This window comes from Gossypium arboreum, chromosome 11 (assembly GCF_025698485.1).
Source record: "Gossypium arboreum isolate Shixiya-1 chromosome 11, ASM2569848v2, whole genome shotgun sequence".
NCBI lineage: Eukaryota > Viridiplantae > Streptophyta > Magnoliopsida > Malvales > Malvaceae > Gossypium > Gossypium arboreum.
The window spans coordinates 26726055-26790903 of NC_069080.1; the positions used below are offsets into that span (position 1 = coordinate 26726055).

The 64849-nt window shown below is 32.8% G+C and overlaps 1 protein-coding gene and 1 pseudogene across 1 annotated transcript; both read right to left on the reverse strand.

Moving 5' to 3' along the window:
* Nucleotides 1–9226: 9226 nt before the first annotated feature.
* Nucleotides 9227–15246, reverse strand: LOC108473852 (toMV susceptible protein tm-1(GCR26)). The gene is made up of 9 exons (XM_017775642.2): nt 14924–15246; nt 14028–14684; nt 13504–13710; nt 13036–13251; nt 12690–12912; nt 12181–12428; nt 10026–10204; nt 9696–9949; nt 9227–9582 (listed from the first exon to the last, which is right to left on the reverse strand). Exons 1-9 carry the CDS (start codon nt 15044–15046, stop codon nt 9431–9433), a joined length of 2259 nt encoding a protein of 752 aa, XP_017631131.1. The 5' UTR covers nt 15047–15246; the 3' UTR covers nt 9227–9430.
* A 14875-nt stretch (nt 15247–30121) lies between these two features.
* Nucleotides 30122–56166, reverse strand: LOC108471960 (toMV susceptible protein tm-1(GCR26)-like; annotated as a pseudogene).
* Nucleotides 56167–64849: the final 8683 nt, after the last annotated feature.

A 64849-nucleotide genomic window follows, 5' to 3' on the forward strand; every position in this document is an offset into this window, starting at 1 on the left:
AACAAATCATCGATACGAGGTAATGGATATTTATTTTAATTGTTACCTTATTCAACCGCTCGTAATCAATACACAATCGCATAACGAACCATCTTTCTTTTTCACAAATAAGACAGTGCGCCCCAAGGTGATGTACTTACCGATGAACCCTTTATCCAATAACTCTTGCAACTGTGTCTTCAACTCTTTAACTCACGGTGGTGCCATTCTATACGGTGTTATTGATATTGGAGCTGTGCAGGAATTACATCAATTGTGAATTCAACCTCACGATCCGGGGTAAACCGGGTAATTCCTCGAAACACATCAATAAACTCATTAACAATCGACAATTGTTCCATCTTCAATTCGAACCCGAGTATCAAGAATATAAGCTAGAAATGCTTCATTACCTTTCCGAATCAATTTTCGATTTGTAAAGGTGAAATAATTCGACATCATTCTTTTATCCCCAAACTCATTGAAACTATTTCCCCATCGACATTTTAAATCAATCCGTTTTCTCTACAATTCACTATGGCATCGTGTTCAATCAACCAATCCATTCCAAGAATAACATCAAATTCTCGGAAAGGTAACAACATTAAATCGAAGAGAATTCACGACCTTGTATTTTCGGTGGACAATTCCGACATATTAAATTAACCAACACACTTTGCCCTAGTGGATTAGTGACTTGCAATTCAAGGTCGATGGACTCAACGGTCATTTTCTTTTTCGATACTAATGCGGTGCAAATATATGAATGTGTAGATCCGGGATCAATTAAAGCATACAGAATCATCAAAAGATAGAAATTACCAGCTATCACATCCGGAGCGAAACTTCTTCCCTTGCGGATAGCATATGTACGTGCGGTACTCTTGTCTCGATCGGTGCAGTATCTCTCGTTCCCGAATGAACAGTCCAGTAGCACTACTTTGACCAACGTTTACCTTTCGAGGAGTATTTGCTTGCTTCTCCCTTGTTCTCTATCTTCTTTTAATAATTGAGGACGGTCCGAATAAAATGATCGGTTCCACCACATTTATAGCAAGCTTGGCTCTTCCCCAACACTCACCAATATGAAATCTACCACAATTTTTACATCTAAGTCTCGGAATATTTTGCACACTACTAACACTAGCTGCTGGTTTCTTAGTTACTCCGACATCTTGTTGAGTCGTTTTACTTTTATTCGATCGTTCCGGGATTGCAATAGGTCGACCAGAATCATCTCTGAACTTTTTGGCTGGAAAAGTCGAAGTTGGTCTAGAGAAACTTCTTTTGTATACCTCTTTACCTCTTCTTTCTCTTTGCATCTTTTCGTTATACACTTCTTCCATCTTTTGAGCTCGATCGAGAGAATCACAAATTCTCGAATCTCTGTACCTCCAATCATCATTCGATTTCATCATTAAGCCCTTCTTCAAATCTAATGCACATTTCTTCCTCTGTCAATTACAACATCCCGAGCATATCTCTTGAGATACACAAATTCTCTTTCATATTCGCCCTTTGTTTTATTCCTTGTCGAAGATCAAGAAATTCTCTCTTCTTCTTATCTAAATATCTCTTTCCCACATACTTCTTTTTAAATTCGTTTTGGAAGAATTCCCTGTAAGTTTATCTGCGGTACCATTGCCTCAATGGTTTCCACCAATTATACGCTTCTTCTTTCAATAGCTAAAGCGCACATCCCAAATAGTCCTCTGGAGAACACATCATCTATTTAAAACTCTCTCCAAACTCTTTAACCAATACTCGCTTTAACCGGATCATCGTCCGATCTCCTCAAAATTCTTCACTCCAAACTTTCGAGTTTTTCAATTGGTGTTCTTTTGCTAGATTCATCTATTAAAGGAGGAGAAACCGGGTTGTAAATCGGTGGTACAGAGGGGAGGAGGAGGTTGTTGTGCTGACTTCTTCCTTGTATTGTTTCATGATACCACCGATTCATTAATCCGTAAATCATATTTTTAAGTTCTTCCTCTCTCATCAAAGAAATCGGGACATTACCACTTGTTCCCTGCTCAGAAGTCTGTATTCTACTATTAACTTCCTCTTCCTGACTAGCACCATCGTGTCTATCAGACATCTTTACAATCTATAACAAAAATTAGTAATTAGATCGGATCATTCACATCACACTATCATAGACTTATATGGCATGTATTTTTAAACACTTTACACATCAAATTCGTTCCGAGAATCGACTAAACCAGGCTCTGATACCAATAAATGTAACGCCCCCTTTACCAGAGACCGTCGCCGGAGTCGAGCACGAGGCATTACTAAACTTATTTGAGCACTTAAACAAATTCAAACAATTTATATCACACTTTCCAGACAAGCTGTCCAACTGTATTATAGATGAAAAAAAATCATATCTCAAGTTAAAAAACTCGAAATCCAAATCCGTAAATTTTCCCCAAATCTAGGCTCATATATCTACTTACTAATTTTTTCTAGAATTTTGGTTGGGCCAATTAGTACAGTTTATTAGTTGAAGTCTCCCTGTTTCAGGATTCAGCTGCTCTGACCCTGTTCACTATGAACCAAATTTCTCCATGTACAGAATTCAAATAACCAAGCCGTTTATTTCTCTTAAAAATAGACTCAATAAGGAATCCATACATATATCGTAGGACTCCTAATTAATTTTTAAAATTTTTAATGATTTTTACAAATCAGAACAGGGAGTTCAAAATCACTCGACCTTGTCTCACGAAATTCAAATATCTCCGATATGAAAGCCTTTTGCTTACACCGTTTCTTCTATGTGAAACTAGATTCAATAAGATTTAATTTCATATTTTATTCAACCTCTAATTAGATTTTCATGATTTATGGTAAATTTTCAAACTCAAACTACTGCTACTAACCAAAAACTGTTTTAGTACAAAATGTTGTTAACTAGTTTATAACATCTTTACTTCATTTCATTTAAACTCTATACATGCCATATAAATCTTCAAACATAAAACAAAAGCTACCGGAATTGATCTGGATAGTATGCTTTGTTGTGTTGATCCGATCTACCCACTTCACTTCAAGTCAATCTACATAAAAATATTAAACACACACAAGTAAGCTTATTGAAGATTAGTAAGTTCATAGGTTAAAAGTAATGCTTACCAAACATAATATTTCCAAACAATACCAAAACATTTACTAAAGTTTCCTGCGATTCACAACCATTGTTATAATAATTCACATAGTTGAGCTCAACAAGAATAACTACTTAATCTCTTTCATTTGGATCACTTCTCTTTATTTCTTATAATCAAATTAGGAAGCGGCTTACGAAATTGAGTACGTCGTTGCTCAATGCCACGATTCACAACTCAGTATGGTTTTCCTCATTGAAATACCATACCTACATTTTCAACTCGGTATGGGAAATGCCATACCTACATTTTTTAACTCGGTATGGATTTGATAATACCATACCTACATTTCATGACTTCAAGTATGGATAATACCATACCTACATTTCACAACTCAGTATGGATGATACCATACCTACATTTCACACTTTTCCATGGAACAACCATGGTCTTATCCAATCAATTCATCACACGTCCACGATCTGAACGTACTCAATCTTGCGTTTTTCCTAATTTGCATTTCCACATTTATTCTTTCATTAACAAAATCTACACAATCCCACAACAAATTCGTATATAATAACACATTATAAACTTCAATCATTCACAAATAAACATCTAATTCCAACCATATGAACTTACACGGCTAATTTGTAGAAGATATTGAAATTTAGGGACTATTCCGCAACTTTTTCTTTTCCTCGTTCTTCTTTGGATTCTTAATCTATAATATAAAATATTTCTACTCATTAGCATTTATTTGATTTCTATTTCACTTCACAATTTATGCTGTTCAAATTTCGAAATTGCACTTTTACCCCAAAATTTACAATTTTCACAATTTAGTCCTGCTCAATTCACCCATCAATTGAACTAATTTTTCTCAATTAACACTTTATTTTATCATTATAAACTATTTAAAACCTTTTATATTCTGAATTTCAACAGCAACCTTCAATTCACAACTTTTTCACAATTAGGTCCTAAATATCATTTCCTATCAAAATCACTTAATAAAACCACCTTAATATGAAATTAGAACTTAAATTTCATAATAATTCATCATAAAATTCCCTTATCCATCCAGGGTAACTTCCAATTTCACCCATAAAATCAAAAACTAATGAATTCTACAAGTGGACCTAATTGTAAAAGTCATAAAAACATAAAACTTATCAAGAAAAAGCAAGAATTAAACTCACATGATATAAAAATATGAAAAACCAGCTTTCTCCAGACCTTCTATGGCGTTTTGGCTGAGAAAATATGAAGAAATGTCTAGAATTTTCAATTACATCATTATTTAACTATTAACTTTTTTCTATTTCCAATTTTGCCCCTTGTTCACATTGTTTTCTTGCTTATTTCATACCCAAACCGTCCAGCCATTAACCTTTGGGTCTAATTGCTCTTTAAATCCATCTTTTTAAATACTTAAGCTATTTACTCACAATTTAACAAATTTTGTGCTATTTTCAATTTAGTCCTTTTTAATTAGTTAGCCATCCAAGCGTTAAAATTTTCTAACGAAACTTTAATACTAACTCAATGACACTCCATAAATATTTATAAAAATATTTATAGCTCGATTTTCGACTTTGAGGTCTCGATACTTCATTTTTGACCCGTTTGACCTAATAAATTCTTTTAATTCACTAATTTCACCATTTCACAAATTCTTCTAAATTCTTACTTGACTCATAAATATTAAATTACTATCTTGTTCAATCTTATTTATCGAATTTAGTGATCTCAAATCACCATTTCCGATACCACTGAAAATTAGGCCGTTACAGTCAGTGCCTAAAATTAAAGAAAAAAGCTGTTTAAATTTTAGTTCACTGATTTGTAACGTCTAAAGTTTGTTTCATAAAACAAACTGAACTATAGAAGGGAAAGAGAAAGAGAGAATTAAATTGATACAGACAATACGAACAAAGAAAGCCATATAACATTGATTTTAACAACCCAGTGACTTAAATGAAAGCTTTTGAATAGTTCAACGATAAAATTATAATTTTTTTAGTTAAGTATCCAAAACAAAAATTTATCCATAATTTAATAACTAATGGTGTAGTTTACGGAATAAATAATAAGCAATAAATTTTAAGTAGTAATAAATAAATTAATATAGATTTTTATTTATTTATTTTATCTTTCTTTAAGAGTTACTAATTTAAAGAAAAAGAATGTTATAATATATTTATTAAAAATTATATAAAAATTAAAGAAAAATATTTAGTACATCGTCAATAAAATTTAAATATTTCACGAATAAGGTTGGATGACTATAAATGTATGTAAAGTATAGTAAAAAAAATTAAAATAAATATATAAAAATATGAGACACATGGAAGAGTTTAAAACTATATTGTCAATGTACTAAATACACATTCAAGAATTAAATGATATTTTGATTAAAATGATAAAGTTAAAAGGTTTGAAATTCATAATTTAATTGGTAATTTCTTAACTGAATTGGGATTTGGATGAAGGGTAACACCAATTTAATTAAGAATTTTATTATAGTAGAGATCACTCGGTAACAAGAAATCATCGCATTATAATAATAATAATAATTATTTATTTAATTAAATAAAATATTATTATTTTATAATTTTAAAAAGGCTCTTAAACTATACTATTTTCCCAAGTTGAAACCTAAATTTATTTTGAACCATAAGTGATACTTAAACTATTCTTCACTTTTAATTTTACATCAAAATGTTAATATTTGTTAAAAGAAATTCAGCAACTACCACATCATATAAACTTTAAAAATATTTTTAAAACTTTCTTTTATTTTCATTTTACATTATTTCCATCTCTTTAATTTTTTTTCCTTTCTTCTTTCTTTATAATGTATAACAATAACAATGCTCTAAATTTATCCTTTCAAGGTTGAGACATTGATGATTAATTTTACTTTTTAAACTTTTGCTTGACCTGACGAAATCAAAAATAATTATTTCATTGATCAAAACAGACGAAAATAGAGGTTGAAGAAATTGAACCGCGAAATAATTGGACAAATTAAATTAAGCTGAAAGAAAAATGTAAGTGAATTCGTACGCGCATGTATATATATATATATTAAGTATTAACATTATCTTTAAATAAATATTAGGCTAAAGTAGAGCTGATCATGGGCTGGGCGGCCCGGCCCGGCCCGAAGGCCCGCCCGAAAAATGGGAGGGTTTGGGTAAAAATATAGGCCCAAAAAATGGGCTTGGGCAAAAAAACGAGGCCCATTTAGAAAATGGGCCGGGCCTCGGGTAAGATTTTTTGGCCCGGGCCCGGGCTCGGCTCAATTATATATTAATATATATTTTTATTTTATTTTTAATTATTTTAAAATTTTAATATAACCATTTTTATTATATTATTAATTTGTGTATTGTTTTAAGAATTGTTTTAGTATTATTTTTATTTGTTTTAATATTTGTTTTATGTTTTTAAATATATTTGATTTATTATATTTTAAATTTTTTATTTAATGAAATAAAAAAATTAATATGGGCGGGCAGACTCGATAATTTTATTTCGGGCGTGGCTTTGGCAAAATTTTAGGCCTATATTTTGGGCCGGGCCGAGCCCGATCCTAGTAGACGGGCCTAAAAATTTGTATGGGCCCGGCCCTAACCCGGCCCATGATTACCTCTAGGCTAAAGTAGTAAAAAATTCTTCGGAAAATGAATTGTGATTTTTGTTAATGCCGGATAGATTGCTAAATTTTGCTAAGTGGATTTAAAAGTCCATGTGTCGAAACGGCATTCGTCCACCAACTTTTTCTTTGTGTCATAATAAATCACATGAAAAAGTTAAATATATGTTATTTTATAAAGATTTCTGAAATTGAAAAAAAAAATTCAAATCGGGCACGAAATATTGTCTTGTCGAAATCGTCAGGGTTTCGTTGACCGGTCAAACATCAATTCGATTATCGTCCTCCGTGGCTCCACCGACGACGAGAACGGCTCTGCCGATGGGAACAAATAATAACAACAGCTGGTTTGGGTTCTTCTACGACGACGAATTTGGGTCCCATTTAAGACCTATACTGACTTCGATGTCCGAATCTCTAATGGGTTTAGGTTTCGACCGGTTACTGGGATAGTTTTCCCAGATCGAAAGAACCGGACTGGGTCAACTTGAGAACCTGCCCGCTTCGAAATCGGCAAATGAATCAATGCCGACGATTCATATAGAAAAAGCCCATGTTTGTTCAGAAACCCACTAAGCCGTTTGTAAAGAACCTTTCGAGCTCAGATTGAAAGCTAGAGAGATGCCGTGCAAGCATATTTACCAGGAAGATTGCATCAACCCATGGTTGGCGCTTTGGATCATGTGCCCACCTAGCCGCCAAGAATTGCCGTTGGATGGGAGTGAGTCGAATGGCGACGCTTCGGAGATAGTGGGGCTGAGCAGATGGAGGTTATCGGTTGGGATTTTCGCGATGGGGTTTAATTTTTTTTCTAATTTCAAAAATATTAATAAAATAACATTTTTTCAATTTTTCATCTCATTTTATTAAAATTCATAAATAAAAAGAGTTCAGCAAATTAAAAAAAAGCAGAAACAAACTTAATAACTCAAAAGTTGAGTTAAATAGCTAAAAATGAAATTTATAAGTTAATTTCTTAAGAAGAGGTTTAAAAATTAAAGAATCCTAAGTATCTAAAAACCAAAAAATAATGATAAGATTAATAATTTTTAATATAGATTTAAAAAATAGAGACCTAATAATCCAAAAATAATTTAGAAAGAATTTGACATGAAAACAAATATAAAAATTAAAGAATCCTAATCTATAAACTGTTAATTTTAATACAAATTTAAAAAGTACAGACCTAAAATAATAATCCCAAAAGAGAGTTTCATAAATAAAAGAGATTAAAGAATATATTTAAAATTAAAGAATAAAAATATTGAAAGTAATGATAAAAGTTGTTAATTTTTAAAAAGTAAAATGGATAATATAAAGACCTAATAGTCCAAAAATAAAAATGGTAAAATATTTGAAGGACAAAGATACTAATTTAAATATTTTAAAAAAATTCCTTATTTAATTGAATTTGCTTTGCGGGTGTAAAGTAAGTAATTTCAAAATGTGTGGATGGATCTTGGAGATTCTCCTTTTGCATTTAATATTGGAGAATTCAGCGGTAGCGTGACGGCGAAAGCATCTACAGACTAAAGCATTTGCTAAGGCCAAACAGATCCAACATTCAAGCATGTGCTTTTGGAGTAAAGAAATGACTGGTTTTCAAAGTGCAATGTTGTGACTTTGTGGGATTATGATGTCCACCCGGTATCTCCTGTAAGAAAAGACCAAAAGCAAGATATGTGCGATTCTTGTTCAGAATAAGTCCATGTTATGCGTGTTGTAACCTCCCAAACATTTGCAACGTGCCGCCACTCCATTCTTCTCCAAATTCTACCTTTCTAAACTACCAACCAAGCAAATTGAATATCACCAAACCTGAGATGGTTCTCTATGTTGTAGCTGTATTGAATAATCCATCTACTTATTGGCACTTTAACAAGTATTAGGATTCGAATTTCATGAACAGTTTTAGTTAATGAGTAGTTTATAAATATCATTTTCAGCTTTTTATGAGATCAATGGCATGCCCTGACCCTAGATTAAGATAACATCTTTGATCTAAACTTACATTGACAAAAAATAAAAAAATAAAAAAAAATCTATGTATTCCACTAGTACCAACAAATGATTGGAAGAAATGAAAGTGAACATTTTTCCTAGACATTTGGGTTCTTAAAATCGTCAAAGCATGTTTATATATATAAAAAAAAAAAAACACTAGTGTGGTGTTTTCATACTGGCAATTCAATGAATGTTGATAAAAAGGTTGCACTTCTTACTCTAGTAGCTTGAACAAATATGAACGCAAATGGTTTTTTTTTATTTTGTAAAAAAGGTTGGAATGTTTTCTTTGTATAGTTTGAATGAGAAAAATAGAGTTCTCAAATTTTCTGCAAAGCCAAACAGAATGGATTTGAAAGGCAATGTTCAAGTTTGAATCCATGAAAACATGGCAAATGAAATGAAACCTGTTGGAGAAGAAGCATGTATGGTTGCTTTCATTTCCATTCTGTTAATAAAAATATCAGGATTTCAACAAAGTAGTTATGTCAGTAAGCATTATTTGATAAAGCCATAACATGCCTCACAGCCTCAGTTCTTATCAAGTATATGAACAATGAGCCGAAAAGTTTACATCATTATACATCGACTAAATCGTCATTATTCTCGCGTATTATTTGAATTATTTCTATTTCATCTCAATCATGGGGTATTAATAACAGCTGTTCGAAGTTCACTTGATGGATATTGATTTGTACTGCTGAACGGTACTCGTAATAGCTTGTTCAACCGGTAGCCTCTCCATGCTCGATGCACCGTAAAACCCATGAACTCCCTTTGTTCTTTTCAATATGAACTCTGCTTCTGAAGGACCGAATATCGGACCTGCAAAATGCACCAGATTTTATGGATCCAACAGCATTCTCAAAAAGTTTAACTAATAATCATCGTTGGAACTTCACAATAAAGGAATAAGGAAGAAAGATGCTAAACTGTACCTCCATGACACAACACGATGACATTAGGATTGATGGCATGAGCAGCATCGGCAATAGCTTGAACACGAAGAACACTTTCTTCCAATGAGACAGCTGTTTTGGCACCTATAGATCCAGATGTAGTGAGTCCCATATGGGCTACTATTATATCGGCACCCGCTTTTGCCATTTCCACAGCTTCGTTAGTGTTGAAAGCATACGGAGTTGTCAAGAATCCCATTTTATGTGCTTTTGCAATCATTTGAACCTCCAGCCTGTACATTAGGAAACATAAAGCAACGTATAAGCCCCTTATGAGTGAAATGAAACATTTGAGTCATAGTGTCATACCCATATCCCATTCCAGTCTCTTCCAGATTTTGCCTAAAGTTACCATCAAATAATCCAACAGTTGGAAAATTTTGTACTCCAGAGAACCCAATTGATTCCAATTGCTTTAGGAAGTAATCCATTCGCCGAAAAGGATCAGTTCCACATACTCCAGCGAGAACAGGCACTGCCTTTACCACCTATGAGTATTTGGAGCCATGTATCAGACAGAAATCATAAAAGGTACAGTGAATTTAGCAGGAAACTGGAGGGGAAAGTTTTTCAAAGTAAAATAACTGAAAATACAACCACACAATCTTCTTACCTGGTAAGTTGATTGTTAGTCCATGAAAAAGTTGTACATTATTTAAGCAAAAAAAGGCGAAAAAAGGCAACTAAATGAAAAGATATTTAACAGTTATTTGTCTTTTTCAATTGGTGAAATAGAATTTGAGACAAATGTTGAACAATAGTGTTATAGATGCTTTGAGGGCTGAATCTGTGTTAGTAAAGGCCATTAGTTTCAATTCTCTAATTAAGGCTTAGGTTCTGAATTGTCAATCACAATAGGTCATCCTAGAAATTTAAATAAAGGGAAGACAATTTGACTTGGACTTTCTTGTTAATCACTCTATGACACGATGTTGTTCGCGTATCCTTAAGGTATCAGAGCTTACCACAAAGAGCAATGATATATGAACATTGTTACAAGAAGAGCAAAATGTTACAGAGTCAGTGGTGGAGGGAAAAAAACCCTAATTTCTGACTTGGGCAAATCAACAACGGGGATGGTAAAACAAGTAGCAGTACGATCCGACTAGACTGAGCACCTCTCCCACCAACTGCTGGAAGAGATGAGGCGCCGCCGCTGCCTGCTAGTCGGAAGAGCTGCGCCTAAGTACACAAAATTAGATTTTCCTACTTTTGACGGGTTGGAAGATCCCTTGATTTGGCTGCATTAGTGTGAAAAGTCTTCAAAAACCAGCACACCAATAAGGTGGACAAGGTAAGTTTGGCAGCATTCCACATGCTGGATGAGGCAACTTTGGTATTATCATATTAAGTTGGAGGGACACGCGATGAACTGGTTAAAAATTCGCAACAATTGCTCCCTTTATTTTGGTCCTCAGTAGGCAACAGCCCCTTAGGAGATAAGGTTAGTTTGAAACAAACAGGAATTGTAGCGCTCTATCAAGGAAAATTTCAGGAAAAATTACCACGGGTTGTTCAGTAGATTAGGTAGACCAACATGTCGGGTTATTCACGGTTGGACTGGATAACACTATTTGACTGGATGTTCAAATGCACAAACCGCTGGATTTAGCCATTGTTATGAGCCTCTATAGGGCCTTTGAACAAAAGTAGTAAATGCTTCAAGTTGGGAATAATCTTAGAGGAGCTTGGCAAGGCAGTGAAGGCAGTTTTAATTGTCTTGCATGACAGTCTCGCATCCCAACTTTCTAAGGGCAACACTGCAACAATACGTTACGGGGAACTACTGAAGCAAACTGAGTAAATTCATCTATCCTTTTTGAAAAAAATTATCAAGGCCAAACATGGGAAAGAGAAGAGTAAAGGGCATATTTTATAGTTGTGATGAACCATATACGGTTAGACATCAACTTAAGAAGCTCTTTTGGCTGGAATTAAGAGATTAGAATGTCGCAAAACCAGAAACTGAAATTGAGATTGAATAGGGTTGAGTTTACTTGACTTCAAGCTTGAGGACAAACTCTTTTTGCGGGTTGAACCAATATTAGGAAAGACCATTAGTATCAATTCTCTAAGGCTTAGGCTCTCGATTGCGATTTTATTTCAGTTGACTTCTTTCCTTTCTAGAATAGGTTTCCTATTTATGTAATAAGACTGATCTTAACTTAAAGGATGGCTGGAAAAATAAAACCTAAACTGATTTAGGACTAAAAAAACACTAAAGAGATTTGGGTCTCTATCTAATGAGACCTAAGGTTTTAGTCTCCCTTTGATGAGTCTGAACTGCCAATCACAATAGGTCATTGCAAAAATCAAAATAAAGAGAAGACAACTGACTGCTACTTTCCTACTAATTGCCCTTTGACATGATCCTTTTCACATATCCTTAACAGGTACTTAATAAGAGAAGATTTACACTACTGTAGATGGCAATTGATGAGACAAGCAACATCTTACAACTTACTGGCAGTACTTCATTCGCCATCTCAAGGACTATCGCATTTGCATCAGCAAATGGCAATAGTCCCGCCAAAGAACCCCTTCCAGCCATACGAAAGCGTCCTGAATTGTACAAAACTATCAAATCAACACCACCAGCCTCCTCAAATTTTGCAGATATTCCAGTCCCTGCACCAGCTCCGACTATAGTTAGTCCTTTAGATATTTGATCTCTGAGTTGCTGCAATATTCCCTGGGTTCTTTGTAAAGTTTCTGTCAAGATATTATTACAAGTTAGCTTTCTTCAACTTTGAAACAAAGAAACATATAAATCTAGGTACTTGGTTAAAAAGCATTAACAGTAGTCAGATAATGTTACTAATAGTCAAATTGTTTATAATTAGCATATTCCTGTGCAAGGTTGTAATTTTGGAGAATTTGTTAGGTATTATAACCATGCTTTCACCCTTATAAACATATTATTGATGATCAAAACTTTGTACAAAAATAACGCTCCCTTAACAATAATCCAACCTGGTCTTGCATCAGGGAAGTTGCTTGGGCTATAGGTAAGGGTCCCAGAGCTCGATGAGTTCATACTGTAGTCATGACCCTTTTGAAGGTCCTGGCTGGACTCACAAGAAGCAACCTGGGGAAGACTAGAGTCTGTAGGATTCTTTGAACAGATCTCCATAAATGATTCGACCAATGCTTTCGCAAACTCAGGGTCATTGATATGGTAAGGATACGTCTTTACCTATCATTAGACATAATCTTCAACTTCATAAGGAAAATTGGAATGCTACATGCATGATGTATGAAGACTAAACCTGAAAAAGTATAAAATTTGGTACACAACATTCAAAAGTAATAAGGATACCTGGCAGTCTTCACTAATCTGAATAAGTCTCTGCAGTTCATTTAAAAGAGTACCAGTAGCCTCAGGATCATAGAAGGGCTTCTCTGAAGCATCCAATGCTGAAACACCCTTTTGTGGAAGGCAAACAACAATCTTTGATGAAGACTTGTTGAGTTTATCAGCTATAAAGGCAGCAAATTTTTTGTTCTCATCTACTGTGGTTCGCATGAGTGATACCTTCAATCACCCATTATTAACAAACAGAAGTCACATTAGACCATAGCAAACATGGTAGAATCCAGAACAATACACTTATCTCTCCTATTTTTTAAGCAGCGAGACAGAGAAGATCAATTGGATTGTTTCAGTAAAGTACAAAGAAAACCCATTTTAACCAATTCTAAAAAGCAAAAAGGTACGATAGAACTGATGTAAACCTTTCTCTACCATATGGACAATGTTAAAAAAGTCGGTATATGGACTTATCACCTGGGCATTGTGGATGTGAATCTTTCTTTGCTGAAAATGAGAAGGTATGGTATCTTTAGCTCCAAAATTCACCATATCTAAGGCTCCGACACTGAGGACCAAAGGGATCTTCTTCTCTATAATAACATCAAAACGAGAACTGTCACAAGCCATCACACCCCCAACTACATAATCTGCAACTTCTGTAGTTGTAATGTCCAAAACTCCCTAACACAACAAGGAAAAAGCTGAGCTTGAACAACTGTATAATAAAAAAAAAGAAAACTACCATAGAACAGAATAAAAGGTTAAAACTCTTCAATGGTTATGAACTGAAATATCCTACAGCAATACAGCTTGATTAAGCACAAGCATCTAGCTCCAATCCTATCATGGGGATCCAAACTATGACAACTTCCAAAAATCAAGCTTCTTACGTTCAAGTCATATCACCGAAGAAATGCATAAACTTGATTCACCATAGGTAAAACAATTCACATTTGATTGAAGATTTTTGGAAGCAAATAAGTGAAGAAGAAAGTTACCTGTATATATCCTTCTCTAACCAGTGATTCCATAGTCTTTCCCCCTACGCCAGTGGCATGGAAAATGAGGGTTTCATAACCTTCCTTCTTTAACCTTTCATTCACAACATTAACACATGGTGTTGTGACCCCAAACATGGTTATACCCACTGTGCATTTTTTACCTTCATTACGAGATTCCTGGAACTTCTCAAGCTTTCCAATTACCATACCAGAAAAAGCAGCAGCAGCATTTGATAACACAACTCTACTAACACTATTAATCCCACAGATATCCACAATCGATGGAAACAATACCAAATCCGATGTTCCAACATAAGGTTCAGTTTGACCACTAGCTACAGTAGATACAATGAGCTTTGGCACTCCAACTGGAAGAGATCTAAAAGCAGATGATAACAAAGATGTGCCTCCAGAGCCTCCAAGGCCAATAGCTCCAGCAAGAACACCATCAGCATGAGCCTTCTTAATAAAATGTTGAAGGGCTTTGCTCATAATATCAACAGCTTCACCTCTATCATCAGGAAGCGCAATTGGGTTTCCACCAACTGATTCAGAATAGCATAAAAGAAGTTCCTTTCTTGTCACAAACTTGAAATCACCCGAACTCTCAGTTTCCTTTTGACCAGCAGAAACATCAACTATCACAACTTCTACCTGTCATTTCCATTAGTAAGAAAAAAAAACTTTTTTTATTTTTATTTTTTTGTCATCAAAGTAGAAAATTTAGAAAATTAAGAAAATACCCGCATTGGTAACACTCGTAAACTAGAATCAAAACCAACGAAAATGCCAATAATCTCAAAGAAAAAAAACTACCAACTTTCTTATCATTGTAAATCAAATAAAGGACCATCGATTATGAAACTAATGGAATTAGCATAAGTAGAATACACCTTGGAGGAAGAGCTATTAGAAAAGGTGGTGAGAGAGGATCCAACTGACTGGGACAGAAAATGGAGCTCGTCAAGCTTGGTATCAGCAGTTCCAGCACAGAAAACTTTAGCAGTAATACCCATTTTCGCAGGAGCAAAGGGTGAGAGAGATTAGCCCGTAGAATAATTTGGGAATGAGTTAAGTACTGGGATTTTTCTTATAAAGCAATCTGTTTGTGTTGTTGCAAACTCGCGAGACCTTGTTTTCGAAGCTTTCAGAGTTTGGTGCGGAGACAGGAGATCGAAAGAATATCCATTACACACCATCACTTGATCGGTTCCACCTAATTAATATTTTTTAATGGATTTAAAGTAATAAATAAGTAATATAATAATCATGATTTTAATATATATATATATATATTTTTTTTCTCAGTTGACCAAATAAATTAATTATGATTAAATCTAAATTTGTTTTAGAAAATAACTCAAAATTCAAATGGAAAATAAGTTATTTTTAAAATTATTTTAACCTTTTAAAATTGTAAATCATTTTTTGAAAAAATTCTTTTATGAGTAACTTTAATTATCTATATAAAATTATCTTCATTCAAGTCTAATATAATTATATTTAAAATATATATTTTAATTTTTAAAATATTTAAACACATTAATATCAAATATTATAATGTTGAATATTATTAAACATATACATATATTTAATAATATAATAAATTATTAATATAATTTATTATTTTTACTAAATTATTTAACATTACAATTTTATTTTAATAATGAATTTTAACAATAATAATTTTAAAATTTAAATAATATTCTTAATATATTATTGAAAATATATATTAATATTTAATAATAAATATATATTACAATTTAAACAATATGAGTATTTATTTAAATGATGCTAAACTTTATTTATCTCTTCTAACTCTATCTAATGTGTCACTATCTATTCTCATATATGCAATATAGGTAATTTAAAGTTTTAGTATAGTTTGATAGTATTTTAGAAAGTAAGTCTATCATTTAGATTAGTTTTATTTCATTTTATAATGTTTTGGATTAATCATATTTTTGTTTGAATTTTGTTCAATTATTTTCATTTTAGAGTTAGTTCAAATTTGTTTGTTAATTTCCTTTTCAGGTAATTGAAAGATTTGGAGCATAAAATAAAAAATAGTAAAGAGAAGCCTTTCACTCCATTGGATTTAATTTAATGCAGTGGAACATGTTCTTCAATTCAACAATTTTAGCACCAAGCAGTCTTGTAATATCCTGATTTTGGGCCTAGTCGAAATAGTGGTTTCGTGACCACAAAATCCGAGATATAAATAATTATTTTATGATTATTTTAAGGTTTATGATATGATTGCATGATTGTGTGAAAATTTCGTGAAGAAATTTTATGCATAAAGTGCTTAATTTGAAATTTGGGACTAAATTGAATAAATTGCAAAACTTGTGTTCTAGAAGTATTTTGCATAAAATTGAATTAGATTATTAATTAGAGGTCCTTAAAGAGTAATTTTACCAATTTCTAAGTCTATGGACAAAAATTGGACATGGATGAAATTTTGGAAAGTTTAGTAGTAAGGGCATTTTGGTCATTTAGGGTAAAATGAATTAAAATACAAAATTAAAAGCTAATTTTGCTCATCTTCAACCCCATGGCCGAATATAGCAAGGAGAAACCATGGCTAGGGTTTTCAAGCTTCCAAGCTCGATTGTAAGTTCGTTCTAGCCTCGTTTTAATGATTTTTACGTTTTGGAGTCCCTTAGCTCGATTTAGCTTATGCTAGCAATAATTTAACCTAGGGTTTATATTTGGAAAAATACCCATAGGTGAAATTTGTGTATTTTGGTGTTTTATGATAGAATATGAAGTTTTAAATTATGTTAGACAACTTGTGCTACTCGGTTTTAAGTGAAAACGAGCAAAAGGGCTTAATCGGTAAAAATACCTAATAGTCATAAGTACATGTTAGAGTGAGAATTTGATGTTGCCATAGAAGGAAAAATGATCAGCATGTCATAAAACATAAGAAAATAGGCTGAATTTTAATTTACGAGCTTTGGGGCAAAAGTGTAAATATGCAAAAGTTTAGGTGCAAAATTGTAATTTTTCCAAAATATGATTTTGGGTCAATTTGAATAATGTGAGTCCTAATTAGACTATATTTTAAATGATAGAGCAAGGAAAACTGAAATTGGGCTAAAATGGGGAAAATACCAAGTGGTGGACGAAATGGTAAAATAGCCATTTTAGCATACGAGGTAAGTTCATATGTAAATGTTGGTAACATAGTTATTATTTTAAATGTTTTAATGTTTTTAAATGATATGATAATTATTATGAAATACTATACTTGTGATAATTGTTTGATAATATGTCAAATTATGTGATATACTTGGAAAATGTGAAATACTACCGAGTATCGATATCGGCATTCCGTAGAAGATGGTTGAGACACATGGTTGGGAAAAGGTCCGTTGAACCTTAGGAATGGATTAGGATACAAGTGACATGTCACTGGGATATTTGGGCATCCGAACTCGTTGAGTTGAGTCCGAGTTCACTTATGGATGCGAGCGTCCAACTCGTTGAGTTGAGTCCGAGTTCGTGAGATGTAACTAGGCATCCGAACTCGTTGAGTTGAGTCCGAGTTCACTTATGGATGCGAACGCCGGGCTCGTTGAGTTGAGTCCGAGTTCACTTATGGGCGGGTTACATGGTAGCTTGGCTACATATGTGGCACTTATGTGCAAACTTTCCATGAATCCAATTATATTACGATGTGTTCAACGGGTAAAGTTCTACTCAAATGGAGGAATACTCAAGATGAAAGGGACGATTGGTAAGTGTTGTGAAATGGATACTTTGAACAGGTATGTACTTAACCCTCGGGTTGAAAACTCGATATAACGACAATATGGTAAGATGATAAATGAAAAGGTGATATGAATGTCTTGGTGATGATTATGCAAATGATGTTTTATGTTTGCTTATATGGTTATGTTACTTGCTATTTGCATGTGAGCTTACTAAGCATTTATGCTTACTCCTCCTTTTCATTCCTTGTAGTGTTGACAAGCCAGCTCGGAAATCGGAAGCGGTCGGAGGCACGCTCACACTATCCGTATACCATCTTGGCATAATGGCTTGTATATTTTGAGTATGGCATGTATAGCATTATAATCATTTTGTATATATGGTCTTATGATATGGTTATTGAGTGGTATGGAAATAGAAATGCTTGGTAATGATTAGCCATTGGAATGGCTAATCATGATCATATTTGGTATTATGTATGTCAAATTGCTAGCTAATCCATGGAAACCATGAAATAGGTAAAATTTACCATAAAATAGATTCAGACAACAGCAGTGACGTGAGTTTGAAAAATCACTAAAAATAGTAGAAATGGAATTAAATAATGAATAAGTTATGGAATCGAAGTTTGATGAGTCTATTTTCATATGGAATAAGCGAAACAGGTATATGAGCTATATTTTATGAGATGTTTAAATTTTTGTGAAACAGGACCAGAGCGATTTCTGGATCCCCTGTTCTGACTTTGGAAATTCACCATAAATTTTACAAAGATAATTAGAAGTCACACTTTATATGTACAGATTCATTATTGAGTCTAGTTTTATTAGAGACAAACGGCATAGTCATTGAAGCTCTGTACAGGAGATATCTGATTCGTAATACACAGAGGTCAGAGTAGTTGAACCCTGAAACAGGGAGACTTTAACTAATAAACTGTACTAATTGGCTCAACCAAAATTCTAGAAAAAATTAGTAGATATATATATGAGTCTAGTTTCAGGAAAAATTTACGAATTTGATTTCGAGTTTCGTAACTCGAGATATGATTTTTAAAGCGATTATGATGCAGTTAGCCAGCTTGTCTGGAAATTTTAAAATGAATTGTATGAGCTGTTTAATTAATGAATTAAGTCCGTTAACACCTCGTGTTCGACTCGAAACGGTCTCGGTGCGGGTATTACATTTAGTGGTATCGAGCAGGTTTAGTCGGTTCTCGGACTAACCTAGCATGTGTAAAAGTTTAGCTATGCATGCCAACGATCTCGTGATAGTGTGATGTCTTCCGACGCGTATAAGTACCGTCTTATTTAGACAGGGTACTCTCCAACCGAGCTGTGCCGACCATGTTCAATGTTATGTGAAGATATTTGAGTAAAATTATGATTATGATAAGTCTCGGTTCAGAAAAGTATGAATAAAAGTTTATGATACATATGTGATAATATGTGAGATGAAAGTTCATGTTGTGATAAATATCCATATTTGCTTAATACTCATACGATGTAGTGTATGTAGCTTACTTGATAAGATGAACGGAATAAATAAAAAGTAGTAGAGGTATGAATAAAGGTCATAATATCATAATACGAATGAAAATGTCCTTGTCTTGATTGGACGTTGAATGTTGATGAATGTTAATGATATACAATTTTTTATGAGATAAAGGATTATAATGAAATGAACTTATCTATGTTAAATTGTTGGACTGAATTGTATGATTGTAATGATATGTACATGATGATGCACGAAATGAAAGTTGTGATTGTGATGCAAATATCTATGTTTGTTTGGCCTTATATAATGTCATGAGCATGAATTAATTTAATTAAATGAATGGATAAGTAAAGTGTATAGAAAACATAGAATGTATGCATAAGTATATTGTCTAAATGGGACAATAGGAAAATTGGTGTAAGCCAACATGAATGAATGACATGATTTTGATGATGTTACTATGATGATGGAAGTTGTGTCATATGTGTATGTATAAGAAAGTCGAGTCGAGGTCCTACAACCCTCCCCTTACCAAAGTGGTACTTATAATGGAATTTCATGAGATTTGTATTGAATAAGTTTTCGTTGAGAACCCAAAGAGTTCAATGATAGAATAATTATAAGTATGATCCGAGATTGAAAATGAGCTGATAAGTACAATCGAGCCGTAAAGTATCGGATTGATATAAAGATTATTGGAATTATGCATTGTCCAGTTAGAGAAGGAATTCTCTTTGGTAAATCGAATTACTCAAGTGCAAGGTCGAGAAAAGTGTAAATCGAAATTTATTGAACCGACATTCTTTAGTGAATGATTTAATATGAAATTTGTGACGGCAGAACTAGTTGGGGAAATGATATTTTCAAATGTGAATTATCCGAGTGTGATGATTATGACCGGATGATTTAGCGATCTCTTTTGAGATGTTCTATGTGTTCACCCGTTCTCGTAAATATTTCTATGGCTATTGATCTTCTGAAGAAATTCTTGTTATATGGGAATGTCTTCTAATTTGGTGTTGGATGAAAGCATTGGTAGTCTGACTGGTTTATAATTTATATTGCTCTATTTCATCGGGTATTCTATTTCATTTTGTCTGATAAGAATTGATGAGAGAAATTCATATGATATTATGATTCTTTTCTTCTACTTGATGCTTCATCTGATATATATGTATGGGAAGATATATTGATCTTGTTATATTTGATTTCAGTGGGATTAAATAATGTTTTCTTTTGGACTTTCTTTCTTTGAAGAATTATCGAGGTATTCGTATTTTCTCTATGAATTTGGTTTTCGATTCTCCGGCATAGTATCGTATCTTGGGTTTCTTTATCCCGGATCTCTTTATTCGGATTTCTTTATTCGGTTTCTCTATCTTGGATTTCTTTATTCGGTTTTCTTGTTATCTTTGTTCCATAATTTGTCAATTATGACTCATGTTCAAATCGTTCTTCACTCGTGATAATCATGTCAAATATGACTATACTTCTAATTTGATCTTGGTAATGTGGTGATTTTAGTATTGGGATTTTTCTAATTTACGTGTAAGGATTTGACATCAAGTAAAGGCATAGGTGATAAAAGCGCGAGTTTTAGTCGGTATGGTAAATTATTTATTTGAAAGATTTCATGTGACAATTATGTCGGATTATTTTTCCCAAGTCGATAATAGAATTTCATTTTGCAGATAAAAGAGTAAATAGTTTGAACGAGAAGTGTATATTTAATAGAAAGAGTTGAATATTAGTTTAAGTCACTACGAATGATAAGGTTTCCATCTTGTGAAAGCTGAAAAGTTTATTACATGTTGACAGAGTTCGGATAGATGAGAATATTGGTAACCAAGCGCCCGAACTAGACTAGTCTACATTGAGCAATGACGTCCGACTTTCAAGAATGTATTGTTGTATGAATTGTGATGTGTTTCAAGACGGTGAGTTAATGTGATAGTTTAGAGATCCGATGTTACATAAAATCGGAGTTGTTAAAGGGTTAAAGCCGAGCATTGGGATCTATCAAAATTATCCTTGTCAATGTTGATATTGGGATGGAAATGAGAAGGATTATTCTTGAGGCCATATCAGAATTATTTCTATGGCGGAAAGAGGAAAATGTGATGTATCCTATTGTTAAATGTTTGGCGAGATCTATAAATCACATCTGTATTGAATGAATTCCTACTCATCAGATTCATGGAATTTCAGGTCTCTTTGATTGTTGGATTTCTTGGAATTCCGGTCTCCATTAAATCAAGTTGAGATCCGGGTTTTATGTCATGATATCATGGGAAATTAAGAAGGGTTGAAAATTTAAGAACAGTTGAGAGTTGAGACTGTAAGCTTTTAGATCATATGAGAAATTGAAGAGATGTATTGGAGGTACAGTCTAAGTGCAAGTTCTTCGGCACCAAATATGAGATTAAAAGTGAAGACCACTTTTCTGGTAAGATTTTCGGGACGAAAATCACAAGAGGGGAGAGTTGTAATATCCTGATTTTGGGCCTAGTCGAAATAGTGGTTTCGTGACCACAAAATCCGAGATATAAATAATTATTTTATGATTATTTTAAGGTCTATGATATGATTGCATGATTGTGTGAAAATTTCGTGAAGAAATTTTATGCATAAAGTGCTTAATTTGAAATTTGGGACTAAATTGAATAAATTGCAAAACTTGTGTTCTAGAAGTATTTTGCATAAAATTGAATTAGATTATTAATTAGAGGTCCTTAAAGAGTAATTTTACCAATTTCTAAGTCTATGGACAAAAATTGGACATGGATGGAATTTTGGAAAGTTTAGTAGTAAGGGCATTTTGGTCATTTAGGGTAAAATGAATTAAAATACAAAATTAAAAGCTAATTTTGCTCATCTTCAACCCCATGGCCGAATATAGCAAGGAGAAACCATGGCTAGGGTTTTCAAGCTTCCAAGCTCGATTGTAAGTTCGTTCTAGCCTCGTTTTAATGATTTTTACGTTTTGGAGTCCCGTAGCTCGATTTAGCTTATGCTAGCAATAATTTAACCTAGGGTTTATATTTGGAAAAATACCCATAGGTGAAATTTGTGTATTTTGGTGTTTTATGATAGAATATGAAGTTTTAAATTATGTTAGACAACTTGTGCTACTCGGTTTTAAGTGAAAAGCGAGCAAAAGGGCTTAATCGGTAAAAATACCTAATAGTCATAAGTACATGTTAGAGTGAGAATTTGATGTTGCCATAGAAGGAAAAATGATCAGCATGTCATAAAACATAAGAAAATAGGCTGAATTTTAATTTACGAGCTTTGGGGCAAAAGTGTAAATATGCAAAAGTTTAGGTGCAAAATTGTAATTTTTCCAAAATATGATTTTGGGTCAATTTGAATAATGTGAGTCCTAATTAGACTATATTTTAAATGATAGAGCAAGGAAAACTGAAATTGGGCTAAAATGGGGAAAATACCAAGTGGTGGACGAAATGGTAAAATAGCCATTTTAGCATACGAGGTAAGTTCATATGTAAATGTTGGTAACATAGTTATTATTTTAAATGTTTTAATGTTTTTAAATGATATGATAATTATTATGAAATACTATACTTGTGATAATTGTTTGATAATATGTCAAATTATGTGATATACTTGGAAAATGTGAAATACTACCTGAGTATCAGTATCGGCATTCCGTAGAAGATGGTTGAGACACATGGTTGGGAAAAGGTCCGTTGAACCTTAGGAATGGATTAGGATACAAGTGACATGTCTTTGGGATATTTGGGCATCCGAACTCGTTGAGTTGAGTCCGAGTTCACTTATGGATGCGAGCGTCCGAACTCGTTGAGTTGAGTCCGAGTTCGTGAGATGTAACTAGGCATCCGAACTCGTTGAGTTGAGTCCGAGTTCACTTATGGATCGAACGCCGGGCTCGTTGAGTTGAGTCCGAGTTCACTTATGGGCGGGTTACATGGTAGCTTGGCTACATATGTGGCACTTATGTGCAAACTTTCCATGAATCAATTATATTACGATGTGTTCAACGGGTAAAGTTCTACTCAAATGGAGGAATACTCAAGATGAAAGGGACGTATTGGTAAGTGTTGTGAAATGGATACTTTGAACAGGTATGTACTTAACCTCAGGTTGAAAACTCGATATAACGACAATATGGTAAGATGATAAATGAAAAGGTGATATGAATGTCTTGGTGATGATTATGCAAATGATGTTTTATGTTTGCTTATATGGTTATGTTACTTGCTATTTGCATGTGAGCTTACTAAGCATTTATGCTTACTCCTCCTTTTCATTCCTTGTAGTGTTGACAAGCCAGCTCGAAATCGGAAACGGTCGGAGGCACGCTCACACTATCCGTATACCATCTTGGCATAATGGCTTGTATATTTTGAGTATGGCATGTATAGCATTATAATCATTTTGTATATATGGTCTTATGATATGGTTATTGAGTGGTATGGAAATAGAAATGCTTGGTAATGATTAGCCATTGGAATGGCTAATCATGATCATATTTGTATTATGTATGTCAAATTGCTAGCTAATCCATGGAAACCATGAAATAGGTAAAATTTACCATAAAATAGATTCAGACAACAGCAGTGACGTGAGTTTGAAAAATCACTAAAAATAGTAGAAATGGAATTAAATAATGAATAAGTTATGGAATCGAAGTTTGATGAGTCTATTTTCATATGGAATAAGCGAAACAGGTATATGAGCTATATTTTATGAGATGTTTAAATTTTTGTGAAACAGGACCAGAGCGATTTCTGGATCCCCTGTTCTGACTTTGGAAATTCACCATAAATTTTACAAAGATAATTAGAAGTCACACTTTATATGTACAGATTCATTATTGAGTCTAGTTTTATTAGAGACAAACGGCATAGTCATTGAAGCTCTGTACAGGGAGATATCTGATTCGTAATACACAGAGGTCAGAGTAGTTGAACCCTGAAACAGGGGAGACTTTAACTAATAAACTGTACTAATTGGCCCAACCAAAAATTCTAGAAAAAAATTAGTAGATATATATATGAGTCTAGTTTCAGGAAAAATTTACGGAATTTGATTTCGAGTTTCGTAACTCGAGATATGATTTTTAAAGCGACTATGATGCAGTTAGCCAGCTTGTCTGGAAATTTTAAAATGAATTGTATGAGCTGTTTAATTAATGAATTAAGTCCGTTAACACCTCGTGTTCGACTCCGGCAACGGTCTCGGGTACGGGGTGTTACAAGTCTACTCCACCGTAGATTTTGTGTGCGGTGGAACGGCTCAAAAAGAAACCCTAAAATCAAGGGTAACGAAATTTAAGCAAAGGAAAAGAGGTGGAAATCACTTGGAGGTTAAAGAAAAATTCTCACACAAAGAGAAACTTCAAACTTGCAAAGACAAAAAGAAAAAAAAAACGATCCAGAGGACTCAACATAAATTCTTTAACTATTTTCTCTCTAGATTATTTTTTAACTTTTTATTAAGGGTTAAATAGAAAATTAGTATCCAACCTTGTCCACTTCTCCCAGAATGATAACTATGATTTTTTTTTGTTGTCCTAAATTGGTACTTGAATTTTTCTCCGTCCATTAGTTTGGTACTTGAGCCTAACGGCGTCAATTTTTTTGTTGATGTGGCAACGCTGCCATGTGTCACCCTCTTTGATTGCAAATCAAACACCTTTAATTATTTTTCTTTTTATTTTCCTTGAAAATTTTAATTATTTTTCTTTAAAAAAAATAAAACTTTTTTCTCTTTCATCTAAAACAAATCACGATTTCACGATTCCGTTCTTTTTTGTCAAATTTTTTGTTTCCTTTCTTCTCCTTTCTATCTTTTCTTCTTCTCCTTATTTCTCTTCCTCTAACACTAGTTGTTACCGCCATGAGTCGTCGCCATCCATGGCTTTGTATGGTCGATCTGACCATTAAAATCCTTGGATCCTTGAACTTTTGAAATTATACTCTCTGCCGGGTAACAATAAAGAATCGATTTTCTTGGAGCCCAGTAGAAGTTCTTCAGGTCATTGAGTTAAGGGTCAACAAATGTAAGGGAGGAATTGCCCCTATTTTTCATTGATCCATAGGATTTTTAGAGTTTTTTAATTTTTATTTTTTGTCCTTCTAGGTGGTACATTTCTTATTTTTAAATAATTTTAAATTCTTGTAATTTTCTAGGTTCTTGCTATCATATTAGGTTGTTAATTTTGTTTCTAGTTGAAATAATTTGGGGTTCTTTATTGTTTGTTCTATTTTCTTTGAATATGCTGAGTTCTTTGTTTTTTAATTGTTCTTTGAATGTGATAGGTTCTCTGTTTCTTAGTACAAAACTTTTTTGAGTACTTTAATTTTTGTTTGTTGAAAATAATTATTTTAAATTGCTAAATTTTATTTCCTTGTAACAATGATGAATCTTATTTCTTAGTTATGTAATTTAATTTATTTTAAATTGTTTCAATCATTATTAATTATTTATTCTCTCTTGTGCTTATTTAATCTGATTGCCTAATCACCAAGTTGTATTAAATTGATAACTTTGATTTGTCTTGGAAGAAAAAGTTAAGCTTGAGATCTAGACTGGATAGATTAGAATTAACTTTAGTAGCATCGATGAACAAGTTAATTTACGGCAAGGATAAGAATAGACTTGATACCCTAATCAACCTAATAAGTTTGTTATTAGTGACTTCACTCAACTTGTCTAAATATGAATAAGTGCTAGTGGGGAAGGGTGATTAATTTAGCTAGATATTGGAAGGGTCTAGTTAATATCATTGAATCCTAAATTAGTAATTACATGAATTAAACAATTGAATGAGAGATAATTGATTAACTGGATTAGGTGAAGTTAGAGTTCTAAATCTCTAAAATGGATTGAGAAACTTAGAAGTTTTGATTGTTTTAGCTTAATAAAATCTCCTGAATTTGTTTAGTTTAAATTTTCAAGTAATTGAAAATTATTTTATTAATTTGGATCAGATAAAACTGAATAGTTTATATTTAGCAACTTAAAATTTGGTCTTAATAGGAACAATATCTTCTTATCGGTTTATAACTTGATCGGCACATGCACTTGCATTACAATTTTCATTTATCATTTTAATTAGACATTGTTAATTATTAAGTTTATATATGATAATAACTATTATACATATTATTTTATTATAAAATAAAATTTGATTGTTAAATGAAATTCTATTACAATATCTTGTAATAAATATATGTATATTGTGTTTGTTTCACTAAAATAATTTTTTTGTTTAACTAAGCAGGAAAGGAAAATGAGTTGATTTTTATAATTAGATTTTTTATAAAATAATAAAAGATGGTAAAGAAAAAAAATGGTTTACATTTTTAGTTTTCCTTGCACTAATTTTTTCTAATTTGGGTAAAGAAAATTCAAACATTTTAAGATAAAAGTAAGGAATGCTATACTTCCCTAGTTTTTCGAGAGTGTTCGCGCATTTGGTTCCATACAAAGAAGGAAGTCCCGAGTAAGATGTATTTCAAAAAACCTTGGATAATACTCCATTCATCATCTGGTTATTAGTGGTATTGAAAAACTTGGTTAACAACTATTTCAAAAATAGTTTCGTTCTAACTACTGTTAGAATTGAATACTTGCACAATCAGTTCAAAGTGCAAGCAAGTCAAAGAGATAAGAAAATGGAGTATCGACACGCGATATTTGTTAACGCAGTTTGGATTTCTCAATTCTATATCTACAAAGTCTCGCTTAGAGAATGATTTTATTCATCCATTGTTTGGATCACCTATTGGCTTAAGCTCAATCTACTCTTACACAAAAAAGTAATTGTAACCCCAATATCGACTCCAATTGTATAAATCACATCTCGCATTATATAATCTCTCTCCATAACAAATCCCTAGACGAGAGTGTGTCAAAGACATCCCATACGGCTGAAGAACAGTGTCGATCAACAACCTATTTATAGGTTATTCAACGTGATCAACAAGCAATGTTTTGATAAGCTTAAAACACTCCTTTAAAGATTGATTTTATTCGTTAATTATCTTCGGTGTTTCTCTCACAATAGCTTTCATAAACAAGTTTCCTAATTGCTTGAAATACTCCCTTGAATAAATTTGACATACATCTCTAAAAAATAACACTTTAATCGCCAAGAGATAAGAAAAAACTTTCATACTTGTTAAACCATCTCAAGATATTCGATTGAGAGACTTAGTAATCAAGTCACCTATGTTTTTGTTTTGTCAAGTATACTATATTCAAATGGACCAAATTCAACTTAATCGAAACTTATACAAGACCCAAAATGATGGCACAAGTAAAGAAACAAATTCATTTTAACGGTACGTGAAATGAGTAGATAAAAAAAACCCTCCAACACTATTTAATGCACGTGTTCCCATACATAAAAAGGGAAGGCTTGGGAGGAATGGGAAGTTTTTGGATCCAATCCCATTTAAGCTGAGTTTGGTGACCATTTGAATCGAGAAATCCAAAGGTACGTAAGTAGGTAGGTGGATTCGAGAGAGAAGTGACATGACGAGGAGCAATTCCAATAGAGGTTTTCTTCACTATCACTAAAAATAGAATAAGGAATGGCTTTCATTGGTATTTAATCGTAATAAATCATTTGGAAAGCAATGAGGGACATTGTGAATTATTAATAAAAAGGTAAGTTATACCCAATGTTATTAAATTATTAGTCAATTTACGTTTTGATTGTTTGATTTTAAAAAGTTACAAAATGATTGAATTATTCGAAAGTTTTTATTTAAGTCACCAGGTTATTAAAATAGCTACCATATGGCATTCTTTGTCCTCGCCACCTGTACCAATCAAAAGCTATCATTTTTATTCTCTCCTACAATTCATATTTTTTTTCTTCAGGAAACAACTTTGAGATCACAAATCTGTGAATCAAAATTCAAACAATTTTCTTTTGCAATTTTTGACACTGGCCGCTAGATTGACTTAGATCTAAAGTATATTCTTCTACTTATCGTTGAGTTTTATGATCTTAAATCTTTCATACTAAGCTAAAATCAAATAGAAAAAAAATCATTGCAATTAATTAAATGAATTAATTAATCTTATTTTCCATACCAAATAGAACCTAAAATTGTTTTCTTCACTTCTTTACCTAAACAAATAGCACACAATTAATTTAATTAGTTACAATAATTTATCTTTGTTTTTGGCTTAGCACGGAAGATTCGAGATTATATAATGAAAAGAAATTTAAGTTTCATTGACAATTATTAGTATGAGCTATTTGAGTATAATTTGGAAAAATAAAATAAAAATTTAAAATTTAGAAGAAGATTAAATTAATTAATTTCAATATTATTGTAACAAATCGGTTGACATTAATAAAAAAATTTAACAATTTATTTAATTGAGTTTGATGTTTTGAAATTTAAAATTTTAGGATTGGAAAAAAAAAAAAGAATTTAGAATTTTCGACAATGAGATAAGCAAATACAATTTGACAAACTTTTAATACATTATTTTAGTTTTTACCACTCTTTCACTTTAATCTTTAATTTTTTAACCCGGAACAAGATTTTAAAAAAAGATTTTTTTTCACTGACCAAAATAAAAACGGGTGACAAAAATGAAAGTGTAAACATTATATGAACATGATTTGGCATTTTCAAGGTAGTCACAATTAAGGATTTAACTCTTAATTGACTAAAATGAAAGCGTCCTAAAAATTGAGTGATAAAATTGAAAGGATTTTTTGGTTCTAAAAATTGAATGGTGAATTAAGTAATTTATCCTTAAAATTAGAATAAAAATTGTTGGAGGAAAGATTTTAACTCAAGTACCAACAAACCAAATGAAATACTAATACTATATTAAGTAAAAGCATATTATTTTAAAGTCTTTTTCAAAAATTACATCCTAAAACCAGGTTTTTGCCCGGCCGGCCCCCTTAAATCTTCTCAAATTTGATTTAAACTTCAATTTTTGTTTTAAATCAGCATAATCGGATTCAAATAATTTTAAATTTTTATAAATTACAAATATATTTTTATTGTGATTATAATTATTAGTTTTACTATTTATACCATGACAAAAAAACCCTAAAATTAAGTTTAATAGAGTTGAAATGAGATTAAACAAATTCAAAAATATTTTAAATTTTTAAAAGTTATAAATACTTTTTTAGCCTCAACCAATCAAGTTATGCCATGTATATTAGAAAACTAATCATATTGTGCCATGTGTATTAAAAAAATCATTTATTTTTAAATTTCTTTTAATTTTTATTAGTTAAAATAAACTTTGTAGGTGAGGTACCTAACAAAATACCAAGATGAGTTACGATGGTACCAGTTAAATCTAAAAAGAAAAATTTAGATACTAAATAGCTATAAATTATTAAATTCAAGTACCTCCATGTATATTAACCCTTAATTATATACAAAATAACAATAATAATATTGAAAGTACTCCACTAATATTAGTGTAAAATTCAAATAATTTCACACTTGCATACATTTTTGTATAATCTTATCCGAGATATTGATTTATTCAAAGAGGAATCGATTTACTCATTTGTAAAACTTTTTTTTTTTAAATTAGAGCCTTCTCAGTAAAGGAGAAGGTTTAAGTGTATTTGAATCAACCGAATCAACCATGTCTTAGCTTTATTCTGATACAGGTTATAGGTTAAATACATTGAAAATAATTATTTCAGTGCTTAGCCCCTTGTTTAGCTGTTTATCAAACTCATACCAACTTCAAACACTTAAACTAAATATTTAACAACTCTAGAAACAAATCAAACAAGTAACCCTAGATGCAATATACTGATTACTGCATATATATTTGCTAAATGCAGATGGAATCGGGGGTCATAATTCCAAGAGCTAAAATGGTCATGATCTTTTCATAGGATTCTTCGAACAGATCGTAAACGAATCAACCAATGCGTTCGCAAACTCAGGGTCATTGATATGGTAAGGACACATCTCTACCTGTAAGTAGACATAATTTTCTAACTTCACAAGGAAAAATTGAGATGCAAACATGTAACGACCCAAATTTTAAGGTCATCGGAAAAGTGAATTTTCAGGTCTTCGATTCTGAAAATTAGATTCGTAAATATTTATTAGAAATATTTACAAAGTTAAGTGAGAGGTTAATTAGATTTTAATTAAGTAAATTTAGCTTAATTAAGGTTAATTTAGTGAAAGGACTAAATTGAATAAAGTGTAAAAGTTTAATTATAAACTATAGAAAAGTCATGGGACTAAGTTAGCAAATAAACCTTATGTGACAAGTGTGTGGTAAGCATAAATATATATGTATTATTTTAATTGGTACAAATATATGTATATATATGTATTTACTTATTATATAAGTAAATAATAATATAAAGTAAATTATATTATATTATATTATATTGTATAATTATAACATATTAATTAAATAAAGAAGGAATATAGAAAATAAAAGAAATAAAACATAAAGAAAAAGAGAAAGAAAGGCGCGAATAGCAGGGAAAGAAATAAAGAAAAAGGGAAACAAAAAGAAAGGGAAAATTTAGGGTTTTAGAGTTTCAAGCTTGATTGGTAAGTCAATTTAATCCCTTTTCTTGCAATTTTGGTGTCTATAGAATCCTATGAAGAAATACTAATTGAATTATGTTGAAATTTAGGAAGATAGTGAATTTTTAGATGTTGATTAAGTTGAATTATTGAGTAAATTATGAGATAAAATGATAGAAATTCAAGTTAGAAGTGGGAGAAAGATTAAATTGTAAGAGAGAGATATAAGTTTTGAAATAGTAGGGATTGAATTGAGAGAATTCTATAATTAATGTTTTATGCTGTAAAATTTAAGAGTTGAATAGTCTAAAGTGATAATTGAATGAAAATATAGGATTTATTTTGAAGAAAAAGAATGGTTATGGTGGAAGGACTAAATTGAAATTTATGTAAAAGCTACATGGAAATAAAAGAGTATGTTATTAAATAACATACATTGATAATTTTAAATGTTAAATTTTATGTAGCCAACATAGCACAGGAAACGTCATCGAAAAAGGGGAAGGAGAAAGTGAACGAGGATATCGAGTAAACTCGAAAATTACAGTTTGTATTTCTATAAACTATGCTTAATAATTTAATAAATGTATTTGTTATTTTTAATTGGTTAGTATGTATGATAAATGATGTGATAGAAATTGTTACCGCTTATGTATCAAAATGAAATGATTCAAATACCCTATTAACGTTAATAGGGCTAAGTCGGATATAGTTGGCATGTCATAGGATTGGAAGTGTTCAGGGATATTCCGACTGTGTGTCGATGAGACACTGTATGTGTCGACTCATCATTATCGTTTCAAATTGTTCAAGAGGTACTCTGACGACTATTATCATTACCCTTACGGTGTATTAAACCCGGTAGATGAAACACTGTATGATATCCCGGTGTGTGGGTTGGATCCGTGTATCCGTCTAGGTCCGAGTTATGTTAATAGGGGCAAATGAAAGTACTGAAGACCGACTGCTATTGATTATGTGACTGTGACTGTTATATGATTGTTGAAAGGTATCGAATGATATGAAATATATATAAAGAATTATTTAATTACATTTCAGAACTATAAGATGAAGGCAAGAGATTAAGCTATTAAGACTATGAAAGTAAAAGTTTTGAGTTACAATACATATACATGGCTTATTATTGTTCTAAGCATTAGTTTATAGAAATACCACTGAGTGTATACTCACAGTCTGCTTTGTTTTTCGCATGAGTTAAGTACAAAGTAACTAACGTCTCAGCATCCGAGCCAACTCCCGAACTCAAGTAATTGGTGAAGCTTCTTGTCTTAAAGAATGGCATGTACCTAGGTTGTTTTGATGTAAAATTGTTTATAAGTGAAATTAGTGAAGAATGTTAGTAGATAGTTAATGGATGCAATGAGTGTGTTACAATATAGTCCTTTTTGAATTGAATTGAATGGTACTTAAGTGCAAATTTTGAAGTAGTTTGTTTAAGGGTTATTGAATATAAGTGTTAGACTATGGTATGATAGTTTAATGAGTATTAAGTGTGTGTTTATCATGTTTTGGATTGGTTGAAAGTTTGAATAGTAGATTGCTTATTGTTTAAAGTTTGCAGGGTTGGTAAATTTGAATTATAGAGTTCATTTGAAGTCCACACAGTATGTCACATGGGCGCGTGACCAGACCGTGTTAGACACACGGCTTGCACACGGGCATGTTGTTAAGCTGTGTGTCCTCTACACCTAAAATGCTACAAACAGGTTGTCACACGGGCTGAGCACACGGGCGTGTGCCTTGGCTGTGTGAAATTAATTGATTTATAGGTATAAGTCAGAGAGCCCCACGGGTTAATGACACGAGCGTGTCACATCAGCCATACGGGCGTGTCACACCAGCCACATGGGCGTGTGGTACTATTCAAAGGAAGAAATTTTGAAATTTCACGAAAAATTTTCTAAGCTTTCGATCGAGCCCTGGTTTGTTTAAGATGTTCTTATTAAGTACCGTGGGCCCATTAAAGCTATATTTAGATGTATAGTATTGCATTTATTCTTGTTTTACATGTAAATGTACTGTAATGACCGGTAATACTCCGTAATCTTGTTCCGGAGACGGGACGGGCTTAGGGGTGTTACATTTAGTAGTATCAGAGTTAACTAGGTTTAACCGATTCTATGATTAAGTCGAGTATTGAAAGGAGTCAAGAGGTACATGCCTTTTTTTTATGTTAAATTTGAGTTGGGATTGGATGCTGATATATATATATATACACTGATAAATTAACTCTATTTTATAGTGAGTAAAAGATGTCTGATGAAAGTATCGAGGGTACCGATCAAGAAATGTACAGTAAAGATGAATCACGTGATGTAAATGAATCTGAATTCATAACCCCAAGTGTAAACCCGGTAGGTAACCAACCACCGAATATTGGAAGGGATAATACATAAATATTTAGAATGATTGCCGAAGCTCTTCAAAGAGCGGTAGGAAGTAAGCTTGCTACTACTTCTACCCCTGCTACCCGACGTGCCCCTATGAATGAACTGGGAAAGTATAGAGCTACAGAATTTCTAGGATCAAAGGGAATTGATTCAACAATAGTTGAAAATTGGTTAGAGACTACCAAAAGAATTTTGAAGCAATTAGAATGCACACCACAAGAAAGTTTAGTATGTGTTGTTTCTCTGTTACAAGAAGAGGCTTACATATGGTGGGAATCAGTGATTCAGAATGTACCAGAAGAACAGGTAAATTAGGAATTCTTTCAACGGGAATTTTAGAAGAAGTATTTGAGAGAAACATATATAGAAGACCAGAAACAAGAGTTTTTAATGTTGAAGCAGAAGTATATGTCTGTAGTGGATTATGAATGAGAATTCTTAAGATTGAGCAGATATACAACTAAATTTGTATCGATTGAAGCTGACAGATGCAAGCAATTTTTAAGAGGACTGCGAGATGAATTCCAACTGCAATTGATGCCTATGGATTATAGAGTTTGCAGATTTAGTAGAAAGAGCTAAAATGATTGAACAAGTACTGGGGAAGAGTGAAAAGTCCAAAACTGCACGTTCAACTGGAAAACATCCTGGAACTGTTAGTTCAAGTCTGCAATTCAAACGATCGAGGGAATCTCAAGGTAGTGGAAGATTCAGTTTAAGACTAGAAAGAGGAGACAGAAGTCGAAAGAGACGAACTACTTTATCTACTGGCAGTATCAGAAGCCCAGCTCAGAACATTGAAATTCCAAAATGTGAATATTATGGAAACAAATATAGGGAAGAATGTAGAAAGTTAACTGGGGGTTGTTTCCGATGTGGATCCACTGATCATTTTGTAAAGGACTGTCCAAAGATTGGTAAGGCAACACCAACGGTATCACAAAGATCTGAATCTGTTTCCAGAGGTCGAGGGTCAGGCCGAAGTGGTCCAGTTACTAGAGAAGGTACTAGAAGAACTAGTGAAAATGCTACACAACAATCTGAAGTAAGAGGTCCGGCCCGAGCGTATGTTGTAAAAACTCGAGATAAGGGAGATGCTCATGATGTGGTGATAGGAATATTCTTATTACATTTAGAACCCGTTTATGTTTTAATAGATCTAGGATCGTCACATTCTTATGTCAATACAAAACTGATTAAGACTGGAAATTTAAAACTTGAATTGTTTAAAGTAACGATAGAAGTGTCTAGTCCATTAGGGCAAACTATGTTAGTGAATTAGATATGTCGAAGATGTCCATTAATGATTCAGGATAAAATCTTTTCTGTTGATTTGTTGATCATGCCATTTGGCGATTTTGACATTATACTGGGTATGGATTGGCTGTCAGAATATTGAGTAATCCTGGATTGTTATAAAAAGAAATTCACTGTTCAGAATGAAAGTGGTGATCAAATTGAAGTAAATGGTATTCGAACTAGTGGGACTATTCGTGTTATATAAGCAATTAAAGCTAGTAAGCTTCTTAATCAAGGATGTGTTGCTTTCTTAGCATATGTTATTAATTTCGACTCAGTTGAGAGTCAGTGCAGTAAAATTCAGACTGTATGTGAATTTCCTGATGTGTTTCCTGAAGAATTACCTGGATTACCTCCTGATCGGGAAGTTGAATTTGCGATTGAAGTATACCTGGGTACAGATCCAGTGTCAATACCTCCATATCGAATGTCACCTACTGAGTTGAAGGAATTAAAAGTACAACTGCAAGACTTATTGGATCGAGGTTTTATACGACCTAATACATCACTATGGGGAGCTTCAGTGTTATTCGTTAAAAAGAAAGATGGTTCGATGCGGTTGTATATTAATTATCGACAGTTGAATAAGGTGACTATCAAGAACAAATACCCGTTAACTCGTATTGATGATTTATTTGATCAATTAAGGGGAACTTCTGTGTTTTCATAAATTGATTTGAGGTCGGGATATTATCAGTTGAAGGTAAAAGAGAGTGATGTACCGAAGATAGCATTTCGTACACGGTATGGCCACTATGAATTCTTGGTGATGCCATTTGGATTAACAAATACTCCAGCTGCTTTTATGGATCTTATGAATCGGATTTTCCAACCATACTTGGATCAGTTTGTAGTAGTTTTTATTGATGATATTTTAGTATACTCAAAGTCTGAAACTGAACATGAACAGCATCTCTGAATTATTTTGCAAATATTGCGAGAGAAACAATTATATGGGAAATTGAGTAAGTGTGAGTTTTGGTTAATGGAGGTTGTATTCCTTGGTCATGTAGTATCAGCAGATGGGATAAGAGTAGATCCAAAGAAGATTGAAGCCATACTTCAGTAGAAAGTTCTTAGAAATGTGTCAGAGGTACGTAGTTTCCTTGGGTTGGCCGGATATTATCGAAGGTTTGTAAATGGATTTTTAAAAAAAGCTTTACCGACGAAAAAGTTACTACAAAAGAATGTTCTGTTTGTTTGGAGTAAGCAGAGTCAGAAAAGTTTTGAAATGTTGAAGTAAATATTGATAGAGGCACCAGTGTTGACTTTGTCAGAATCGGGAAAAGATTTTGTTGTGTACAGTGATGCTTCCTTAAATGGTCTCGAGTGTGTACTGATACAAAATGGAAAGGTAATTTCTTATGCTTCAAGGTAATTAAAACTGCATGAACACAATTATCCGACACATGATCTAGAATTACCAGCAGTGATATTTGCCTTGAAGATTTGGAGACATTACCTATACGACGAAAAGTGTTATATTTACACTGATCATAAAAGTCTCAAGTATCTTCTATCACAAAAAGAGTTGAATTTGAGACAACGTCGGTGGATAGAACTTTTAAAAGATTATGATTGTGTTATTGACTATCATCCGGGTAAAGCTAATGTTGTAGCTGATGCATTGAGTAGAAAGGCTGCAGTTGAGCTGAGAACAATGCTTGCACGACTTAGTATCATAGATGATGAAGGTCTTTTAGCTGAATTGAGAGTAAGTCGGTAATGTTTAATCAGATCAAGTCAGCACAATTGATAGATGGCAAACTAATGAAGAAAAGAGAGACGGTACAGAACGGTACAGCAGGGAACTTTAGTATTGATGAAAATGATTGTCTGAGATTTTAGAATCGACTCTGTATCCCAACTACTTCTGAAATAAACGAATTGATTCTTCGAGAAGCTCATAATAGTCAGTTTGCATTACATCCTAGAGGAACAAAAATGTACCGTGATTTACGGGAACTGTATTGGTGGCCGGGTATGAAGAAATATATAGTGGAATATGTGACCAAATGTTTAACATTTCAACGAGTTAAAGCCGAACATCAGGTTCCGACCGGATTACTTTAGCCCATTAATATTCCTGAATGGAAATGGGACTGAATCACAATGGACTTTGTAATCGGGTTACCATTATCAACAAGCAAGAAAAATACTATTTGGGTAATTTTTGATCGACTCACAAAGTCAGCTCATTTTATAGCAGTCACAACGGATTGGTCACTTCAAAAGTTGACAAAAACTTATATCCAGGAAATTGTGAGACTACATGGTATTCCTGTATCGGTAATTTCTGACCGGGATCCACGGTTTACATCGAGGTTCTAGAAATAGTTGCATGAGTCTCTCGGTATATAAATTCATTTTAGTACAGCTTTTCATCCACAGACAGATGGACAGTCCGAACGAGTTATTCAGATTTTAGAAGACATGCTCCGAGCTAATATCATTGATTTTGAATCAGGTTAGGAGCGTTATTTATCGTTAGCTAAGTTTGTAAATAATAATAGTTATCAGTCAAGTATTCAAATGGCACCGTATGAAGCTTTGTATGGTCGGAGATGTCGATCACCAATGTGTTGGACAGAACTGAATGAAAGAAAAATGGTTAGTCCAGAATTGATCCAACAAACAGAAAGTACTGTTAAAAAGATTCGAGAAAGATTGAAAGTAGCTTTTGACAGGCAGAAATAGTACGCAACTCTGAAACGATGGGACATTGAGTATTCAGCTAGAGACAAAGTAATTCTTAAAGTCTCTCCTTTGAAGAAAATCTTAAGATTCGGTCGGAAGGGTCAATTGAGTCCACGATACATTGGACCGTATGAGATTATAGAAAGAATTAGACAGGTGGCATATCGTTTAGCTGTACCTCCTGAACTAAAGAAATTCATGATGTTTTCCATGTTTCTATGTTAAGAAGATACCGATCAGATCCATCTCATGTGATTTCAACTGTAGATATAGAGATTTGACCTGATTTGTCATATGAAGAAGAACCGGTTAAGATACTAGCAAGTGAAGTAAAGGAATTACGTAATAAACAAGTTCCTTTAGTAAAAGTATTATGGAGAAGTCATAATATTGAAAAAGCAACGTGGGAACCGGAAGATGCAATGAGATAACAGTACACCCATGTCTTTTCAGGTAAATTTAGAGGACGAAATTTATAAAGGGGGGAGAAATGTAACGACCCAAATTTTAAGGTCATCAGAAAAGTGAATTTTCAGGTCTTCGATTCTAAAAATTAGATTTGTAAATATTTATTAGAAATATTTACGAAGTTAACTGAGATGTTAATTAGATTTTAATTAAGTAAATCAAGCTTAATTAAGGTTAATTTAGTGAAAGGACTAAATTTAATAAAGTGTAAAAGTTTAATTATAAACTATAGAAAAGTCATGGGACTAAGTTAGCAAATAAACCTTATGTGACAAGTGTGTGGTAAGCATAAATATATATGTATTATTTTAATTGGTACAAATATACGTATATATATGTATTTACTTATTATATAAGTAAATAATAATATAAAGTAAATTATATTATATTGTATAATTATAACATATTAATTAAATAAAGAAGGAATATAGAAAATAAAAGAAATAAAACATAAAGAAAAAGAGAAAGAAAGGCGCGAATAGCAGGGAAAGAAATAAAGAAAAAGGGAAACAAAAAAAAAGGGAAAATTTAGGGTTTTAGAGTTTCAAGCTTGATTGGTAAGCCAATTTAATCCCTTTTCTTGCAATTTTGGTGTCTATAGAATCCTAGGAAGAAATACTAATTGAATTATGTTGAAATTTAGGAAGATAGTGAATTTTTAGATGTTGATTAAGTTGAATTATTGAGTAAATTATGAGATAAAATGATAGAAATTCAAGTTAGAAGTGGGAGAAAGATTAAATTGTAAGAGAGAGATATAAGTTTTGAAATAGTAGGGATTGAATTGAGAGAATTCTATAATTAATGTTTTATGCTGTAAAATTTAAGAGTTGAATAGTCTAAAGTGATAATTGAATGAAAATATAGGATTTATTTTGAAGAAAAGAATGGTTATGGTGGAAGGACTAAATTGAAATTTATGTAAAAGCTACATGGAAATAAAAGAGTATGTTATTAAATAACATACATTGATAATTTTAAATGTTAAATTTTATGTAGCCAACATAGCACAGGAAACGTCATCGAAAAAGGGGAAGGAGAAAGTGAACGAGGATATCGAGTAAACTCGAAAATTACAGTTTGTATTTCTATAAACTATGCTTAATAATTTAATAAATGTATTTGTTATTTTTAATTGGTTAGTATGTATGATAAATGATGTGATAGAAATTGTTACTGCTTATGTATCAAAATGAAATGATTCAAATACCCTATTAACAGTGTCGGGCTAAGTCGGATATAGTTGGCATGCCATAGGATTGGAAGTTTTCAGGGATATTCCGACTGTGTGTCGATGAGACATTGTATGTGTCGACTACTATTACTATTTCGAATTCGTTCTGAAGAGGTACTCTGTACCTGACAGTTACTGTTACTGTTATCCTTACGGTGTATTCCGGCTTCAGCCGATGAAACACTGTATGATATCCTAGTGTGTGGGTTGGATCCGTGTATCCGTTCAGGTCTGAGTTATGTTAATAGGGGTAAATGAAAGTACTGAAGACCGACTGCTATTGATTATGTGACTATGACTGTTATATGATTGTTGAAAGGTATCGAATAATATGAAATATATATAAAGAATTGTTTAATTACATTTAAGAACTATAAGATGAAGGCAAGAGATTAAGCTATTGAGACTATGAAAGTAAAAGTTTTGAGTTACAATACATATACATGGCTTATTATTGTTCTAAGCATTAGTTTACAGAAATACCACTAAGTGTATTCAGCGTACGGTTTGTTTCCATGCGCAGGTTAGGTACAATGTAACTAACGTCTCAGCATCCGAGCCAACTCCCGAGCTCAAGTAATTGGTGAAGTTTTTTATCTTAAAGAATGGCATGTACCTAGGTTGTTTTGATGTTAAATTGTTTATAAGTGAAATTAGTGAAGAATGTTAGTAGATAGTTAATGGATGTAATAAGTGTGTTATAATATAGTCCTTTTTGAATTGAATTGAATGGTACTTAAGTGCAAATTTTTACGTAGTTTGTTTAAGAGTTATTGAATATAAGTGTTAGAATATGGTATAATAGTTTAATGAGTATTAAGTGTGTGTTTATCATATTTTGAATTGGTTGAAAGTTTGAATATTAGATTGCTTATTGCTTAATGTTTGCAGGGTTGGTAAATTTGAATTATAAAGTTCATTTGAAGTCCACACGGTATGTCACATGGGCGTGTGACTAGACCGTGTGAGACACATGGCTTGCACACGAGCATGTTGTTAGGCCGTGTGTCCCCTGCACCTAAAATGCTACAAACAGGTTGTCACACAGGCTGAGTACACAGACATGTGCCTTGGCAGTATGAAATTAATTGATTTATAAGTATAAGTCAGAGAGCCCCACGGGTTGATGACACGGGCGTGTCACATCAGCCACACGGGAAAGGAAGAAATTTTGAAATTTCACGAAAAATTTTCTAAGCTTCCGATCGAGCCCTAGTTTGTTTAAGATGTTCTTATTAAGCACCGTGGACCCATTAAAGTTATATTTAGATTTATAGTATTGCATTTATTCTTGTTTTACGTGTAAATGTACTGTAATGACTGGTAATGCTCTGTAATCCTGTTCTGGCGACGAGACGGGGTTAGGGGTTTTACAAAACATGCAGGATATAATTAAAGAACTAAAATTTAGTCGCCTGCCGGTCTTCGTTTATTTGAATTAGTGTCTGCAATTCAGTAAAAGAGTACCAGTAGCTTTACGATCATAGAAGGGCTTCCCTAGAGCATCCAATGCTGAAACACCCTTTTGGGTTAGGGAAACATAAATCTTTGTTACAGACTTGTTCAGTTTATTTACTATAAAGCCTGCAATTTTTTTGTTCTTGTCGACTATTTTTCGTATGGCCGATATCTTCAACCGCCCATCGTTAACACATAGAAAACACATTATACAACAACAAACATAGACAATGCTAAAAAAAAAAAGGTGGTCTAAAAACTCATCATCACTTGAGCATTGTGGATGTGAATCTTCCTTTTCTAAAAATTAGTAGGTACGGTATGTTTAGGTCCAAAGGTCACCATATCTAAGGCTCCAACATTAAGGACGAAAGGGATTTTCTTCTTTAGAATAACATCGAAATGAGAGCTGTCATAAGGTATCACACCCCCAACTGCATAATCTGCAACCTCTGTAGTTGTAATGTCCAAAACTCCCTAACACGTGTGAAAAGAATTCACATTTTCAATGAAGATTTTGAGAAGCAAATAAATGAAAGAGAAATATATATATTGTTAGAAATCGACCCGATTAAGCAACGAAAAAGAAAAATAACAGAAGAAATTGAGAAATTGAACACAAATTTAACATGGAAAAACCCTCCAAAGAGGATAAAAAATCACGGGCAAAGATAATTTTACTATAATGGCAAAAGAACGAAGAATACAAAAAATGGAAATAAAAACCAAATCCTGAAAACTCGAAAACAAAGAACCCTCAAAACATAAACACAAAATTCTCTAAATGTGTTATGAGTTCTAATCTTTAATGGGTGTATTTTCTAAGCTTGTAAAAGAGCCTATTTATAGGCTAAATTAGTAAGTCAAATAAACTATGCTAATAAATGCTAAATATATTATACTAATAAATACTAAATCTTCTAAAAAGAAAATATATTTTGTTTAACTTGACTTGCAAGCAATCTCTTCGAATTTGGGTCACACAACTCTAACAATCTCTAGCTTGACACGAATTCTTTCAACGCTATCTTTGCCAAAGCTTACCACAGGCCTATCTTGAACTATGTAAGGAATTAATTGAGTCGAATCTGTGCTTAGAAGCTGGAAGACTTCTAGCCTTCGACTTGTGCACTGCCAAATCAAAATTAATTCAGGTCTGATTTTCACGAACACAGTGCCCTAACTTTTCGAAATCTGCATCCAAAAGCGAACCTCTCTTCAACGAAACGGTCATACCTTTTTCCCTCCTATGACTAAGTTGCCTCCACTTCAAATGAGTTGACTTCGACTCCGTAACGGACGAGGAATGTCTGATTTCACCGGTCACTGTAGATCCTTCCAGAATATAAAGACTGTCAGTTCTTTTACCTTTTAACAAAACGAGAGCTCCACGAGATACTTTAATACCGCTTAACTCGATGTTGATTCTACATCCTTTCAAGTCTAAAATACTTAAAGAGATGAGATTCTTTCGTAAATCAGGTACATACCTGACATTTGAGAGTGTCCTAATCGTCCCATCGTGTATCCTAATTTTAACAGTACCAATACCAATTACCTTATTGGATGAATCCTTTCCCATGCGCACAACTCCACCTTCAACCGAACTGTATGTGGAGAACCATTCTCTATTAGGACATATGTGGAAAGAACATTCCGAATCTAAGATCCATTCGGATGTGAGCTTGGAGTTACACTCGTTGACACTAACAATAAATCATCACCACCTTCATCGGCCAAATTTGCACCAGCTACATCTTCCTCGTTACTCTCAGCAGCTCTTTTATTTCGCAATTTATAACAATCTGCTTTGACGTGACCTAACTTTTTACAATAGTGACACCTTTTGTCTTGTTTCTTTGATGCTACCAAAACGGAAGCTTGCTTAACTGCCTTGCTATCCAAACCAAACTCATTGTCGAGTTTGTATCCACTCAACAAATGACCCTTCACATGTTCGAACAAGAGTTTGTTTCTGCCATAAATCAGGGTCTCCCTGAAAGACTTGTATGAAGAGGTTAAAGAGCACAATAATAGCATAGCTTGATCTTCATCATCAATATGAACCTCAACGTTCTTTAAATCATTTAAAAGAGCAATGAATTGACTAATGTGATCTTTAAGAAGCTCATATTCGTTCATGCGAAACATAAATAAACGTTGTTTCAATACTAAACGGTTAGCTAGAGACTAAGTCGCATAAAGAGTTTTTAACCTTTTCCACAATGCGGATGGGATCTTCTCCATCAACACCTCCTGTAATACCGTATTCGCGAGGCACAACTGGATTGCAGACAAGGCCTTTTCATCAAGCTCTTCCTGTAGCAGCCTGGTTTAAACCCTAGTCGGAATGGTGGTTTCGGGACCATTAATCCGAGTCAGAAAAATTTTTAAAAAATTATTTTATATGTTTATTTTGTGTGAATTTATGCCTGTGAAATTTTCGTAATTTAATTTGGACGTTTGAGTGTTTGATTAAATAAAAGGACTTAATCGCGTAAATTAAAAATTTAATGGTTTAATGTGTAAGGGCTGAAATGCGTTTGTCTTTGTAAATGGAGGGATTTATGTGGTAATTATCCTATGATGACATATAATGGACGGTAGTGGCCTTAATATAACATGATTTTATATTTTAAACCCAAGGTTAATTATGTAAACTAGTTAATATGTTATAATATAATAAAACATGAAAAAAAAGAAAAACGTGCATGTATTCATTTTATTCTACCGAAACTTGTAAAAGAAAAGAAAAAGAGAAAGCAAATGATATTCGGCTATTGTTGATTCAAATTCAAGGTTAGTTTGGTTTCGATTTTTGATAATTTTTACGTTTTTGAGATCGTTGCTTCGAATACTATCCGACCCATGCTTGAATTTATGATTTCGATGAATATTTTGAGTTATGCCATTGATGAGAGCTTGAGATTTTTGTTGTTTGATGATGATATATGAAAGATATGTTTTAGATTAACATGTTTTGTATTGGAGTTTTTGATGATTTTGAGTAATTAGTTTAATATGCTGATTTGGAATTTATAGAATTATAGTAGAGTTAGTCGAATATGATTAAGCATGGAAATAATGTATTTGAGTTTAATTCGACTGAGTTATAACATTTGAAAGTCCATATGAACTATATGGAATATTTGGATTTTTCGATATATGAATTGTTCATGAGACAGCTTTATAACAATGATATTTGGGCTTTGAGCCTAGCAAGCCTTGTGCTGGTAAATTAAATCGAGCTTATGCCTAGCAGGCTTATTGCCTGTGTATAAAATCAGACTTTGAGTCTAGCAGGCCTTGTGCCTGTGTGAAATACAAGCTTAGGCCTAGCAGGCTTTATGCCGGTGAATTATTATAAGTTTATGCCTAAAAGACTTTATGCTGATGTGGTAATTGAATATGTTAAACGAGCTAAATGATCAGGTATGAGTTAGCTTGTTGTTTACTTGAGATAAGGTAAATAAGTAACTTGATATTTGTTACTAATTATGTGTGATACAAATGAAGATTACATGTGAATTTAGTATGTGTATTCAACCTTGTAAATAAATAGTATGAATTTTGTAGAATTGATTCTTAGATATGTGCATATGTGTGATCATGTAAATTCGGTTATATAAGTGGTATATGTACATGATGTTATACTGTGGTTCTTGAGCTTATATAAATGCGTATGTGTACGTTTGATTATATTAAGACATTTTGGCTTTGAAAGATGAATAATATTAGGTTAAATTGATTAACTGAGCATTCGGTCAAGGCAGATTTTGTGTATGAAAATGTGTTATTTATCTCATTTGTAGGTTTGAGGTTAAGCTTCATAATGATAATGAAATTTGGATTAGCTTAAAATGAGTGGATTATATCAATGGGATGTTTATTTCTTTACGACTTACTAAGCTATTATAGCTTACTTTGTGTTTTCATGTTCATTTTGTTTTATAGATTTTAGATTCAAGTTACAAGCTCGGGGATCGTCAGCAAAGTCTATCACATTATCAACCGTCGTCGGTATTTTATAAGTTACATTTTGGAACTATGGCATGTGTAGGCTGGAATGCGTTTTGGAATGCTGTATTTTGGTTTATGTATAAAGGCCATGCGAAAATGGCTTAATCTCTATGCTTGAGCATGTTTTGGTTAAATAATGGTTTGAGTCTATTTTAGATATTATGCCTTATACCTTGGATGATTAGAACTTGTGTTGTGTGTGTGTATATTGAAATTGGTTGATAAATGAAATGGTCATAATACATGTATAAATATGTTTGCTCAACTTGGATGCGGTTTGTATAGGAAAAGTTATATATGAAATTTAGGTTATTATGTTAAGTAAATGTGCTATAAATGAGTTGGTAATAAAGGACATATTATAATGACCGAATATGATGGGAGATATATCGTATGTTTCTTTTAAATATGGTTCATGGAAGTTGTGTCTTGAATATACATATGTATACAAAATCGATGATTAAATTATCTTTGAAAAGTATATTTTATATCATGTTTTAGTATTAAAATGTATTCGCTATATATTCATATGACTAGAATTTATTTTGGTATATGTGTATTATTTAATATTCTAGTTTTTTTGGAGAATGGTATACAAATTTTGGTTAACATTGAAATGAATGGGACATTGAGATATATGCTACTTATATGAATATGATGATATGTAACTTTATAAATTTGCAAGTTGAGAGATTCATTTATTTATAAACTATTATATGCTTTGAATGTTGAGTTCACATATTCCATTTGAATATGAAATGAATTGTATCGGGTTATAAGTTAAGCGTTAGATATCTATATAAATAATTTCAAATTGAGTAATTGTATCGAACTGTGTTATGTCCGGTAATACCTTATAACTCCAATCCAGCGACGGATACGGGTTAGGGGTGTTACATTTTATTGGTATTAGAGCTACGATTTAGTCGATTCTAGGACTAACGTAGCATGTGTGAGTCTAGCTATACATGCCATAATAATTACTGCGATAGTATGATGACTTCTGACATTTGATAATGTGCTATCATATAGTAAATGGATCCCAACAGAGTTGTAGCTCATGATGTCGAGGGTATAGTGCCTATTCCTGTGCAAGGGACAGTGCCAGTTTATTCTCGGCCGACCTCAAGTAGCCATGAGGGGGAGGCTAAACAAGCCTTCTATCAAATGATGAATGATTGGTTTACTCAATATATACGAACTAATCTGGCTGCACAACAACATTCATCCCCGATTAATCCATCTTCGATACCTACTATATCTCAAGTGAGTGATCCGTTAAGATTGCCTAAGCCACCTGTTGATAAAATCAAAAAACACGAGGCTGAAGAATTTAGAGCTACTGATGATGATGATGCTGAACAAGCTGAATTCTGGCTTGATAATACTATCTGTGTGTTTGATGAGTTATCTTGTACCCCGGATGAGTGCTTAAAATGTGCCTTATCCTTGTTACGAGACACCGCATATCACTGGTGGAATACACTAGTATCGGTGGTTCCGAAAGTGCGAGTGACCTGGGTATTCTTTTAGACTGAGTTCCATAAGAAATATATCAACCAAAGATTCATTGATCAGAAGCGCAAGGAATTTCTCAAACTAAAAAAGGGTCGTATGATTGTGACAGAATATAAGCGAAAATTTGTGAGACTCAGTCGATATACCCGTGAGTGTGTTTCAACTGAAACTATCATGTGTAAAAGATTCGAAGACAATTTGAACGAAGAAATTAAATTGCTAGTTGGTATACTTGAAATCAAAGAGTTCATGGTACTTGTTAAGCGAGCTTGCAAAGCCGAAGAGCTTGGAAAAGAGAAAGAAAAGATGATTTTGAAGCCAGAGATTCCCGTTAAAGATCATCGAGTAAGACTTTTCACTCATCATCGAAGAAGTTCAGAGATGATTCTAGTCGATCTAAGAATACTTTAGACTTTTCTAGACGAGATAGAGACTGACCTCCCGTGAGTTCACAAGCCACTTTGATTGCTAGTGTTGGCAATGTTCGACAAATTAGAGTCGAGTGCAAGCATTGTGGTAAATGGCATTCTGGAGGTTACAGATTGCATGATCGGTCATGTTTTAAATGTGGATCGATAGATCATTTTATCCGAGATTGTCCGATGTTAACCGAGAAAAACACTGTTCAGAACGTGAGACCGAGTAATATGTTAGTACGAGACAGACCACCCAGGCATTTGGGTAATGTGAGTGGCAGTCAGAGGGGGACGAAAGATACAACAGTTTGATCTGAGGCTCGTGCACCTACTAGAGCCTATGCTATTCATGCACATGAGGAGGCTTTATCCCAGATGTTATTACTGGCACATTCACTTTCTATGATACTAGTGTAATTGCATTGATTGATCCTGGTTGGACTCATTCTTATGTGTGTGAGACTTTAGTATTCAGTAAGACTTTGCCTGTTGAGTCTACTAAATTTGTGATTAGAGTATCGAACCCCTTGGCCGGTGTGCTATGGTCGATAAAGTATGTAATAATTGTCCCCTAATGATTCGAGATTCGTGTTTTCCGGCTGATCTGATGTTGTTGCCATTTAATAAGTTTGACATAATTTTGGGCATGGATTGGTTGACATTGCATGATGATATTGTAAACTACAAGAGAAAGACTATTGATTTACGGTGCTAGAATAATGAGATTATTCGGATTGAATCTAATGATCTGAATGGTTTACTGGCAATAATTTCCTCGATATTAGCTCAGAAATATGTAAGAAAAGGTTGTGAAGCTTACTTTGCATATCCGAAAGAAAGATTGAATCAGTACCTGTTGTGTGTGAGTATCTGGATATGTTTCTTGAAGAATTATCGGGTTTACCACCTATTCAAGAGGTTGAATTTGGTATTGAATTAGTACCAGGGACTACTCCGATATCGATAGCTCCGTACAAAATGGCACCTATTGAATTAAAAGAATTGAAAGCTCAGTTGTAAGAGATGACAGTTAGAGGATTCGCGAGACCGAGTTTCTCCTCCTGGGGTGCGCCTGTGTTATTTGTGAAAAAGAAACATGGAACTATGAGAATGTCTATTATAGACAGCTTAATAATGTGACCATAAAGAATAAAACCGAACATGTCGAGCATTTGAGACTTGTGTTACAGAATTTGCAAGAAAAATAGTTGTATGCGAAGTTTAGTAAATATGAGTTCTGGTTACACGAAGTTAGCTTTCTGGGACATGTTATTTCAGCATCAGGTATTTGGGTTGATCCGAGTAAGATTTCAGCAATACTTGACTGGAAATTTCTGAGAAACGTTTCTGAAGTCTGAAGTTTTCTGGGACTTGCTGGTTACTACAGATGATTTGTGAAAGGGTTCTCGATGATTGCAACCCTGATGACCAAGCTATTGCAAAAAGATGTTAAATTTGAGTGGTCAGAAAAGTACCAGAAAAGTTTTTATCAGTTGAAAGCCCTTTTAATCGAAGCTCCAGTGCTAGTTCAGCCAAAATAGGGTAAAGAATTTGTTATTTATAGTGATGCATCTTTAAATGGTTTGGGCTGTGTTTTGATGCAAGAAGGCAAAGTTATAGCTTATACCTCGAAATAGTTAAAGTCGTATCAAAAGAACTATCCAATGCATAATCTAGAGTTGGCAGCTATTGTGTTTGCATTAAAAATATGGCGCCACTATCTGTTCGGTAAAAAATGTCATGTTTATTCCAATCACAAAAGTCTGAAGTACTTGATGACTTAGAAGAATCTGAATTTGAGACAGCGTCGATGGTTAGAGTTGCTAAAAGATTACGAGCTAGTGATTGACTATCATCAGGGAAAGGCTAATGTTGTTGCTGATCCCTAAGTCGAAAATTGTTGTTTGCTTTGCATGCAATGAATGCACATATGGTTATGTCGGATGATGGTGCGATAATAGCCGTGTTAAAAGCAAGACTGTTATTTATTCAACAGATTTGCGAAGCTCAGAAGGTCAATAATGATTTGATAGTAAAGCGGGCTCAATGTGATTCGAATGTTGATTCAGAATTTCAAGTGGACGCTGAGGGATGTTTGCGGCTCAGAGACCGAATATGTGTTTCAAAAAATACAGAGTTGATTCAGATAATTTTGAACGAATCTCATAACAGTCGGCTATCTGTTCACTCGGGTAGTACAAAGATGTATAATGATCTTAGACAGTTTTACTGGTGGCAAGGTATGAAATGAGACATTTCTGACTATGTTTCGAAATGTTTAGTTTGTTAGCAAGTAAATGTCAAGCATCAGGAACCTTCTGGATTGCTTCAGCCGATCATGATACCTGAATGGAAATGGGACAAAGTTACGATGGATTTTGTATCCAGCCGTTGACACTGAGCAAGAAAGATGCAATCTGGGTTATTGTAGATAGGTTGACTAAATCTGCTCACTTTGTTCTGGTTAGTACAAATTATTCGCTTGATAATCTGGCTAAATTATATGTTTCTCAAATCGTGAGGTTATATGGTGTGCCTATATCTATTGTTTTAGATAGAGATCCGATATTTACATCGCGGTTTTGGAAGAAACTACAAGTTGCACTAGGTACGAAATTACATTTCAGCACTGCTTTCCATCCGCAAACAGATGGTCAGTCTAAGCGAATCATTCAGATACTTGAGGATATGTTGAGATGTTGTATTCTCGAGTTTGAAGGTATGTGGGAACGATATCTACCTCTGATTGAATTTGCGTATAATAATAGCTTCAAATCGAGTATCAAAATGGCACCTTACGAGGCTTTGTACGGTCGTAAATATCGTACACCCTTATATTGGACTGAGCTCAGTGGAAATAGGATACACGGGGTTGATTTGATCAAAGAAACTGAACTGAAAGTGAAAGTGATCCGTGAAAGTCTAAAAGCAGCATCAGATCGTCAGAAATCATATGTGAACTTAAAACGTAAAGATATAGAGTTTTAGATCGGGGATAGAGTATTTTTGAAAGTCTCACTGTGGGAGAAAATACTCAGATTCGGTCGTAAAGGCAAATTGAGTTCGAGATTTATTGGGCCGTATGAGGTTATAAAGTCGATTGGGCCGGTTGCGTATAGACTGTTGTTGCCACCTTAGCTAGAAAAGATCCACAATGTATTCCATGTTTCGATGCTTCGTAGATATCAATCTGATCCTTCACATGTGATTAGTCCATTTGAGATTGAAATTAAGCCCAATATGACACACGAGGAAGAACCGATTTGTATTTTGGCTCGTGAGATTAAAAAGTTATGAAATAAGAAAATTCTGTTGGTTAAAGTACTGTGGCATAAACATAGAGTTGAAGAAGCCACATGGGAGACAAAAGATATAATGAAAGAGCGTTATCCGAACCTATTCACCGTTAAGATTTTCGGGGACTAAAATCCCTAAGGCGGGAAAATTGTAACAGCCTGATTTAAACCTTATTCGGAACGATAGTTTCAGGACCACGAATCCGAGTCAGAAAAATTTTTTAAAAAATATTTTTTGTGTTTATTTTGTGTGAATTTATGCCTGTGAAATTTTCGTAATTTAATTTGGACGTTTGAGTGTCTGATTAAATAAAAGGATTTAATCACGTAAATTGAAAATTTAATAGTTTAATGTGTAAGGGCTGAAATGTGTTTGTCTTTGTAAATGGAGGGACTCATGTGGTAATTAGCCCATGATGACATGTAATGGACGGTAATGGCCTTATTATAACATGACTTTATATTTTAAATCCAAGGTTAATTATGTAAACTAGTTAATATGTTATAATATAATAAAACATAAAAAAATGCATATGTTCATTTTATTTGACCGAAACTTGTAAAAGAAAAGAAAAAGAGAAAGCAAATGATATTCAGCCATTGTTGATTCAAATTCAAGGTTAGTTTGGTTTCGTTTTATAGTTTTTACGTTTTTGAGATCGTTGCTTCGAATACTATTCGACCCATGCTTGAATTTCTAATTTTGATGAATATTTTGAGTTATGCCATTGATGAGAGCTTGAGATTTTTGTTGTTTGATGATGAAATATGAAAGATATGTTTTAGATTAATATGTTTTGTATTGGAGTTTTTGATGATTTTGAGTAATTAGGACTAAATTGTAAAAATTATAAATTGATGGATTAAAATGTGAAATAAATAAAATATATAGACTAGTATGAATATAAGGAAGATTCGGCCTAACTATGTTGTTGTGAGATTTTGTGTATTTTGTGTTTTATACAATTAGAACTAATTTGTAAAAGTATGAAATATCATGGGTAAAATGGTAATTTGCCCATTTATGTGTTGTTGGATTAAATTGAATGAAATTGTGTTTGAATGAAATTAATTTGAAATTGTATAGATCAAAAACAAAAGAAATCTGACTTGGATCGGGGAAAAGCAAAAATAGTCGAATAGTCGATTTACATTGTTCATCGATATCCGAGGTAAGTCTTTAAGCAATTAACATCGTAAATTTTGAAGGTAAATTAGTTTAATATGCTGATTTGGAATTTATAGAATTATAGTAGAGTTAGCCGAATATGATTAAGCATGGAAATAATGTATTTGAGTTTAATTCGACTGAGTTATAACATTTGAAAGTCCGTATGAACTATATGGAATGTATGGATTTTTCGATATATGAATTGTTTCTGAGACAGCTTTATAACAATGATATTCGGGCTTTGAGCTTAGCAAGCCTTATGCTGGTGAATTAAATCGGGCTTATGCCTAGCAGGCTTATTGCCTCTGTATAAAATTAGACTTTGAGTCTAGCAGGCCTTGTGCCGGTGTGAAATACAGGCTTAGGCCTAGCAGGCTTTATGCCGGTGAATTATTATAAGTTTATGCCTAAAAGACTTTATGCTGATGTGGTAATTGAATATGTTAAACGAGCTAAATGATCAGGTATGAGTTAGCTTGTTGTTTACTTGAGATAAGGTAAATAAGTAACTTGATATTTGTTACTAATTATGTGTGATACAAATGAAGATTACATGTGAATTTAGTATGTGTATTCAGCCTTGTAAATAAATAGTATGAATTTTGTAGAATTGATTCTTAGATATGTGCATATGTGCGATCATGTAAATTCGGTCATATAAGTGGTATATGTACATGATGTTATACTATGGTTCTTGAGCTTATATAAATGCGTATGTATATGTTTGATTATATTAAGACATTTTGGCTTTGAAAGATGAATAATATTAGGTTAAATTGATTAAGTGAGCATTCGGCCAAGGTAGATTTTGTGTATGAAAATGTGTTATTTATCTCATTTGTAGGTTTGAAGTTAAGCTTCATAATGATAATGAAATTTGGATTAGCTTAAAATGAGTGGATTATATCAATGGGATGTTTATTTCCTTACGACTTACTAAGCTATTATAGCTTACTTTGTGTTTTCATGTTCATTCTGTTTTATAGATTTTGGATTCAAGTTACAAGCTCGGGGATCGTCAGCAAAGTCTATCACTATCAACCGTCTTTGGTATTTTATAAGTTACATTTTGGAACTATGGCATGTATAGGCTAGAATGTTGTATTTTGGTTTATGTATAAAGGCCATGCGAAAATGGCTTAATCTTTATGCTTGAGTATGTTTTGGTTAAATAATGGTTTGAGTCTATTTTAAATATTATACCTTATACCTTGGATGATTAGAACTTGTGTTGTGTGTGTGCATATTGAAATTGGTTGATAAATGAAATGGTCATAATACATGTATAAATATGTTTGCTCAACTTGGACGCAGTTTGTATAGGAAAAGTTATATATGAAATTTAGGTTATTATGTTAAGTTAACATGCTATAAATGAGTTGGTAATAAAGGACATATTATAATGACCGAATATGATAGGAGATATATTGTATGTTTCTTTTAAATATGGTTCATGGAAGTTGTGTCTTGAATATACATATGTATCCATAATCAATGATTAAATTATTTTTGAAAAGTATATTTTATATCATGTTTTGGTATTAAAATGTATTCGCTATATATTCATATGACTAGAATTTATTTTGGTATATGTGTATTATTTAATATGCTAGTTTTTTTTTGGAGAATGGTATACAAATTTTGGTTAACATTGAAATGAATGGGACATTGAGATATATGCTACTTATATGAAAATGACGATATGTAACTTTATAAATTTGCAAGTTGATGATTCATTTATTTATAAACTATTAGTATGCTTTGAATGTTGAGTTCACATATTCCATTTGAATATGAAATGAATTGTATTGGGTTATAAGTTAAGCATTAGATATCTATATAAATATTTTTGAATTGAGTAATTGCATCGAACTGTGTTATGTCCTGTAATACCTTATAAACCCAATTCGGCAAGGATTTAGGTTAAGGGTGTTGCACTTCTCATTCTGTTTGATTTAGATTCTCAGGCTTTTTCCCGGTAACAACCTTTTTCAAGCTTGTTTGAACTAGAATTGCCATCACCCGAACATGCCATAGATTGAAATTTGTCTCACCATCGAACTTCTCAATTTCAAACCTTGTTGCTGTCATCTCTGAACGGACATGCCATAGATTGAAATTTGTCTCACCATATTAAAATTTGTCTCACCATCTAACTTCTCAATTTCAAACCTTGTTACTGCCATCTCTGAAGGGACTGATATATAAAAATTGAACTAGCTCTGATATCACTTGTTATAAATCAACTCGATTAAGCAACGAATAAGAAAAATAATAGAAGAAATTGAGAAATTGATCACACAAATTTAACATGGAAAAACCCCTCCAAAGAGGATAAAAAATCCCGAGCAAAGGTAATTTTACTATAATGTCAAAAGAACGAAGAGTACAAAAAATGGAGATAAAAACTAAATCCCGAAAACCCGAAAACAAATAACCCTCAAAAAGTAAACACAAAATTCTCTAAATATGTTATGAGTTCTAATATCTAATGGGTGTATTTTCTAAGGTTGTAAAAGAGTCTATTTATAAGCTAAATTAGCAAGTCAAATAAACTATGCTAATAAATCTAAATATATTATACTAATAAATACTAAATCTTCTAGAAAGAAAATATATTTTGTTTAATTTGACTTGCAAGCAATTCTTAGAATTTGGATCACATAACTCTAATATATATATATATACCTGTATATATCCTTCTCTAACCAGTGATTCCATAGCCTTGCCACCTACACCAGTGGCATGGAAAATGAGGGTTTCATACCCTTCATTTTTTAACTTTTCACTCACGACATTAACACATGGTGTTGTGACCCCAAACATGGTTATCCCCACTGTGCCTTTTTTACCTTCATTAAAGGATTCCTAGAACCTCTCAAGCCTTTCAATCACCATAACAACAAAAGAAGCTCCAGGATTTGATAGCACAATTTTGCTAACATTGTTGATCCCACAGATATCCACGATTGATCGAAACAATACCAAATCCGATGTTTTAACGTAAGGTTCTGTTTGGCCACTAGCTATAATAGATACAATGAGCTTTGGTACACTAAGAGGAAGAGATCTGAAAAGTATTGATAACAAAGATGTGCCTCCAGTGCCTCAAAGGCCAATAGCACCTGCAACCAAAGCATCAGCGTAAACTTTCTTAATAAAATGTTGAAGGGCTTTGCTCATAACACCAACAGCTTCACCTCTATCGTCTGGAAGAACAATGGGGTTTCCACCTACTGACTTTGAATAGCATAGAAGAAGTTCATTTCTAGTCACAAACTTGAAATCACTCAAACTCTCAGTTTCCTTTTGACCAGCAGAAACATCAACAATCACAACTTCTACCTGTCATTTCCATTAATAGTAATACAAAACATAACTTTTTTTTTTTATGTTGTTTTGCCTTCAAAACAGAAAATTTAGAAGAATAAGAAAATAACCGTATTGATAAACATTCTTAAACTTGAATTAAGTCTAAAGAAAATGCTAAGAAAAAGTTTACTTCTTATTGGAGAAATTTGTATTATATTTGGGCTTAAAAGGAAAATAGAACAATTGATAGGAGTATGGGAAAAAACTAGTTAAATCTGCTACTAATTCATGTACTTCGCAAAAGTCGTGATTTAGTCCATATACTATAATTTGATCAATTTTAATTTCTATATTTTTTAAATTGGTCAATTTGAATACCTATATTTTTTGAATTTTGAAATTTTAGTCCTGACCTAAACAATAGCGGTTAAATCTGTTTGGTTAAGTTTAATTAATAGCATTGTACTATGTGTACAATTGTAGATTTAGTTCATATTCTCCCTATTAGATTATTCTAAGTCTCAATATTTTTCAAAATTTAAAATTTTATTCTTGATGAAATAATAGTTTTAATCCATTAATTGAATTTTTAATAAGTAATATATGAAAATAACAAGTTGATATGATATTACACATATGATAATATGTTAGTCCCATTATATTTTGAAAATAGTAGGACCTAATGAATTTAACAAATTATCGTTTAGTAAAGACTAAAATTTTAAAAATTAAAAATATATAAATTAAAATGACCAAATTAAAACTTTTTTAAGAAAAGCAATTGATGTAAAATTAAACTACATTCCAAAACAAATTATGTCTTAAAGAAAAGAAAAAGATTAGATAAATTAAATAAAATGGAAAAAACTACCAAGGTAAATAAAATTAAAAGAAAAGAAAAGAGTTAAATTCTTTATTGATTTGCGTGGTTTTTTTTCAATGTATCCACTCGAGCAAATTATATCTTCTATAGGCTCGTTAAGGGCGAGAGATTTACATGGATTTAATACTTTTATTTTTATTATTTAAAAATTATTTTAATTTTACTTGTTTAAAGGGTTAAATTATTATTTGAGGCTTAAATTTGGTAATTACTCTTATATTGAGGTTTGAATTTTTTCCCCAAGTTACTCCTTAAATTTAGCAATTGTTCTTGCAATAAGACTTAAACTTTAGGGGTTTTAAAGAAATGCTGTGAAGTTCAAAGACTAATGTTGATAATAATAATATTGAATATATATATATAATTATAATAAATATTTGTTATTAAAATAATAATATTGAATATTTTTCAATAATATTATGATTTAAAATTTTATTTTAAAATTTATTATTAAAATAAAATTAAAATATTAAATAATTTATTTTATTTTTCGAGAATCAAATTATTTTCTATAAAACAAATACAGTAAAATATAAAAACATTTTCCATAAGTCACTAATCCTCACTTAAAATTGATCTTTTTAGTTCAGTGGCTCTACTTTTTTGGGAGTTGACTTGTGGATTTGCGGAAACAATCTTTAATTTTTTTAATCCCTTTTAATCGGCCTGAGTTGTAACTTTTGATCATTGACAGGGATAAACTTGGAAAAAGCTCACTAAAGTTCAGCTAAGGTAATAGTTAAAACCCACTGGTCGAACAAAAATCTATCTTGTTATTTGAAAGTTGAAACCATATAATAGTTATTTATCAGAATTTCAACTAAACCAAACATGATGTAATGAGATTAGCCTAAAGTAAAACATACCTTGGAAGAAGAGCTACTGGAAAAGGTAGCGAGGGAGGATCGAACTGTCTCAGCCAAGAATCGGAGCTCCTCAAGCTTAGTGTCAGTCGTTCCGACGCAATAAAATGTAGCTACAGTACCCATTTTCCCGCCTGTATCCAGCCTGGGAATGATTTGATGAATACTATACTGCTCTTAAAAGGCAGTCCCTCTTGTGTTGTTGCAAGCCCTCCCCTTCGAACTTGTACGTTCTCTCACTATCGCTTCAGTCTACCCACTTATTAATGGATTGAAACTTCAACCAATAATCATTACAATTTACTCATTTTGTCCGCTTTCTTTTTTGGTTCCAACAGTTAACTTTAAATTTATTCTATTAATAAAATTATTAAAAATCAATCTAATAATATTTATAATTAATTTTATTAAATTAATATTTAAATTTAAATTAAATATTAAAAAATTAACATTACATTTAGATATCACAATATATAACTTTTATAATAAGTATCAAATTAGACTATAAAATAACAGAAATATCACATTAAAAAATAGAAAACTCGAGTATTAAATGATATATATTAAACTCGAGTGTTTTGAAGATATTATTCCCTATTTATGAGTTGAAGAGAACTATAAATAATTTTAGGCATTGTATAAAAAAATAGATAAGATCAAAATTTATAATGAGATTATTTAAAAAAATTCTTTATATATATAACTGTTTAAATAAAAGGTTTGAACTTGATATATTTTCATCTCTTTATTAAAATAAATAAAATAAAATAGATATTTAATGGCATCATTTATTGAGATAATATAATTTTTAACTTTTAGCTTGGCTACCGAATTTATTTTGATACCTATATTTTTTATCCACTTTAGCATTTGAAATTAGCCATTAAATTTATTTTAGTTACTAAACTTGAAATATATAAAAAAATTGATGATAGACCAACAATAATTAAATAAATAATTTAAAATTCATAAAATTTTAAAAATTTTATTAAATTGGTTGAATCTGTTCAACTACCAGATTTTGTCCTTTTTTTTTTATTTCTACCTGTTTCGACCAGTTTCCGATTTAATCAATACAAACACTTTGTTTAGACTAGTATACTGGTCGATTATCAATCCAAGTGGCTTGTAACGCCCCAAATTTTTGGATTTTTGAATGTGTTTGTTTAGCAAGTAAATTAGTTTGGTATGGTGGTTAAGTGTCTTAGATGGTTGCATTTGGTTTTGTTTTCAAATCCCATGGTGCTCAAGCGTGGTATATTATTTCTTTTGTGTAGGCTTTATGTAACAACTCGATTTTTTAGTGGTTTTGATGCCACCAAATCTGGTGAATAAGTTCGTAAATATTATTATTTAATATTTACGAGTCACATATGATTTTAAAAAAGGTTTTTGATTTGGTAATTTATGTAATATAATGATTTATTAGGTTCAAGTAGTAAGATCCTAAAGTCAAGTGATTTTAGAAAGTGAGGTATTGGAACCTCGTTTCTATAAATCGAGCAGTAAATATTTATAAAAATATTTACGGAGTGTCATTAAGGTGGTATTAAATTTTTGTTAAAAAATTTTAACGTTTCGATAGTTAATTAATTAAAAATGACTAAATCGTAAAAAATGTAAAATTTATTCACTATTTGATTTGAGTGATTAAAGAATTTATTGAATAAGGAAAAGAGACTTAAATGGTAATTAGACCATTCAAGGGTTGGTGGACGTTAGTGAGCTTTTAAATTGTTAGAGTTTGATTATATTTATAAAGGTAAAATAGTAAATTATTAAATATGTATAATATAACAAAAACATGATAAAAACTCATTATCATCTTCTTCATTTGAAAAGCCACCACTGAAACCCTAAAGGAGAAGAAAACATTCGGCCAACTTTGGTTTGGTGATTTGATTAAGATCCCGTAGATACTCGTGGAAAACGAAAAATAGCAGAATCGTCCCTGAACTTTTGCAATTACTATAATTCAATCCAAGTAAGTTCGTACAGTTAAAATTTAACATTTTTATAAATTGATGATTGGTATTGTATATATTCTATTGTTGGAAATGAATTATTGTTTGAATTATAATATTGAATTAGATATTTGGTTTGAATTAAACGCGGGATTTGAGTACATTCGTGATTTGGTGTATGACGAGGGGTTTGGAGTGGAGGTGGTATTGGAGGGAGATACGACATTTTACCCAAGTAAATTGGGGTTTAGCATTTGTTGCGAACTCTTGTGTTTTACTTTTTGTTTGGCGTGATTGGGTGGAATCAACTCTTACGAGCTTCTGTTCAGCTCTTATGAGCTTCTGTTGGCATATTCAAGAGGATCAGCTCTTATGAGCTTCTGTTGATGATATACTCTTATCCGTAAGTTGTTCTTCAAATGGAAAAATCTCGATAACGTGATTTATTTAATGAATTTTAAAGACATGTTATTTATTTTTGTATTGATGTGAATACGGATGTATTTATCTATTGAAGTTGTGAATGACAGGGAGTTGTCATGGATGATTTTTTTACTATTATTCGATTTATATAGTTAGTTCGGTAAGATTTTTGTTTAGTTTAGTAAGATTTTTGTTTATCTCGTGAAACTTACTAAGCTTTATTAAGCTTACTTGTGTTGTTTAATGTCATTGTAGATTTTCGAAAGGTTTGACTATCGGATCGACACTCAAGTCACACTATCCAATTTATCTCGATAGTTTTTGAAATGTTAAATTCAGATTATATGGCATGTATATACTCTTGTGCTATATTTGTTAATGTTTGGCTTATGTAAGTGTTATGAATGATATTTTGTACAAATAACCAATTTGCAAAGGGTATGAGAATGAGATATAGTTGTTATGCTAGTATGTGTGGCTTACATATATTGGATTTGTTGTAGTTGTGGTAACTTTGTTAGGTATTTTGATTTGGCATTGCTTGAATGAGTTGATGAATTGAATTAATGTGTATTTTGAGATTAAATTATATATAATTGTGGTAGCAATGAGGGTACATTGGTTAGGCACATATTAGGTTGGTTTTGATGTGTTTTTTGCCCGATTAATGTCATTTTGATTTTGTATTTTGGTTAGTATTTGAGTTTCTTAGGGTCCAAGCAATTTGATTATGTTTGTATTAATATATGATTTGAATGATTTACTATTCTGTCGTCCTATAATACTCTGTAACTCTGTTTCAGTGACGGATACGGGTTAAGGGCGTTACATTTTAGTTGTTGGGCATTAGAGTTTTAGTTGGACTCTATAAAATGTAGGTGGAATTTAGATTTAATTTAAACTTGCTTTTTGATTTATTTTATTTTATTTTATTTTTATCAATTCTTAAATTTCCTCTTACCCAAAATTGTTTTACTCCTTTTCCCATTGCACATTATTCCATCTATTTTTTTTTCCTTTTGTTTCTTTTGTGTTGGCTTTAGTTGGGCATTAGAGTTTTAGTTGGACTCTATAAAATGTAGGCAGGATTTAGATTTAATTTAAACTTGCCTTTTGATTTATTTTATTTTTATCAATTCTTAAATTTCCTCTAACCCAAAACCATTTTACTCCCTTTCCCATTGTATGTTCTTCCATCTTTTCTTGTTTTTTTATCCCCTTTTGTTATACCAAATTGCATCATTCATCTTTTGGCTTCTTTCTTTTTGTTTTGATTCTATTTTTTTTTTCTATTAGTTTGGGTTTCTTTGTTCTTTGCTATTTTCTGGATATTTCCATTTGTTCATACACTTTTGTATGTTGATTCTACTCCAGTCATAGTGTAAGTTTGTTGGGTATTTTTCTTATTATTTTAGTTTAGTTTGATTCTTGAGTAAGGTGGGTTGTGTTTGTATGTATTTATTCGATATTTTGATTAGTGCTTTTGTGGTGTGCAATTAGGCAAAAGACGTGAAAATTCTAACCCTTTGGCAGAGTAGATTCGATTGTTTGGGGTGGTTTGAGGAAGCAAGTATTTGAACTTCATTTTTATGGGTTAGAGTTTCAGTTTAAGGAGGTTATTTTGTGTGAGATTTGTGGATTAATTTGTGTAATTGTTGAATAAATGTAGGTTACAAGAGTTCTAAGAGCGTGGTTAATTCCATCAACGATCATGTGTGTGAAAATGACCCAAAATCCCTTAGAAATTCGACTGAAATCCTAAAATAGAGGATGTTGCGAAACTGCTCAATTTTCATATAACCGTATGGTGGACCGTGTGAAACATACGATTGTGTAAGGTTTTGCAGACTGTGTAACAAGGTCATGTGTGAGATTAAGCAGCCCATATGGCTGGACTGTATGAGGCACACGAAAATGTTCAGACGTGTGAGTAGCTTGTATGGACCACATGGGTTAGGTTTTTGGGTCGTGTGGGCTTTTTTGGCCAATTTTAGGGCCCAATTAAGGGTCATTTAGGGGACTTGATATTTGGGTTCAATGGCACCATAAGGGCCAGGAAAAAATTGTAAGTTTAGTACTTAAGTTCGTACGGGTGGCATTTAAAGCATGATTTATATATCGTAAGCTAAAATTGAATTATAAGTTGTGTTATGCAAAAAATGAATTATGTAAATAAGCATGTCGTGTAACGATTGCTATATGTATGTATGTTGTCTGTTTATGATATGTATAATATATGAATCTGATATGTATATGTTTGGGGTGGGATATGTTATGATGGAAGAAGTGTATATGGTAGTATTTACTACAAATATGCCGGCTCGACCGCAAAGCTATATATATGGCAGCTCAGTTGCAATTTTATGAGTGGCACACCTCCACATATTTGTGTGATTGGATTGATGGACTTGTGTAGTCCAATATGGTGTGATTGGCTGGACAGAGCTGATATGTAGCGGATGGGGGTAAGATATATTATGCATGTTATGATTTGACATGATACATTTGATATGACCTAGCATGATGTGCTATAATATAATAAGTTATAAATTGTATGAGTTCTAATATGATATGAGATATGTGAAAAATAAGGTATGTGATATTTTGTTAAAAATATTATTTTATGTATTGTGGGTGTGGGTCGGATCGCACATTGGGCTTTAAGCTCACAATATTGTTTGTTTGTCTTGTCTCAAGTAATTCTTCAAACTAGGATTGGACAATGACGTGGAGTTCAAAGTTTCACGTTTTTTAAAAACTAAGAATTTTTTTTGTTATTTTGCTTTATTCGATTTGGACAATATGGATATTTTGATTGGGTTTGTTAATTTTGGATATTTTACGTTTGTTAGGTTATTAAGGTCACCGATATAAATTATTATCAAGCTAAGACTTAAACTGGGTTACGACACCTAATTTAAGATAACTAAAATGAATACCAATTTTTCAAACAGTGGGAATTTAAGGTTTTTTTCCGTTGCAAAAAGAAATAAATAAATGATTTCGTGAAATAGGGTTTTTGATATAAAAATGTAACATGAGAATTTACCTATAAATTTTGAAATACTATTAAGCTCTGAAGTTTCTGAGCAATTAGAATGATATATTTGATTCCAAAAGTTTTACTTGTTTTTCAAATACAGTTGTATTTGTTTGTAACTTCTACTTAAGCATTGTAACTTTTCCAATCTGATCATAATGTTTAGGCCGGGTTGGGGGTGCTACAGTTGTAACCTTCAGAATCTGACCATAATGTTTAGGTTGAGTTTGAGGTGTTACATTTGGTGGTATTAGAGCCAGGTTGCAAAACTTGGCTGTGTGTTTTTGGGTTCAAATTATTTTTAAATTTTTTATTTGAATTGAAATTTAATTAAAACTATTTTTGAGCTTTTTGATAAATTAAACCAAGACCCCGACACCGATCCATGTAAGTACTTTAAACTTTATATATGCTTTAGAGATACTTTGTATGTGATAATTTTAGTATATGGTATGACCTTAAAAGACTGTAGTGTAAGAAAAACACTATTTATATTCTGATAAGTATTTTGATAAGACTTAAGAATAAAGGTCTATAACTTAAACTAATTGCATAAAATTTCTGAAAAATTGTAGATAAGATAATGGGTACTCGTGGATCTCGTAGATGTGGCACTCGTGGGTGCAGTGGTCGTCATCGGGGTGCATAAGTTGAATCTTCTTCGATTGGCAACATGCCCCAGTTAGATATGAGTGAGACCGTAGGGATTCGACTATTGAGACTGAGTTTACAGCTCAGATAGCCGAGGATGACTCACTGTCCCAAATAAAGTTGAGGGTTTTAGAGAGGGCCGTTGGGACCCATACTGGATCAGAATCTTGAGGCGAGGGTCGATTACTAAACGACTTCGGTCTAATGTAGCTGAACTATTTAAGGCATCACTAGAGTCGCCCTGATGATGGCTGAGTACTATTTAGAAGCCACTAAAAGAATAATAAATAACCTAGATTGCACCCTTGAGCAAAAATTGAAGTGTGTGATATCCTTCCTTCATGATGAGACGTATCAATGGTGACTAACGGTTTAGGAGGGAACTCAACCTGAGCAGCTATCTTAGGATTATTTTTGGAATGCCTTTCAAGGTAAATATGTGGGCAGAAGCTTTGTGGAGGCCTATAAACGAGAGTTTATGAATTTGACTCAAGGAGATTAATCGGTGGTCGAGTATGAGGCCAAGTTTTTACGATTGAGTTGGTATGTTCAAGAACTTGTTTCTAATGACTATGAGAAGAGTCTACAATTTGAAGAGTGCTTGAGGTATGACCTTAAGGTTCTGATAGCTTTTCAAAAGGAACGGGTTTTGACAACCTTGGTGGATAAGGAAAAGATAGCTGAAGAGGTCAAACACACTGAGCGCAAGAAGAGGGATCGAGAGAAAAGCCAGAATAAGAACAAGAGGGATTCAGGTCCTTTTAGTTCTTCTCAACAGCCTATGAAACGAGCCAAATTTGATAGACTACCACAGGCAAACCCAGCTGCCACAGTTGAGCCAGTTCTCAGAGTTGAACAGGTTTTGGTATGTGGATATTGTAACTGGTGACATTTGGACGAGTGTTGGAGGAGGATTGGAGCTTGTTTTAGGTGTGGGGGCAATGGGGCACAAGATTTGTAAGTGTCTTCTTATGGTTGAACCTAGGTGAGCTTCAGTTTAAGGTTAGATACCGCCTTATAGAGTTGGTCAGCAACCTGTTCGAGGTCGTGGTCGTGGTTAGATACGATGGGGTAACAGTGGTGGTCATGGTTAGAAAGCAGTGGGCAGAGGTGCAGGACAAGCTAAGGCCAGGCAGCCAGCCCTGATTTATGCAGCGAGGCGATGTGAAGACAGAGATACGGCAGATGTGATTGTTGGTATGTTTATTATTCATGTGTTACCTAATTTTTCTTTAATTTATTAGATTTTATGCATTTTTATGTATTTAGTAGTGTTGTAGGAAATTTAGGAATTATGGCTGAGGATACCAGTAATGAACTTTTTATGATTAGTTATTTGAGTCAATCTGTACGAGTTAGTAAAGTATATAAGAGGTGTCTGCTTGAGGTTCAAGGATATATGTTCCCTATTGATCTAATGAAGTTGCCTTTTGGGGAATTTGGATATTGGGCATGGACTAATTGGTGGAGCATCAGGTTGGATTGGATTGTGAGTTTAAAAAAATGACCTTTAAGGTAAGGGATGAATTGGAGGTTGTGATGGTGGGTGAGCGTCAAGATTATCAATATAATGTAATCTCCACTTTAGTAGCTGAAAAGATAATCCGTAAGGGTTGTGATATGTATCTAGCTTATATGCATGACACAAATAGTGTGGGTTCAATTGTGGAAGAGATTCGCAGTGTTAAGGATTTTCTAAATTTTTTCTAAAGAGTTGCTGGGTTTGCCTAAAGAGGTCGAGTTTGAGATTGATTTATTGTAGGGTACCGCTCCAGTGTCCATTGTTTTGTATCGAATGGCGCCAAAGGAGCTTAAGGAACTTAAGATGCAACTCCAGGAACTTTTGGACAGAGGATTTATTCGGCCAAGTATGTCTTCATGGGGAGCACCAGTTCTTTTTATTAAGAAAAAAGATGGATCAATGAGGATGTGTGGATTATCGTTAGTTGAAAAAATTGATGATAAAGAATAAGTATCCACTTTCGAAGATCGATGATGTTCGATCAGTTCCGTGGAGCTTCTATATTTTTAAAATTAGATTTACGTTTCGGGTATCATTAGTTGAAAGTTAAGGCGGTTGTTGTTCATAAGACTGTATTCAGGCCTCGTTATGATAATTACGAGTTCCTTGTTATGCCTTTTGGATTGACTAATGCTCTGGCAACATTCACGAATATCATGAATTGAATGTTCCAACCATTTTTGGATCAGTTTTTCGTTTTGTTTATTGACGAAATTTTGGTATATTCTAAGACAAGGTTGAGTATGACAAACATCTTTATATAGTTCTTCAGATTCTTCGAGAAAAAGAATTGTATGCTAAGCTAAGTAAATATGAGTTCTAGTTGAGTGTGGTTATGTTTTTGAGGCATGCGGTTTCTACAGAGGGTATCCGAGTAGATCCTAAGAAGATAGAAACTATTTTGGACCAGAAGTAGCCTCAAAATGTGACTGAGCTTCAGAGTTTCCTGAGCTTAGTGTGGTACTATTGGAGATTTATGGATGGGTTTTCTTTGATAATAACACTTTTGACTAAGCTTCTACGTAAGAATGTTCCATTTGTTTGGGCTGTCGAGCAACAATCGAGCACTGAGAAGCTTAATTTGGTTTTGACTCAGTCACCCGTTCTAATTCAGCCTGAATTTGGGAAGAAGTTCGTTGTGTATAGTGATGCATCGCATACTGGTTTGGGTTGTGTATTGATGCAAAGAGGTAAAATGGATGCGTATACATCTAGACAACTTAAGCAGTATGAGGGTAACTATCTGACCCATGACCTTGAGCTTGTCACAATTTTTTTGCACTTAATATTTGGAGGCATTACTTGTATAGTGAAAGATACATCATCTATACTGATCATCAGAGTTTGAAATATCTCTTCACGCAAAAGGAGTTGAATCTTAGGCAGTGTCGTTAGGTTGAGTTGCTTAAA

Bases quoted from the DNA above. Each gene is read 5' to 3' on its own strand.
- LOC108473852 (XM_017775642.2), bottom strand. From the start codon at position 15,046: ATGGGTATTACTGCTAAAGTTTTCTGTGCTGGAACTGCTGATACCAAG. The intron at 14,685-14,923 runs GTGTATTCTACT...TGGAAATGACAG, and splicing joins CTAATAGCTCTTCCTCCAAG to GTAGAAGTTGTGATAGTTGA. The intron at 10,205-12,180 runs GTAAGTTGTAAG...AAATACTCATAG, and splicing joins TGGCGAATGAAGTACTGCCA to GTGGTAAAGGCAGTGCCTGT.